At 42.4% G+C, this 72,089-nt stretch overlaps 1 protein-coding gene and 1 pseudogene across 1 annotated transcript; both read right to left on the bottom strand.

Moving 5' to 3' along the window:
* Window positions 1–31,608: 31,608 nt before the first annotated feature.
* On the bottom strand, window positions 31,609–55,285 carry LOC110521785 (G-protein-signaling modulator 2). The gene is made up of 14 exons (XM_021599647.2): window positions 54,694–55,285; window positions 41,335–41,556; window positions 40,703–40,838; window positions 37,705–37,844; window positions 37,381–37,504; window positions 37,050–37,165; window positions 36,648–36,803; window positions 36,325–36,433; window positions 35,842–36,013; window positions 35,120–35,196; window positions 33,944–34,141; window positions 33,521–33,683; window positions 32,987–33,225; window positions 31,609–32,757 (listed from the first exon to the last, which is right to left on the bottom strand). Exons 1-14 carry the CDS (start codon window positions 54,720–54,722, stop codon window positions 32,569–32,571), a joined length of 2,070 nt encoding a protein of 689 aa, XP_021455322.2. The 5' UTR covers window positions 54,723–55,285; the 3' UTR covers window positions 31,609–32,568.
* Window positions 55,286–56,232: 947 nt separating this feature from the next.
* On the bottom strand, window positions 56,233–62,602 carry LOC110520996 (annotated as a pseudogene).
* Window positions 62,603–72,089: the final 9,487 nt, after the last annotated feature.

The raw sequence follows: 72,089 nt of genomic DNA, 5'->3' as shown, positions 1-72,089 counted from the left end.
GTCTGACACCTGATAAGACACCCTGTGACCAGCATGGTTGGGGTCAACTCCATTTCAGTTCATTTAATTGGAATTTCAGCTTACTTGCTGAATTGAAATGGAATTGACCCCAACTCTGGTGTCCAGTGTTCAGTCTGATGTCTGATGCTTTCTGAGACCAGTGGCCCACCGCCCACACAACTCACAATATTCGATTGGAAATGTCATTTGTTACACTCTATATTCTCTATGTACACTACTGAAATCTGGATTTGTTTTCATTAAATTGTTCAGAAAACCGTGTGAATCTTTGTTTTGCTAGTAGGTACATGCAGTGAAGGGAGAGCTTCCTCATAAATAATGAGTGAGCTTTTCACACATACACACATGCACGTGCACACACATGTCTGCATAGCCACGGGAATTAGGGGTGCTGAGGGTGCTGCAGAATAAATCAACTTTTTTAGATTTTTTTTAAATCACAAAATTAGTGATTAGTGCACTGGGCCTTTACTAGTCCTGTATTAGTGGACCGATATAGACGTCTGTAGCATGGGACAAAAAATAAAAAGCATTGCCTGAACTTTTTATGAGTTTACCCTATGCAGGGGCTGGGTTTGAGATGGACAGTGATGCCTTTGGGAATGAATGGGGTGAGTTTGGTCTGGTTTGTTATGGGGCCACTCTTCCCTGGGGGGGGTGAAATAGGGAAACTGAAAAGAGAGGGACAGGGTTACATTTGAGGTCGAGAGTGGGTAAACAGCTCCACAGTCACCAGTGACAGGCGGTGGTTACCATGAAAGAGACTGGAGGTGCCGAGGGAGGGAGGGAGGGAGAGCAATGGATGGATTAGGGGAGGGAGGGAGAGCAATGGATGGATTAGGGGAGGGAGGGGATACTGCAAAATGCGGAGGCAGCTAGCCTTTGCCAGGTTGTCACGCCATGGGTCCGATACCATCTCTGAGCGAGCAATAATGAGGTAGAGGGAGAGAACGCAAGATAAATACACAGAGTATAAGAGAAAGCATGGAGAACACCAAGGGAAAGAATGTCGGACAGATGAAACGCCACACAGGTGACTTCACTCTCCATGACTTACTCACACGGACCTGTCAGAGAGAGGAGGTGGAAGGGGTGAGAGGGAGGAGGTGGGGTGAGAGGGAGGTGGGGTGAAAAGACCCCTCATATTCCCAACACTCTGTCCCCAACTCTCCCTGGGACCTAATCTGACTGCTGCACTCCCAGGCTGGCTATTGAATGTGCTCCAACATACATATATCTGTGGTTATAATCCGTTTTAATGCAGTTATGACACTGTTTTCATTAGTTATAGTTGAGAAGCTCATGAAGGGATACTTGACTAAGCATGCCATACAAGCATACATGGGTTGGCTTGTAGTTTTAGAAAGTATGCATTGTCAAACTACATTGTTCAACCTAGTCAGTCAAACACAGAAAGTCTGCTGTAGCTGCTACCAAGATGGTCACATGGTAGCCCTCACAGAACAGTAAACAACAACTCTCATAAACCTTTTGAACTCACCATAACCCCCCCCCCCCCCCCCCCCCCCCCCCCTTCAGAGAAGGAGAGTATTCATGTTGTCAGATTTTCCTCAGTTGATTTCTTAATCTAAGCATCTAAGCCACAGAGATTTCCCAAACATAAAAATAAGAGATCTGTAACTGCGAGACATCTGAATAAACTACGGGGGGATGCTTTCCTTGCCTGGCCTGGGCTACATTCCTATTTTATCACAGCTAGCTGCCTCGTGAGCTTTCTCCTCCAAATCCTGGGAAATAACGCAAACAGGTGCTGGGCAGGAGGCCTGTAAATCTGATCTGTCAAATGAAGCCATCGGCTGGGGCATTGTGCTGGGCTGGCCATCGCTGCTAGCTGCTCTTAGTGGGGGTGTGGGGGTCCAGGGAAGGGGTAGGGAGGGGGGGGTAGAGGGTTGGGGACTGCACGGGGAGGTCTAAATCTCTCTGTGAAGTCTAAATCTCTCTGCAAACTCCACACATTTCACACACGCTCATCTCAGCTCTTAGGCCCAGCTGCAGAGGCTAAAGAATGTTTTCTAGAGCCCACACACGTAACGCAAACACGTGCACGTCCAGACACACAAACACACGTTTATTTTTTACACATGCACGCACACACACCCCTTCTTGGAGTGGATGTGAACACTAAAGCGGCAGCGTGAAACCTCACATGACAGGAAGGAGTCCGATGGAGGCCGCTATGCTGTGCTGGTAGGAGGACAGCAGGAGGTCACATAATGTCACAGTGTTGCCATGGACATACTGTCATCAAGAGACTGTTCTTTCTCACACCGCAACAGTGCTATGGTTGAATTTCAAGAGGCCTATTCTTGGCCCAAAAACCATAGCTTCATGTCCCACATCCCGGGTTCAACCCTAACCTTAACTCTAGTTTCATATCCACAACCCAGTCCACATACTCATTAGCAGCAGGCCAGGACTAGCAAGTACAAATTCAGCGTGTGGTGTGAGTGAGAAAGTGAGAGAGTTATTTCAATAAAGAGCATTTTGAATTTCAATCTTATCAGGGACAGACGAAAGAAAATCAAAACACGTTTCTGAAAACAGTAATTACTGTGTTTGTTTTTACATTTTCGAGGTTGGCGTATTTGTAGCCTAGTCGTAAAAGTATTTGGTCTAGTCGGAATTTAATTTGTGTGTTTGTGTCTCCAACTGAGCGCAAAAACAATGGGTGGACGAGAGAGATTTGTTTGAATTGAAAATAAATATATTCTCTAGCCCTAAGCTAGTCTTCGATCATCTTGTCATTCATTTATGCCATAACAGTCATTTTGTTCTGTCTATTTGAGAGGAAAGAGAATAAATGAACATAATCTCTGAGCCAAATACGGTATAATTTCTGAATAAAAAGGCTAAACGCAGGTTTTGATCATAATCACTGTCATCTTCCCTTAGTGCTCTACAATGGCATATGGTTAAGATTAGTAGGCATTCCATTTTGGGGTGGCAAAGATACATTAAGGTACAATTTGGGGATGATTTCAATTGTGTTCCTTCCTATGAGTGTAGGTTCTATCTCTAGGCCATCAGACTGTTAAACTCATCAAGATTTCACAGTCTCATATCAGAATTAGACGTTCATCCATGTTCCTCAAAAAAAATTGAATTTCAAAGTTGTTCCAAGCGTCAAATTTCAAAGTGTTTATGGTTTGTTTTGGTATTAACTACAAGTTTTTAAGGTTAGGGTAAAGTTTAGACATTAACTCTGAATTCTTAAGGTTAGGCATTAACTTTGAATGGCTAAAGTTAGGGTTAAGGTTTGGGACAGGCCTAAAACAAAATCTTGAACAAAATCTTACAACAATCCACAACACCCAAGCAAAACCGAAACCTACTTGAAGGTAACAGCAATCACGGTCGCCCCCTAGTGGCCGGTTTCCACGTCATCTCCCGATGTCATCAGACATGGAGGGACGCCGATTACTGACTTGTACCACGGCACCTGCCTGGTTAAACAGCCATCACTAGCTGGCCTTGAACCTTAGAAACTGTCACTAGCCGGCTATCACCCAGTACTCTACCCTGCGCCTTAGAGACTGACTGTTGCCATAGGTACACAGAGTCATTTAACACTGGTCACGTTAATAATGTTTACATAATGGTTATTGTTCTGACATAGTTTCTGTAGTTAGATACAGATAAGATGAGCATACCTGCAACATTATTCTGTTGAAATTGTATTTTATTTCTGAGAAACTATGCTTATTGACTACTCACTTTATATGTACATACTGTATTCTCAAAATAGCTCATTCTATATAACTACAACTGTACATACCTTTTTCCTACTTATACAGTTCACTCCCCTTGACTTTTTCCACATTTTGTTATGTTACAGCCTTATTCTAAAATGGAGGATTAAATTGTTTTTCCCCCTCATCAATCTACACACAATACACCATAATGACAAAGCAAAAACAGTAATTCAGAAATGTTTGCAAATGTATAAAAAAATTTAAACTGAAAAATCTAATTTACATAAGCATTCAGATCCTTTACTCAGTACTTTGTTGAAGCACCTTTGGCAGTAATTACAGCATCGAGTTTTCTTGGGTATGACGCTACAAGCTTGGCACACCTGTATTTGGTGTGTTTCTCCCATTCTTCTCTACAGATCCTCTCAAACTCTGCCAGGTTCGATGGGGAGCGTTGCTGCACGGCTATTTTCAGGTCTCTCCAGAGATGTTAGATCAGGTTCAAGTCTGTGCTCTGGCTGGGCCACTCAAGGATATTCTGAGATTTGTCCCGAAGCCACTCCTGTGTTGTGTTGGCTGTGTGCTTAGGGTCGTTGTTGTCCTGTTGGAAGGTGAACCTTCGCCCCAGTCTGAGGTCCTGAGTGCTCTGGAGCAGGTTTTCATCAAGGATCTCTCTGTACTTTGCTCCTTTCATCTTTCTGTTGACCCTGACTAGTCTCCCAGTCCCTGCCGCTGATAAACATCCCAACAGCATGATGCTGCCACCACCATCCGTCACTGTAGGGGTGGTGCCATGTTTCCTCCAGATGTGATGCTTGGCATTCAGGCCAAAGAGTTCAATCTTGGTTACATCCGAGCAGAGAATCTTGTTTCTCATGGTCTGAGAGTCTTTAGTGCCTTCTGGCAAAGTCTAAGCAAGCTGTCATGTGACTTTTACTGACGAGTGGCTTCCATCTCTCCAATCTACCATAAAGGCCTGATTGTGTTGTAGAGATGGTTGTCCTTCTGGAAGGTTCTCCCATCTCCACAGAGAACCTCTGGAGCTCTGTCAGTGTGAGCATCGGGTTCTTGGTTACCTCTCTGACCAAGGCCATTCTCCCCCAATTGCTCAGTTTGGAGGCCAGCTCTAGGAAGAGTCTTGGTGGTTCCAAACTTCTTCCATTTAATAATGATAGAGGCCAATGTGTTCTTGGGGACCTCCAATGCTGCAGAATTTTTGTGGTACCCTTCCCCAGATCTGTGCCTCGACACAGTCCTGTCTTGGAGCTCTATGGAAAATTGCTTTGACCTCATGTCTTGGTTTTTGCTCTGACATGCACTGTCAACTGTGGAACCTTATATAGACAGGTATGTACCTTTCTAAATAATGTCCAATCAATTGAATTTACCACAGGTGGACTCCAATCAATTTGTAGAAACATCTCAAGGATGATCAGAGGAAACAGGATGCACCTGAGCTCAATTTCAAGTCTCATAGCAAACGGCAAGAATACTTACGCGCATCTGCGATCATTGGACTCACCTGGACTCCTTCACATTTTGGTTGCCTTCCCTATGTCTGTCTGTTTCTTCTGTTTCATCTCCGTGTCAGCATTATTGTTGTTTTATTTTCCCTTGTCCAGACACTGACCGTGTTCTGTTTCATGTCTGTTAATTCATTAAATGTTCGCTCCATGTACTTACTTCTCGTCTCCAAGCGTCTGTCCTTACAGTAATGTAACAAAATGTGTAAAAAGTCAATGCACTCTATAATGTCTATTCTGTCTATACACACCACGCATTTCTATTTTGGATTCTGACATTGCTCGTTCTGGTATTTCTACATTTCTTGATTCTTCTTCTTTTTTTCTTACTAATTTAAATGCTTGTGTTTCTAGCTCCAGCAGTGCAGTGAATGTCTAACAGTACAAAAGTAATACAGAAAAGAAGAAGAAGAAGAAGAAACAAGAAATGTAGACATTTGCTGCACTGCTGTTTAGTGAGTCTGCCAGATAAGAGGCAGTAGGGATGGCCAGGGATGTTCTTTTGATGTGTGTGAATTGGAACATTTTCTTGCCCTCCTAAGCTTTCAAAATGTAGTAGTACTTTTGGGTGTCAGGGAAAATGTATGGAGTAAAAAGTACATTATTTTCTTTAGGAATGTAGTGGAGTAAAAGTTGTCAAAAATATAAATAGTAAAGACTCCGTATTCTTATCGGCAGACTCAATAGCCTTGGTTTTTCTAATGACTGCCTCGCCTGGTTCACCAACTACTTTTCAGACAGAGTTCAGTGTGTCAAATTAGAGGGCATGTTGTCCGGACCTCTGGCGGTCTCTATGGGGGTGCCACAGGGTTCAATTCTCGGGCCAACTCTTTTCTCTGTATATATCAATGATGTCGCTCTTGCTGCAGGCGATTCCCTGATCCACCTCTACGCAGACGACACCATTCTGTACACTTCTGGCCCTTCCTTGGACACTGTGCTAACTAACCTCCAAACGAGCTTCAATGCCATACAACACTCCTTCCGTAGCCTCCAGCTGTTCTTAAACACTAGTAAAACCAAATGCATGCTTTTCAACCGTTCGCTGCCCGCACCCGCCCGCCCGCCCGACTAACATCACCACCCTGGACGGTTCCTACCTAGAATATGTGGACAACTATAAATACCTAGGTGTCTGGCTAGACTGTAAACTCTCCTTCCAGACTCATATTAAACATCTCCAATCAAAAATCAAATCTAGAATCAGCTTTCTATTTTGCAACAAAGCCTCAATCACTCACGCCGCCAAACTTACCCTAGTAAAACTGACTATCCTACCGATCCTCGACTTCGGCGATGTCATCTACAAAATAGCTTCCAGCACTCTACTCAGCAAACTGGATGCAGTCAATCACAGTGCCAATCCGTTTTGTTACCAAATCACCTTATACCACCCACCACTGTGACCTGTATGCTCTAGTCGGCTGGCCCTCGATACATAGTAGTCGCCAGACCCACTGGCTCCAGGTCATCTATAAGTCTATGCTAGGTAAAGCTCCGCCTTATCTCAGTTCACTGGTCACGATAACAACACCCACCCGTAGCACACGTTCCAGCAGGTATATCTCACTGATCATCCCCAAAGCCAACACCTCATTTGGCCGCCTTTCCTTCCAGTTCTCTGCTGCCAGTGACTGGAACGAATTGCAAAAATCGCTGAAGTTGGAGACTTTTATTTCCCTCACCAACTTTAAACATCAACTATCTGAGCAGCTAACTGAGTGCTGCAGCTGTGCATAGTCCATCTGTAAATAGCCCACCCAATCTATCTACCTCAATCCCATACTGTTTTTATTTGATTAACTTTTCTGCTCTTTTGCACACCAGTATCTCTACTTGCACATCATCATCTGCTCATTTATCACTCCAGTGTTAATCTGCTAAATTGTAACTATTCGCTCCTATGGCCTATTTATTGCCTACCTCCTCATGCCTTTTGCACACACTGTATACTGTATAGACTTTCTTTTTTCTACTGTGTCATTGACTTGTTTATCGTGTTATTGGCTTGTTTATTGTTTACTCCATGTGTAACTCTGTGTTGTTGTCTGTGTCACACTGCTTTGCTTTATCTTGGCCAGGTCGCAGTTGCAAATGAGAACTTGTTCTCAACTAGCCTACCTGGTTAAATATAGGTGAAATAAAATAAATAAAAAATAAAGGTAGAGATGTTATTTATGTTAGAGCAGGGTGAGCTTCACACAGTGTACTTCCTGCTAGGGCACACCACCTCAGTGCTAACAGTATAACTCTGGTTCATAGGCATATGATTACGGCATACAATAGCTGTAGGATCAGCAGAGGCCTTCAGGGCAGTAAGAGGGACATAAATTAGGTTACTTACATTGTGTCTTCCAGCGCCCCTGGGATAATGTACATTTGCTGAAGCGTTATGACAACTCAGCGACACAACGGTAGTGATTAAATGAGCTGGGCTTGGATCATTGATAAGTCATTGTCTCAACGCAGCCTCATAATGCTGTGAAAGGATCCCATGCTTCCTTATAATACAAGATTTGTTTCCAGAAGGTATCAACATTGTCAATAAATGTTACACTCACAGATCTGCAACAGTCTCGTAGCCAGTTATGGAAGGCTAAAAGTCTGCGGAACTGTTCAATGCCATGATTTAGGGAGGTTTCATCTCTATGTGTCACATTTATTTCACATACATTTTTCATGAGATCATGTTTTCACATGTGTAGTTTCATGTTATGACATGTTGCTTCTCATATTAACCAAATAAGATCGCATGTGAAACACGTGGAATTCATGAGGTTTTTCCGTAAGGGTAAGGACCATGTTTTCTATATAGTTGTCTAGGGATTTACTTTGAAATCCAAAGTGTAGGAATACAGGTGAAATCAGTTATTGACACAGACATGGCGGCGTGGCAGGAAAATCAGAATGCAGTGAACCCAGTTGAAATCCCAGGTGACACGTTGAATAATAAAAACAGACAACGTGTCAAATATGAAAGGTCAAAACACTATGATAAAAGCACTGTGTGTGTATCATAACTAATAACTGTTCTTTTCATGTGAAATCATGTGATTTTCCATATGTGAACACATGTGTTTTTTCCATAAGAGAGGTTACATTCATCATACTTAAGGAATTCTTGATGAAAGCATTTTTTTGCAACTCAATTTGCAACTCATTTCTTCCCATTACTCAAAGCTCTAGAGGTTTAGGAGATTGTTGTTAGCTGTTCAAAGTGAGTTAGACAGTGTTAGAAAAAGTACTCAATTGTCCTACTTGAGTAAAAGTAAAGATATCTTAACAGAAAATGACTCAAGTAGGGTATCCTGAGTGGCGCAGCGGTCTAAGAGTTCGATCCCAGGGTGTGTCGTGACCGGTAGTCCCATAAGGCGGTGCACAATTGGCCCAGCGCTGTCTGGGTTAGGGGAGGGTTTGGCCAGAGGGGGATTTACTTGGCTCATTGCGCTCTAGCGACTCCTTGTGGCAGCCCGGGGGCCTGCATGCTGACTTCGGTAATCAGTTGAACGTTGTTTCTTCCTACACATTGGTGCAGCTGGCATCCAGGTTAAGCGGGCGGGTGTTAAGAAGCGCTGTTTGGTGGGTCATGTTTCAGAGGATGCATGACTCGACTTTCGCCTTTCCCGAGCCCGTTTGAGAGTTGCAGCTATGAGACAAGATCAAAATTGGGGAGAAAAGGGTAAAATACACAAAAAATAAAGAACATTTCTCAAGTAAAGTAATCCAGTAAAATACTACTTGAGTAAAAATATTTTGTTTTAAGTAGCAAAAGTAAAAGTGTAAATCATTTAAAATTCCTTATATTAAGAAAACCAAATAGCACCATTCTCTTGTTTTTTTTTTTATTTACAGATAGCCAGGAACATACTCCAAAACTCAGACATAATTTACAAACAAAGCCTGTGTGCTATGAGTCTGCCAGATCAAAGGCAATAGGGATGACCAGGGATGTTCTCTTGATAATTAGTGAATTGGACAATTTTTTTGCTAAGGATTCAAAATGTAACAAATACTTTTGGGTATCAGGGAAAATGTATGGAGTAAACTATTTTCTTTAGGAATGTAGTGAAGTAAAAGTCATCAAAAATATAAATAGTAAAGTACAGATACTTAAGTAGTACTTTAAAGTATTTTTACTTAAGTACTTTACACCACTCAAGTTAGAGTATATTATATTAGGTCAAGTCTAATCTACGGTGACCTTACTGAACAGTCTTCCAGAGTCATTGCCCTTCTCCAACTTCCAGTCTGTGTACACAATCTCCCTGTCCTGGGGGCAAAACATGATAGAAAGAGCAACAGAGCTTTTACCTTACTGTGACTAAGCCCCAGGTTGGAGAGTGTATAGTTGGCATATGACAAGATATGTGACTTGAATTGATTACTTTATGATAGATGCGGGAGAGTATTAACTCCATAACTTCATGAAACTCATTCTTCCTCTAGTAATATGTACTTTTGAGTTTCTTGATATTAGTTTCTCCTTTGAAACCTCCATCCATCCATGTATACAGGAGATATGGGCAAGAGAACCTACAGTACTGTACCTCGGTTCCTGCATAGAACTTGGTGCTGATGTCCTCCAGTGGCTTGAGTTGTTTGGCTGAAGGCACTCTGAGTAGGGCGTACTTTGGAACAACCTCTGATCTCTCTGCATTCAGGTGGGCTCTGTCTGTGAGGTCCAACAGAGGTTATCAGAAGGAGCAGAGAGTGAGCAAGGTTGTGAAGTAGTTAAACATCATGGTTAGGGCATTTTTTCCCCAGTAGCTTAATTGTTGAAGCTTTTCCCCCACTACTCCTGTTCTCTTTATCCTGATGACTGTGAGTGGAGCAGGGCAGTTGACCACAGTACAGACAGGGTCCTCCTGCAGCTATGTGATGATAGCTGCCATCTCTGTCATCTGTCCATCAGCAGGAGAGAGGAAGAAGGGAGATGGAGAATATGAGGGTCGGTCCCACCACAACGCCAGCACGATGTGGAGTGCTAACCCCTTTTAAAATGGTGTGTTTGAGCTACAGACGTCTGCAGCACAAACACACAGGCTGAGCTAGAGCGGTGTTTGTGAGGCGCATCTGTAGAGTAAGAATGATTGGAGCTACAAACTATTAAAAGCTACCTTTGAAATGTTTTGCTCTATGACGCTCACGAGCTACTGAAGAGTCATTAGAAGGTAAGGGGTTCCTCTACATAGAAAATCATATGAAATACAAGAACATAGTGTCTATAGTACTGTAATAAGCTCACATAGTTGATGTTACAAACTCCAAATTCCAGACAGTTGTCACTGACTGGTTGGATACTCATTTCCCGCTGAGCAAACCATTTCTGAATGTACAGTATTCATATGCGTTCATTTTAATCAGTTTTTTTGTTGTTGACATTTGTCAATAAAACTCATGAAGGCAACTGTTTATGTCAAATTGTTTGTGTTCTACTTGTAGCCCTGGATGTCCTGAAAACAAAATGGTAAAGCACTGTGTTGTGAGGCTAAATATAAGGGCTGGACAGATCAAGGAAAGTCATGTAAATGAATAACACAAGGTAAACTGACCTTGGGCTCAGGAACTTAAAGTGTATTAATTCCATAACCTTCATCAAAGCTGGATTTCTTGTTGATGTATCACCCAGGACAAAGGGACATATTTTGGCCCCAGGGGCTTGGCAGCATATTGCAAACAGCTGACAGTCAGTAAAGCTATTGCCCCTTCACTATGAGAGCCTTGTTTGGGTCTGTGACGGATCGTTAAAAACAGTGTGAAACCAGATGCGAGAGATCCGAGACGGTATGGGCGGCCATGCCCCACTGATCATGGTGCTCACTGATCCAAAGTAGAAACTGAGACCGTGCACACTCACACACATCATACACAAGCAGGTCGTACGCAATGTACAGACACACACTCCCACACACTGGCAAACACAATCCAAAAATAGTGTGTGCCCTGCGGGTCCATGACACAGAGTAACCAGTCTCGTATCTGTTATATCTGTTATATCTTTCTCCTAAGATTCCTGATTTAAAGACAGATTGTTTTGGGGGGGCTTCCTGCCTTCACAGTTCAGTGTTCTGCTCACCTATGTTGCTTCAAGGTGATAGAAAAAAGCGTGGACACGAGAAGAGGAAAAGAAGACTAACAGCAAGAGAAATGAACAGAGGGAAGAGAGATGCTCACCTGCATTTCTACCTGTATGGTTGTCACAGGTGTTGTCTCGCAGGCTGAATTTCAAAGGGCTATACTCTGTGTCGGTATTGATCTTAGGCAGGGAAACCTGGCAGCGAGAGATTAGCTTTGACATATATCTAATACCTTTAGAGAACTGTCAAACACAGACTGCATTACTAAATCAGGCATTTTTTCATATATATTTTTAAAAAAAAGAGTGAAACACCACTATCTTTCACTATGTTCTACTGTATTTGTAACTCAGATTAGACGTGGAGGGGAAGGTAGATGTGAAGGTGAGAAGGGTTACCATGGGGATTGAACCCTGGTCTCTGGGTTCACATTATATGTGCCAGGAGTGTTACCACTAAACAACAGGGTTTGTTATAAACCAGTAATGCTACAGTATGTTATGCCGTACCCTGAATAGTGGTTTCCAGGTTGAGGTGTTTGAAGGTGTTGGGAACTCTGTGAGGATTCTCCAGGGGTTTCTCCTCTGCCTTCCTCTGGTCGGCCATGGTCTGGGAGCACAGATGTCCCAAAACATCACACTGCGGTGTCAGAGAGAGACAGAGAGACAGACCGAGAGACACAGACACAGACAGAGACAGACAGAGGGTAATTCAGTATTTCTTTGAAATAGGATGATTGTATTTAGTCAGATATTTTATGTTTATGTCACTTTGAGCCTATACTGTACCAGTCAGTATCATGACACAAGGCGAGACCCAGATGCAGATGGTTGGAGTCTTACAATATTTATTAATCCAATAGGGTAAGGCAAACCAGACAGCGCAATTGTCTTTATTTTTTTATTGACGGATAGCACACTCCAACACTCAGACATAATTTACATTTATGTTTAGTGGGTCTGCCAGATCAGAGGCAGTAGGGATGACCAGGGATGTTCTAGTAGAAAATCCTTGCTTAATGAACTAATGTTCACTCCATGCAAGCATAGAGCATGAAGAATGGGTTGCCTTGTAAGTCTCCATTGCTATTATTACTGCACATACAGTACATTGTGTTTCAAAATCTTGCCTAACACCTCTTCTCTTCCTTGGTAAATGAAGCTGTGGGAAAGGCATGTAGCTAGGGATATCATTAGACAACAGCACTATAAAGGCATCATGACAAGTTACTTGAAGATGTGTCACCTGTTATTATATGCTCTGACCTGTTGGGGAGGCTTGTGTTGACAGGACCCCTGACTGTAGATGGACCACAGTAATATGTCTAAAAGCCAATTGTAACATTCACCCTTGACCTCTCCTATAAACCTCTTACTATAGCCCTTCTCTGCTGTAGCTGCTTTCAGTGATCCACCATCTCAGATCCTGCTAAAAATGAATTGCATAACGGTCAAAGTGCTTTTAAGGGTTTATACAGGGTCATCATTCCAAAATTAGACTCTGAAATCATTAGATCGATAAGAGGGCCTAGTTGACCCTTTTCACGTTAAGTGTTTGAATGTCAGTGTGTAAATTAGGCGTGGAACGCTTTAAAGCGTCGGCTTTGTGTCGAGTTGAGTAGTTCTCCCATTCTCTGGTACTTTGGGCACTTTGTCAGTGTTTACTTTAGATCTGATAAGGTGGGAGCCGAGTGAGTTGGAAATCAGGAAAACTTTCAAGAATTTAGAATTTAGAAGTAGAAAAAAACACATCTAACTCAAATAGCCAAGCACAAAAGACATTAGTATTTTTCCCATGGTAAGAACCAACAAAAATGATAAATGTTTTTACATGATCTAATAGAAGATTTGTATTCTACAGTGGAAGCAGCATCCTTTCAAACTGTAAATCACAATGGCTGTCATTACTCAATACTTTTGAGGAAACCTGTTGTACTTAATATATCTGAGTACATTTACTTAAAGTGATAGTGTAGTCTTTACTCAAACCAATAGAGTCACCGTGACCCTGTACGGTGTCCAAATTTGAGTTGTATCAACACAAATGTAACGCTCCCACTAAGCCACAGCTCCAATATAATTTCCCAGTGTGCCTTTTCAAGTGAATTGTAGAGTTACTAACCATGACTGTATTTGTTAGTGACAGAGACATGGTTCTGTGGCCTTCATCCAAGGTGAACATTATCGTTAAACTCTTTATGACAATACATAACGCGTAAGGCCTTGTTGAGGCCTAGCTTTACTCTAGTACAGTGCCATAACATTCCTGGTTTATAGGCCACATTAGGCATTCAAGTAGGGTTGCAGAATTCCAGTAACTTTAACCAAAATTCCCAGATTTTAATCTTCCAACAGACGTTTCTGGAAAACCTGGGAAATTCACCAGAATTCCACAATCGTACCTGCAAGTCATATTATGCGGACTTGCCATGGGACATGTAATTCCAATTGAAATCCAGCCAGAGTTAGGATATCCAATAGTTGGAATTTTTATTGACCTGCATTTTTATCTTCATAATGACTGCTAGAGATAGGGACAGTGTGAGGAGACTAGCTAAGCCATTAAAACTGGAACAACCATTTCAGTAACGCGTGCAAAAAAATCCAACAGTGGCTCTGTTTAGAAAAATGTATGTTATTTATCTTTGTGTAGCATAGGATTATTCAATCAATCACTCAATGTACATGCAAAAACGCAGATATTATAAACAATTCATGAAAAAATGTACCTACAGTAGAGCATGCTGGATAAAAAGTAATTTTGTTATCATAACCTAAAAATAGGTACTTGATGTGACTCCTCATTTAGTTTTGAGTCAGTACCATATAAACATTTTAAGTAATGATTACTGTTCATTGACTTTGAGTTCAACTTACTGTAAGTGTTTGAGTTAAAAATGCCTTGGGGTTTATAGTGTGGTAGTCATACAAAACAGCAGAGAACAAACAGCAAACTGCAGGATGTCATACACACTGAAAAAGTCAATCAATAGTCTCCACAACATAATAGTACTATGGAAGATACAGAGTTACAACTATAATATAAACCACATTCTGGTTTGAATTTCCACTCCTAACAAAACAACTAAATGTACAGTATTTGAACTCTCTCTTTGGCATATATAATTCTACATACTTCATTGTAACAGAATTATCATTTATATTCTATTATATTCCACCAAAGACCGAAATTAAACACTGTAGTTAGTTGCTTTGTTAACAGTCTAAATTAAACCAGACTGTGGTTTATATTACTGTACATACTGCCTAAAGCAGAGCATGCGATTGAACTTTTTACTTTGGCAACCACAGTTGGCTCTGTTTCTCATGAGGGCTGAGATCACTGGATTATTGGAAAGAGATCTAGACTAAACAGTGTAGCTGCATGCTTGGGGATGCTCTATATGTTACTGCATGTCTACTGGATGGGCCTTGATGTATGTCACTGTATTCATCCCAAATGGCACCCTATTCCCTATACTGTGCACTACGCTTGATAAGTTAGTAGCAGGTGCTAGTAAGAGCATGCCTTTCAAAGCACTCGTCGTTAATTGGCCTTTAGCTGATAGAACTGACCATGTTCGTTCTGCCAAAATGTAATCAGATGTGTGTTTTATGTCAGCCGTGTGTTTGTGTACGTGTGTGTGGTATCGGCTGTAACCGACCTATCAGGGGCCTACATACAGCGCTTAGTTAAGAGCTGGAGTGTGGTGTGTGTGAGTGTTGTTGACTCTGGATACTGGATGTTGACTGGAGTAAACAGAGACACAGTTAATGAAGGGAGAGAAGATGCAGCCTTATGGCTGTTACATGCATTCATTTTCAGTCCTGTGGCCTTCACCAAGAGATATCCAAGGTGAATATATGTAGTTCAGCTAGTAATTTAAATACATTTAAATTCAAAATCTTGGTAGTGTTTTCAGTAGTTAACTACTTTTTTTGCCATGTAGCGGAGTAGCTAAATACTGGAAGTACGTACTGTAGCTCTTTTTTGCTCAAATAAATGTGGACCAGGTGTTCCTCTAGGATTTTGCCTGTGATTAGCTCCATTCTGTTTCTTTTTTATCCTGAAAAACCATAACAAGATGCAGCCACCACTATGCTTGAAAATATGTAGAGTGGTACTCGGTAATGTGTTGTATTGGATTTGCCCCAAACATAATACTTTGTATTCAGGACAAAAAGTTTATTGCTTTGCCATTTTTTTTGCACTATTACTGTAGTGCCTTCCAGCAAACAGGATGCATGTTTTGGAATGTTTTTTATTCTGTACAGACTTCTTTCTTTTCACTCTGTCAATTAGGATGGTATTGTGGAATTTTACATTTTAGTCATTTAGCAGACTCATATCCAGAGTGACTTGTAGTAAGTACGTACATTTTCATTCGTACTGGTCCCCGGGGGACATCAAACCCTGGCGTTGCAAGTGCCATGCTCTCCCATCTGAGCTGCACGGGACCACAACATTGTTGATCCATCCGTATCAACATTGTTGATCCATCCTTATCTCTGTACTCCACACATACGTGTGGAATACAGAGATACGTTAGTCATTCAAAAATCATGTGAAACACTTATTACGTGACTTGTTAAGCAAATGTTTACTCCTGAATACTTATTGACTTAAGACATTTCAGCTTTTTTCATTTTTTATTAATTTGTAAAAAAATTCAAAAAACATAATTATACTATGACATCATGGGGTGTTGTGTGTTACCCTAATACAGTGCCCTGAAGCTCATAGTTTACCAAACACATCAGGCCTGAAAGTCACATTATGTTGTCTGCTGTTATGTTTGATTCCTGAGCTCCGAGGCATGCGTCAAAATCGCTGAGCAGTGTACTCCAAAGCACTTGGTGTTTCAGTGGCGTTTCATTTTTTATTGTGAAACAAACAAGAAATAAGACAAAAAAAACGGAAAACTTGAGTGTGCATAACTATTCAACCCCCCCAAAGTCAATACTTTGTAGAGCCACCTTTGCAGCAATTACAGCTGCAAGTCTCTTGGTATGTCTCTATAAGCATGGCACATCTAGCTACTGGGATTTTAGCCCATTCTACAAGGCAAAACTGCTCCAGCTCCTTCAAGTTGGATGGGTTCCGTGGGGAACAGCAATCTTTAAGTCATACCACATATTCTCAATTGGATTGAGGTCTGGGTCTAGGACATTTCAAGACAGTCTCAAATTTCTGGGAGACTGAAACAGGTTTCCCTCATCCATCATTCCTTCAATTCTGACCAGTTTCCCAGTCCCTGCCGATGAAAAACATCCCCACAGCATGATGGTGTTCTCGTGGTGATGAGAGGTGTTGGGCTTGTGCCAGACATACCGTTTTCCTTGATGGCCAAATAGCTCAATCTTAGTCTCATCTGACCAGAGAACCTTATTCCACATGTTTGGGGGGTCTCCCACATGGCGAATACCAAACATGTTTGCTTATTTTTTTCTGGCCACTCTTCCATAAAACCCAGCTCTGTGGAGTGTACGGCTTAAAGTGGTCCCATGGACAGATACTCCAATCTTTGTTGCCTTTCTGATTAATGCCCTCCTTGCCTGGTTCGTGAGTTTTTGTGGGCGGCCCTCAATTGGCAGGTTTGTTGTGGTGCCATATTCTTTCCATTATTTAATAATGGATTTAATGGTGCTCTGTGGGATGTTCAAAGTTTCTGATAGTTTTTATAACTCAACCCTGATCTGTACTTCTCCACAACTTTGTCCCTGACGTGTTTGGAGAGCTCCTTGGTCTTCATAGTGCCGCTTGCTTGGTGGTGCCCCTTGCATAGTGGTGTTGCAGACTCTGGGGCCTTTCAGAACAGGTGTATGTATACTGAGATCATGTGACAGATCATGTAACACTTAAATGAAGTCCACCTGTGTGCAATCTAACTAATTATGTGTCTTCTGAAGGTAATTGGTTGCACCAGATCTTATTTAGGGGCTTCATAGCAAAGGGGGTGAATACATATGCACGCACCACTTTTCCATTTATTTTGAAAAATACTTTTTTGAAGCAAGTAATTTTTTTCATTTCACTTCACCAAATTGGACTATTTTGTGTATGTCCATTACATGAAATCCAAGTAAATCCTTATAATTTACAAGTTGTAATGCAACAAAATAGAGAGGTGGGGGTGAATAGTTTTGCAAGGCACTGTAGATCATTTTGGGCTACCCAGTAGAGTAAATGTAATTCATGTTCATCGGTTTTGTTGTACTGTCAAGTACATGCTAAGGCTGGATGCAAAGATTTGTAGTTCCACTGAGGTTGACAGAGGTGCCTGTGTTCCTCAAAAGCCTATGCAAATTCCAATGTTGGAGTAGCTACCACTTTATTGCTATACGTAAACAGCAATGTTAATATCATTTATATTATATTCTATATTAAGTCAAAACATGTACACATTTCAGTCAAGTCAAAAGATAATCAATAATTCAGTAAATAAACAGTTTAATAAATAATAAGGAATTACATCAATAAGTCATCAAAAGGCATGCTCATCAAAAGGCATGCTGAAAAAAATGTATGAACACCACAGAAAAACGTATATTCGATGGCTGGGTGGAGGTGGCGGTTGTGGTGACCAATGCTGTGTACAGGGTTGACGAAGGGGCTGGTAACCATGGCTGGGTACCGGATCTATATAGGGGAGGAAGGACAATCTGAGGCGCAAACAGACACACAAGGAAGATCTGGAAGTCAACGGTGGCACTCCCTTGTGGCCTGCTCGCTCTGAGTGAAGGTCTGTGTCTCGTTTCGTGGTCTGGTACTGGAAACCGGGAACTGAGTTGATGCTGGGACTGGTGCTGGAGAAAGTGCAATGCAGCGGCAAGGCTGGACGCTGGAGGACAGAGGGAATAAACAGGGCCTAGACCCACATGGCCACCGAGCACTCACAAACAGGTGGGACGTGTGTTCAGTGTGAGTGCATCCGTGGGGGCAGTTCTCTCTACGTACCTTGTGGTGTCTATGGATGGATTCCCTAGTGGGGATGCAACTATGAACAGCCAACTGGAGTATGTCTTTCTGTTCTGATGGTATTGTCAGGGTCATGGTAATGGGTAACTGGGGTTGAGAGGGCTTCTGGCGGGTAGTTTTTGTTGTTCGGTGGTTCTTGGCTGTTCACAGGTCTGACTGACTGGTGGCCCCCTGAACTGTCTTGGTGGAGGGATCGAGGGTGATATGACTGGTGAAGGCAGCTCAGGGTCCGGGGGGGACTAGACTGTTACCTTTCCTTTGTCCCCAGTCATTCAGGTGTCGGAGTGGTCCGTGGACTAGGGGAACAGCACCAGCCGCAGTCAAGCCACTGTCACTAGCACTGTCCCCTAGTCGGTTGAAAGAAAATTAAATTGAAGAGAGAGAAAAGAGTGTAGAGAGGAACACAAAAATGTTGAGTTTAGAAACTTAAACAGTCATTCTGATTCACATGCAAAATGTCAAAACATATGAGAACATTTCATTTTTCTCTCGTGGCTAACTACCAGGAAGTTTGAAAAGACAGGCTGAGTGGGCGGGGAACTTATATTCATCAGATCACCTTGACTGACAGCTCTTTGAAATGCCTATGACAAGAATAATGGATGTGGTGAGCATAGTTGCAGTAAAATCACCTCAAGCAACATTGCATCAATGATGTCAATTATTTTTTTATACATTTCCTGTTTGGCATGTCTCTTGTTCAGCGGTTCACAGATGCAATGATGGATGTGTTGACATGACAACTGCGTCAGAGTTTTAAACGACCCATGCCCCCCTTTTGTTCTATGCTGGCTGAAGACCTAGCTAGTCAGTAACTAGCTAACACCAGACACAGATGAAAGGGGAGACGTATACGTATCTTTGCCTTGGATAAATAGTGTAGCAAATGGCTTGGAGATAATAAGCTATCTCTGCACTTAGGGAAAACTAAAGCAATTATTTTTGGATCCAGACCTAAATTGTGTAGGTCGTCTGAAATCAGAGTGGAGTTAAGGGGTGAGGTGCTGACTACTAAAACCTCTGTTAGCTACTTGGGATGTATCCTTGATGGAAGCTTGGGAGGTGTGAGCATGGCCAATAAGGTGCTAGGGAAGGTTAATGCCAGGACTAAGTTTTTGGCTAGAAAGTCCAAGCTGCTTGATAAGGACTCCATGAAAGTGCTAGCTACTGCCCACATTCAATGACATTTTGACTATGCTAGTACTTACTGGTTTGGTGGCTTATCTAAACTTATGAAGGGGAAGCTCCAGATAGCCCAGAATAAGCTGATCAGGGTAGTATTGAAGGTGAGTCCACTTACTCACATAGGCAGGAGCTGCTTCCAGGAACTAAACTGGCTGCATGTTGAGGCTAGGGTGTCCCAGATTAGACTAGGTTAGGTTTACAGGAGAATTTATGGTCCTGCGCCCAGATATCTAAGTGATTACTTTCCTAGTGTTAGGGAAGCACACAATCACAGCACCAGATCAGGTGTTGCTGATGTGTGCTTAAACAGGTTCAGGAGTAATGCTGGGAAAGGTCGTTTCTTGAATACTGGAGCCTCAGAATGGAATGATTTCCCCCTGCCCATAAAAACAACATCCTCTCTGGGCAGCTTTAAAAAATAAAGTAAAAATATGTTTGATGTCTTCTGTGCCCATATGAATAACCCCTATGATGTAACTGGAATGATGAGATAGATGTTCTTCTCTGTTTTTGTTTAATTATTTCACTTCCATACTGTGTTCCATCTGGTCTAGCCATCTCGTCTCAAGAGGACCACAATGGAAATAAGTCCCAGACTTTGTTTGTTATCCTCGATCATTTTATTCATGTGCATGTATGGCTTTTTCAAGTTTTATGTGTGCTTGTTTTTTTTAAATGGTCGCATTAATAAACTAAACTAAAACTTTTAATACCTTGAGTAATTAATCTATTTCCGATACAATTGGCTGGAAACCATCAATGCTTGAGGAAGGTTAATTTCCCTTTCAGTACTTCTCAGATGTTGGCAGTACTTATTTAAATTAGGTAAGAAATTATCATGTTACCATTGGTGTATTAAAATGAGAGTTAGGGTGATGTCACCATATCCCCTCAATAATCCCCCCTCCTGAATCCAAGTGTTTGACATGGGAGAGGGGCACAGTAACTTTATGATCAAACTTGATCAACATACTGTAGAAGCAACAGTCATTTTTCCTACTTTGATTTGGTTCATACAAATATCATCCAATTTACTGAAAAACATGATTTTGACTGTTTGTGTCCTTTAACATTATGAACAGGAATGACATTTACTCTCACGGTGGCCAAAAGTAACTATCTGAAAGCCAGGTGTCCAATAATCCACGCTTCCAATCTTATGATAGGCTGTCACCACTACAATATATTTAAAAAAAAAGGTAAAACAAGGGGCCTCCCGGGTGGCGCAGTGCCATCAGAGTCCCTGGGTTCGCACCCAGGCTCTGTCGTAACCGGCCGCGACCGGGAGGTCCGTGGGGCGACACACAATTGGCCTAGCGTCGTCTGGGTTAGGGATGGATTGGTCGGTAGCGATGTCCTTGTCTCATCGTGCACCAGCGACTCCTGTGGCGGGCCGGGCGCAGTGCGCGCTAACCAAGGTTGCCAGGTGCACGGTGTTTCCTCTGACACATTGGTGCGGCTGGCTTCCGGGTAGGATTCTAGTTCCTCAAATGGCGACAGGTAGCCTAGTGGTTAGGGACAGTAGGTCACACTGGTTTGAATACCTGAGCCGACAAGGTGACAAATCTGTTGATGTGCCTTGAGCAAGGCACTGAACCCTAATTTGCTCCAGTAGTGTTGTACTACTACTATGGCTGACCCTGCAAAACAGCACATTTCACTGCACCTATCTGGTGTATGTGACAATAAAAAACAACTGTGTGGCACTCTTTTGAATCCCAAAATGTTCTTTGAGACTCTTTTACTTCTAAGAATGTAATAGACAGAGATAGAGATAGATGGATAATTATTTAATTAAGCAAGTCAGTTAAGAACAAATTCTTATTTACAGTGACGGCCTACTCCACTGGCCAAACCCTCAAGACACTGGGCCAATTGTGCGCCGCCTTGGAAGATTATTGAAGATTTACGATAAAAACATCCTAAAGATTGATTCCATATATCGCGAGACTGAGCTCATGGCACTCTGCCAGACACCTGGTTGAAACAGCTCTCATTCTCTCCCCCTTCACAGTAGAAGCCTCAAACAAGGTTCTAAAGACTGTTGACATCTAGTGGAAGCCTTAGGAAGTGCAATATGACCCCATAGACACTGTATATACGATAGGCAATGACTTGGAAAACTACAAACCTCAGATTTCCCACTTCCTGGCTGGATTTCTGTGAAGAGAGTAGTTTACAGTTTACTCTCATTCAAACAGTTTTGGAAACTTCAGAGTGTTTACTATCCAAATCTACTAATTGTATGCATATTCTAGCTTTTGGGCCTGAGTAGCAGGCAGTTTACTCTGGGCACTTTTTATCCAAGCTACTAAATACTGCCCCCTGGTCCCAAAGATGTTTTAACAATGACTCACAGACATCATTCAAACAGTTTTGGAAACTTCAGAGTGTTTACTATCCAAATCTACTAATTGTATGCATATTCTAGCTTTTGGGCCTGAGTAGCAGGCAGTTTACTCTGGGCACTTTTTATCCAAGCTACTAAATACTGCCCCCTGGTCCCAAAGATGTTTTAACAATGACTTCACATGAGGTATACCACTGGGATCAAATCAGTGTTTTTAGGACATTCTGGTTGTATGTTAGTGTTCATTGCGATGTTATTTCCACTGCTGGTGCGTGTACTCTGTTATTGTTCTACGTGGGTGGATATATCCCATAACACAACCTGAGATGACAACAGCACAAAGAAGTTTATTAGTCAGAGTGTGTATCTCAACACCTACAAAATGCTGGTGTTCTTTGGTAACCCAGTGCTGGGAAAATATTGGACAGAGAAAAAAGAAATGTCTGCAACTCTGCTATGCTCCGATGGTGATTTAATCATACACACAAAAAAAAAAATGTTGATCCGTGTTAGATCTTCGTCATGACACGTTCTTCTGTCCTGCACCTGATAAGTTGGATGTGCATATTTGTATATTTTTTCATAAATATTGGACAGAACACACGCTGGGTTATTTTTGACCCAGACACTTGGGTTTCGTGAATAACCCAACATGTTGGCTTGTTGCGATTATAGCAAACGTGGGTTAATTTAACCATCAGTTGGGTATTTTTTACTTTCATGCTGGGTTGACCGAGCAGCTGGGTCGTTTTTAATGTAATCCTTACACTGTTAGCCACTTTTGTAATTTGATCGGTCATTTACTGTAATAATCAACATTATGATACCGTATAAACTGAACACAGCAGATTACCGTATAATGCACCGTAAAACACTATACATTCATTTTACAGCACACTGTCAGACCTTTCTGTAATTTCAAAAGTAAAACAATGTAGAATGAAAATGTTGTAGGCGGTGGAAAGAGTCTCTGGCTCATTAACATATTTTAAGGCGTGCCTTGTAAGTGGCTATACTTGTTGAACCCATGATTAAGAATTCTGTACCACCACACAAAATGGTAACATACTGTATTTTAGGAGTTTTACTAAACCTAGTCCTGAAACTCTGCAGTAACTTACTGGCCAATAGCTACAAGTCATTTAATTCAGAATGCAGTATTCAGTTGTGATTTTAGCATGTAAATCTTGGTGGGGCAAAAACAAATGAAAGTGGGATGTATGCCAGCAAAGCCACTACACAACACTAAACTATACATTGATTGCACTATAATGGTGACAAACAGTGCCCACAAACTTTTAGGGCGTACATAAAGCTGTCCCAACAGCATTCCCAACATCTTACCACTGCTACACCTGACTATCAGCGGAGCATTGTCTGGCAGCAAAACAATTCATTCAGCCTCGTTTACTGCCTTTTAAAAAAACATAGCTGATATGACTGACCATATCTCTCTGCCGTTATTACATAATTTATGCAGCAACATATAAGACATTTTTGGACTGACCTTGTTGTGAGCGGTGGTCCTTCGATGGCAAATTTTGTCATCAAAGAAAAAGTTTTACAATTCCGAATTGGATGCCCGTTCAAAACGTATTTTCCCAGTCTGAATGACCAGTTGCAAGGCTTGCGGTTAGCCACTGTCACCGATTCCTTCCAAACAACTCATTGTTGAATTTGTGCTGCAAACACTTCAGATGACTCTCGCTCCAAAGCCTCCTCATCCCACACGGCCACTATGGGCTGCATGAGTCAGGCACACATTATAAATGATGAGAATAGGAATGATGACATTCTTCATGAGCTGTTTTGAGTTTAATCGCTTAGTTTCATTTCATTATTCTTTCTAATTCTGCTCAAAAAAATCAAGGGAACACTAAAATAACACATCCTAGATCTGAATTAATGAAATATTCTTATTAAATACTTTTTTCTTTACATAGTTGAATGTGCTGACAACAAAATCACACAAACATTATCAATGGAAATCAAATTTATCAACCCATGGAGGTCTGTTTCTGACCGTTTGAGCAGACACATGCACATTTGTGGCCTGCTGGAGGTCATTTTGCAGGGCTCTGGCAGTGCTCCTCCTGCTCCTCCTTGCACAAAGGCGGAGGTAGCGGTCCTGCTGCTGGGTTGTTGCCCTCCTACGGCCTCCTCCACGTCACCTGATGTACTGGCCTGTCTCCTGGTAGCGCCTCCATGCTCTGGACACTACGCTGACAGACACAGCAAACCTTCTTGCCACAGCTCGCATTGATGTGCCATCCTGGATGAGCTGCACTACCTGAGCCACTTGTGTGGGTTGTAGACTCTGTCTCATGCTACCACTAGAGTGAAAGCACCGGCAGCATTCAATTGTGACCAAAACATCAGCCAGGAAGCATAGGAACTGAGAAGTGGTCTGTGGTTATCACCTGCAGAACCACTCCTTTATTGGGGGTGTCTTGCTAATTGCCTATAATTTTCACCTGTTGTCTATTCCATTTGCACAATAGCATGTGAAATTTATTGTCAATCAGTGTTGCTTCCTAAGTGGACAGTTTGATTTCACAGAAGTGTGATTGACTTGGAGTTACATTGTGTTGTTTAAGTGTTCCCTTTATTTTTTTGAGCAGTGTATTATACCAGTAGTCGTGTGCATGTCCACAGGGTCTGCAACAGTACACCCTTGCTCACATCAAAAGCATGCAGAGGGTATACAGGTTTTTTCCCCCACAAAGAGTCAGCACTGTTGAGTATATCGTACACATTACATCACTGTTTAAGAGTAAAATAGTCTCCTCTGGAACCCTTAGTATCTGTCTGAGTGAACGACATGTATCGTAGGAGCCAGGCCTTCTCAGCCAAGCATTCATATACAGGCTTGCCATTCAATCAGGAAGGTAATTTGCAAAGAGCTGTTCTCTGTCCTGTTTGTTTTGGAACAGAAGCACGTGAGAGTACTGTGTTTATTTCTGCTGCGAAAGTAATGTGAATTGATGAGAAACCAGATGTAGATCATGCTGGTGTTTATCAGACAGACTTGATAGTTTCAGAGGGAAATTATGTCCTTATTACCAAATTGTAAATCAGTCAGGCTATAGTGAGATTATACTATAGCGAAGGCTGCAGTAATTTAGGCAAAGCATTTTCACACAACCCTTTGTGTTAGAGACCCATCGCTGGCCTATTCAGAAAGCAGAATTCAGGTTGCTAATGATTTATTGAATTTCAATAGAAACATCCAAGAAATTGTGTCAGTGGTCTACATTTCTGGAGCAGTAGAAGGGAGTCCAGTGAATTTCAGTGAACTCATGCCCGGGCTGTCCCCGCTTATTGTTCTATATTTAAGTGTTAGCCATTGCAGTATCATGAGTTTGATCTACAGGAAATGAGCCAGGAACATTCAGGAAAATGTCCATTAGCCTGTATAATGCATCAAATAAATCTTACCAGACCCTGCAACACTTCCTACAGGAGACTCATCAGCCTCGTTTGTCTACATGGATTCAAAACAGAAGAAATGTTGAATTGTCATACTTTATTTACTTTACTTTTCATTTAAATTACATTAGCGTTATATAAAAAGGTGAATACATATGGTGATCCAAAGTTAGATATACTCAAGAGGTTATACCATATACTTATTATATATGGGGGTCATACACACCTTTGGCTTTCACCTTACTGCCCACACTGGCTGTGCTCATGGGTCTCTTTGTGGTTGGTCATGCCTGCATTTAGGCCTACTCACAGAGATATTTGAAGTGGAGTATAAGGTATTGAGAGTTAATAATATGCTGTATCAAACACCCTACGACACCTACTTTATTTAGTCTGTTTTGTCTACTTTCTGTCTGGTGTGTGAAAAAATCCATGGAAATCGATTGAGGCTTGTTCACAAGTACTCAGTGTAATTTTCAGCCCAGTTTACAGAGCCAGCTAGTCAGAACAAAACATGTGCTGTGGCGACATCTGATGGCAAATACTTGCTACTGTCTTAACTGTTAAAACTAGTTGTAGAGACATTGGGTGGCACATGGTGAAACTAAACAGGGTAGAGAAAAACACTTTGATGGATAGGATAGAAATGACAAAGTTTGTAAACGAACTAGCTAACGGCGGTGGGGAATAAGGGTGGCGTGGTTGTTCTTCTTTGGCTAGCTAAGGTTAACTCCTACTAGTATTAAACGTTTGAGTAACAGTAGCAGAATAAACTCCACTCCGGTGAAGGATGTTTCTGATGAACCTCACCAAGCATGGAGTAGAGATCAGGCGTTGTGGAATCTAGCTCCAACTACATCGATTTGCCGAAGGTCAGTGCTTCAAAGTTGTTTTATTAAGAAATGCCCACCTTGTACATACAGTTGAAGCCAGAAGTTTACATAACTAGTTTTAATGACTCCAACAGAAGTTTTTCAACCACTCCACACATTTCTTGTTAACAAACTATAGTTTTGGCAAGCCGATTAGGACATCTACTTTGTGCATGACAAGTCATTTTTCCAAAAATTGTTTACAGATTATTTCACTTATAATTCACTGTATGTATCACAATTCCAGTGAGTCAGAAGTTTACATACACTAAGTTTAAACACCTTGGAAAATTCCAGAAAATCATGGCATGCTTTAGAAGCTTCTAGTAGGCTAATTGACATAATTTGAGTCAATTGGTGGTGTACCTGTTGTTGTATTTCAAGGCCTACCTTCAAACTCAGTACCTCTTTGCTTGACATCATGGGAAAATCAAAAGAAATCAGGCAAGACCTCAGAAAAAAATTGTAGACCTCCACAAGTCTGGTTCATCCTTGGGAGCAATTTCCAAACGACTGAAGGTACCACGTTCATCTGTACAAACAATAGTACGCGAGTATAAACACCATGGGACCACGCAGTCGTCATACCGCTCAGGAAGGAGACGCATTCTGTCTCCTAGAGATGAACGTACTTTGGTGCGAAAAGTGCAAATCAATCCCAGAACGACAGCAAAGGACCGTGTGAAGATGCTGGAGGAAACAGGTACAAAAATATCTATATCCACAGTAAAACAAGTCCTATATCGACATAACCTGAAAGGCCGCTCAGCGAGGAAGAAGCCCCCGCTCCAAAACCGCCATAAAAAAGCCAGACTACGGTTTGCAACTGCACATGGGGACAAAGATCGTACTTTTTGGAGAAATGGCCTCTGGTCTGATGGAACAAAAATAGAACTGTTTGGCCAAAATGACCATCATTATGTTTGGAGGAAAAAGGTCCAGGCTTGCAAGCTGAAGAACACCATCCCAACCGTGAAGCACAGGGGGTGGCATCATCATGTTGTGGGGGTGCTTTGCTGCAGGAGGGACTGGTGCACTTCACAGAATAGATGGCAACATGAAGAGGGAAAATTATGTGGATATATTGAAGCAATATCTCAAGACATCTGTCAGGAAGTTAAAGCTTGGTCGCAAATGGGTCTTCTAAATGGACAATGACCCCAAGCATACTATCAACGTTGTGGCAAAATGGCTTAAGGACAACAAAGTCAAGGTATTGGAGTGGCCATCACAAAGCCCTGACCTCGATCCTATAGAACATTTGTGGGCAAAACTGAAAAAGCATGTGCCAGCAAGGATGCCTACAAACCTGACTCATTGGTTGAGACGCGTTCTAAGCGAAAAACCTGTTTAGCACAGGTTAGCCTACGATGCAAAAATGTACATCTTGTTTTCTGTTCCATCTGAGAAATTCCTGCACATCCAATGTCCTACCAGCCAATTAATTAACTTGATCTCCACTGTAAAAAGCATCTAGATATTATTTCCCCTTGCTTCTAGCCTAACATTTGGTTTGCAACAACAGGCGGTTGGTTGTACAATCATTGCTGTCTGTCCATCGACATTTACAACATTGTTTCAATATTGAAATTCGATCTCCAATTGAGAATTAACATCAGGACAAGGAATGTCTTTTCCCCACCAGTCAGTCATGAATCCACATATTTTTTATTGATATATAAACTCAGCAAAAAAAGACGTCCCTTTTTCAGGACCCTATCTTTTCAAAGATAATTCGTAAAAATCCAAATAACTTCAAAAGATCTGTTTCCCATGCTTGTTCAGTGAACCATAGACAATTACTCAGCCTCCAGTATTTATGCTGCAGTAGTTTATGTGTCGGGGGGCTAGGGTCAGTTTGTTATATCTGGAGTACTTCTCCTGTCCTATTCGGTGTCCTGTGTGAATCTAAGTGTGCGTTCTCTAATTCTCTCCTTCTCTCTTTCTCTCTCTCGGAGGACCTGAGCCCTAGGACCATGCCCCAGGACTACCTGACATGATGACTCCTTGCTGTCCCCAGTCCACCTGGCTGTGCTGCTGCTCCAGTTTCAACTGTTCTGCCTTATTATTATTCGACCATGCTGGTCATTTATGAACATTTGAACATCTTGGCCATGTTCTGTTATAATCTCCACCCGGCACAGCCAGAAGAGGACTGGCCATCCCACATATGCTCTCTCTAATTCTCTCTTTCTTTCTCTCTCTCGGAGGACCTGAGCCCTAGGACCATGCCCCAGGAATACCTGACATGATGACTCCTTGCTGTCCCCAGTCCACCTGGCTGTGCTGCTGCTCCAGTTTCAACTGTTCTGCCTTATTATTATTCGACCATGCTGGTCATTTATGAACATTTGAACATCTTGGCCATGTTCTGTTATAATCTCCACCCGGCACAGCCAGAAGAGGACTGGCCACCCCACATAGCCTGGTTCCTCTCTAGGTTTCTTCCTAGGTTTTGGCCTTTCTAGGGAGTTTTCTAGCCACCGTGCTTCTACACCTGCATTGCTTGCTGTTTGGGGTTTTAGGCTGGGTTTCTGTACAGCACTTTGAGATATCAGCTGATGTACGAAGGGCTATATAAATAAATTTGATTTGAATTAATGAACATGCACCTGTGGAACGGTCGTTAAGAAACAAACAGCTTACAGACGGTAGGCAATTAAGGTCAGCTATGAAAACTTAGGACACTAAAGAGGCCTTTCTACTGACTCTGAAAAAGACCAAAAGAAAGATGCCCAGGGTCCCTACTCATCTGCGTGAACGTGTCTTTGGCATGCCGCAAGGAGGCATGAGGACTGCAGATGTGGCCAGGGCAATAAATTGCAATGTCCGTACTGTGAGAAGCCTAAGACAGCGCTACAAGGAGACAGGACGGACAGCTGATCGTCCTCGCAATGGCAGGCCACGTGTAACAACACCTGCACAGGATCGGTACATCCGAACATCACACCTGCGGGACAGGTGGGGGATGGCAACAACAACTGCCTGAGTTACACCAGGAACGCACAATCCCTCCCATCAGTGCTCAGACTGTCCACAATAGGCTGAGAGAGGCTGGACTGAGGGCTTGTAGGCCTGTTGTAAGGCAGACATCACCGACAACAACATTGCCTATGGGCACAAACCCACCGTCGCTGGACCAGACAGGACAGGCAAAAAGTGCTCTTCACTGACGAGTAGCGGTTTTGTCTCACCAGGGGTGATGGTCGGATTTGCGTTTATCGTCAAAGGAATGACAATGCCACCAGCCATACTGCTCGTTCTGTGTGTGATTTCCTGCAAGACAGGAATGTCAGTGTTCTGCCATGGCCAGCGAGGAGCACATCTGGAACCTGTTGGATCGGAGGGTGAGGGCTAGGGCCATTCCCGCCAGAAATGTCCAGGAACTTGCAAAACCTTGGTGGACAAGTGGGGTACCATCTCACAGCAAGAACTGGCAAAGCTGGTGCAGTCCATGAGGAGGAGATGCACTGCAGTACTTAATGCAGTATCTGGCCACACCAGATACTGACTGTTCATTTTGATTTTGACCCCCTCCCCCTTTGTTCAGGGACACGTTCCATTTCTGTTAGTCACGTCTGTGGAACTTGTTCAGTTTGTCTCAGTTGTTGAATCTTATGTTCATACAAATATTTACATTGTTTGCGGAAAATGAACACAGTTGACAGTGAGGACGTTTCTCCCGAAATGTCTGTCTGTGTAAACCTTTGTGTAAACCTGTCTGTGTGATTTGACAGGAGTACATAGACTTCTGTATAGTCTGCCAGTGTTGAGGTTCCATGGTCAGATAGACTGGAGTTTCTGAAAGGCTGGTATATCCTCATCGGCTCCATTCTCAAAATCCAGACAAAGGTAAAGTTTTGTACTGTGTGTCTGTGTCTTCACATACATGTTTAATTTGTGGTGACAGCGTTTGTTCTTTCCCCCATTCGATTCTGACCCATTACAATGTCTGCAGCATCTTTCTCATTTTGATGGGAGTCATACACTACATGGGCTACTTCAAGAGGTACAATGTAAGACACTCATGTTGAATTCAACACTTGATGCTTCGCACAAGCCCTATTATTTAGTTAAGTGGAATATTTGATCAATTCCACCAGAATTCCATTGATGTGTGTATTGTGCTGGGGTATTCCTAGATTCCCACTCTGACCCCTAAGAGCAGCGTTTCAGTACCAGAATCTTCTACCTGGGGTACCGTTTCTGTGGCTGGATCGTGCTCAGGCCCTGCCACAAGATCAAACTGGAATTGATCTTTGTGTTTAGAGTGTTAACACCTGCACCTGTGTGGTTGAGTGATAACAGAAAAAGGAGACCTAACTGGGAAAACTTATTTTATTACATTAAACATACATTAACATCTTCTTAATCACCGATACCTACGACACCAGCAAGGTTAGGAAACATTACAGGCAGTGTATACAGCCAGCAGACATGAACCCTTTCCCTAACGTCAAGTGATTTCTAAGCCTAATATTTTGATCTGCTGTTCGAATATGCACTTCTGTTATTACATTTCACCTGATTTTTTTTCTTCCTTTTTACAATTCTTTCTATTCAAAATATTAAATCAGAACAATCCTCCTGTTGTCTTGCAACAACAGGAGTGGATCCCAGGGGAGTCGAGCTCCAGTACCTGCTCCTCAATAACCAGCTGCTTTGCCAAGTGAGATCAACCTGAGTGACATCACAGGGGTTTGATGTTTATTCAAAATCAACCAATGCAACGTAACTAACCTCTGAAAAGTTGTTCCCCCCGACTCACGAGAAAAACAGATCTGAATCAATAGACTGAGCCATAGTGGACCTTTGTCTCCTGAAGTTAGAGATTATTAAGAAACCTTACCGTGTACATAACCATGACCAGCACATTACTATATGGTTTAGTCCTGCAAAACTATGTTATTGTCCTGGACTTCTAGACCCATTTTAAATCACATCTACCAGCCAACTCTAAGCAGTAGCATCGAGCCTGGGGATGAGGTAGGACCTGTTATGAATAGTCACGGTGTAAAATGCCTGATCAACTTCTTTACATTTTATGACCACATGAAGAAGAACACTGATATGCACCAGCTTTATATGTGAGATGATTATTTGAAATGTACTGTAAACATTAAATAGTGAATTGTTCAAAGACTTTCCACCATTCATTTGATTAATGGTTGCCATAAGTTGCCTTTCCCTAAACATATTTTTCCTTAGCTGGAGTTCCAAAGGACATTTTGCTTCTAGTTATGAGCGAGCATTGAATCAGAGTGGATTAGGATACTGGAAACAGCTTGATGCATCACTACAGACCCGGGTTCGATCCCAGGCTCTGTCACAGCCGAACACGACCGGGAGATCCATGAGGCGGCACACAATTGGCCTAGCGTCGTCCAGGATTTCCTTGTCCCATCACACTCTAGTGACTCCTTGTAGCGGGCGCCTGCAAGCTAACGTCGGTCGCCAGCTGGACGGTGTTTCCTCCGACACATTGGTGCAGCTGGCTTCCGGGTTAAGCGAGCAGTGTGTCAAGAAGCAGTAAGGCTTGGCGGGGTCGTGTTTCGGAGGGCGCATGGCTCTCCACATCCACCTCTGCCGAGTCCGTAGAGGAGTTGCAGAGATGGGACAAGACTAACTACCAATTGGATATCACAAAATTTGGGAGAAAATGTGGTAAAAGCACAAAGTGTGTTAAAATGATTTATTTCCCCTTGGTCAGCATAAACTGAAAGTAAAAAAAAAACTGCTGGCCTGTACAATAATTTTTTTTGCGCATCATATTTTTTTTACTCTATCAACATGAGCTTGTGTCTCTACATCTCATTAAAAGGTGTTTATGACATGTCTGGTAAATTGGTGTCAAAGTTCATTGCAATGTCTGGTTCTTCACATACTGAGAACAGCTGAAAGGATCCGTCACCATATAAAAAATAAAAAAAAAATGAAAATCTCTGCCAGAATAACATTTCTGTACAATAATAGAAAGTGTCAACTCAAACACGGTATAGAAATAAAAACAAAATTCAAACATTTCAGCAGGAGTCAAGTTCATGTCACTTCTTCCAACTCAAACCTGGTGATTCTACAGTAGTGTGGGGGCTCAGATCATGTTTCCCTGCAGAGAAGACGGTCCACTAATCCATTGAAAGTTGTGTGGAGTTGGAGACCCATGTAATTGACTGTCTGAGCCCGGCTGTGTGAATCCAGAGTGTAAAGGGGAATACTGTCGTGAATGTCTGGCAGAGGTTATTTGGGTTCACAGGGTAGATACATTTTTCAGCTGTGGTAGAGGAAACCCTGTGATCATTGCATCAATCTTGAGGAGCTCGTGCCTGGGCAGGTAAAAGTGGGATAGTCAGTCTGGAACAGGCTGTGAGGAGTTCAGGAATGAGCTCAAGTTAGAGGATAGGTAGGCAGACATATAAGGCATCAGTCTGGGCAATCTTGGCAGGGCTGGCTAGGGACAGCGTCAGAGCTGGGAGGTAGTGGTAGTGGGACCCGCTGCTCGTCCATCCTGTTGGCCTGGGATCGCAGGATGAGGCTTAAGAAGTCCTCGTCTGGGACAGTAGAAGTGGGGAGAGGGGGCACTGTAGACCGCTGGTCATTCAGTCTAGAACCCTACACAGGCACATTGGAACAGACCAGATTTTGATCTCAAATCAACAGTGTCAGTCAAAATTTCTGAAATATAGTATTTTTCAATAAATTTGGTCCATGAGTTACAATTCATCATCTTTACAATCAGTATTAAGGTGTAAGCAAATGAGGCTTTTACTAACTTCTGAATAGTAAAGTCATTTTCAGTGAACCACCTAAAATTGCCTACTGTAGGCTAGGTCTTGATTACCTGGCACTTGACTAGCATGTCGAAGAAAACGTCATCAGCCTGAGGCTGGTCAGTACTGGTCATCAAGGGACTGCGCGTGGTGGGGGGGCTGAGGGAATGATTGGAGCTGCAGAGACGTAGACCGGGGAAGCTGCTGCCCACGCTGGCTCTCTGCTCGTCCAGCCGACGGCCCTGGGAGGTGGCCAGCAGGTCCAGGAAATGCCCAGGCTCCAGGTTGGCCTCGCACACGGAAGTAGTTACTTGAGGTAGCAGAGGACAGAGAGGTGAGGAAGGGGTGATGATAGAAAGAGGGAAAGGAAGGAGTAGTTTCAGTTTAGCCTGAAAGCTACATCTCCTTTGCCAAAGCAATATTATTTTTATTATGAACACAAAATTCAAGGAGGAAAAATCACAAGTAGATGAGCTCCTACCACCAGTGAATAGGATAAGGAAGGCACGTACAGGAAAGGCATTGGACGATGCGTAGGTCACAAAGTGCCAACCAGGCACATTGGTAGACACATGGCATGCAGAGGGTGGGCGAGACTAACTTACATTTTCTCATGGCTACGGGTGGGGTGGTACAGAGAGAGAGTGGGTCGATGAGACTGCTCTGGTCATCCAATAAGGAGCATCTTTGGTCTTCCATTCTGCTGCCCTGGAAACGACTTAGGAGGTCGAAGAAGCCTTCATCACCCAGAGTGTCAGAACCTCCAATCTACAGGAGAAAAGAGGCACAAAACACCCACTAAAACAACCAGAAAAAAAGTCTCAGATAGTAATGATATCCTTTTTATGTTTGTCATTATAAGACAAGAATGCTACAATAGACTACACAACATGCCCAGCCTCCATGTCATCTACTGTAGCTAAACCAAAGTAGGCTGTTGAACCCGTAGGAATGCATTTAAAATAATAGCAATAGACCAATTATATGATTACGCTACTATGTAGGCCTATCTCTACGGTTGAAGCTACCGTGGCTTCTGACTTCTGTGTTTCCATCTCTGGGGCTGTGGGTTTGTTCCTGGTGTCCTGGAGAACTCTGTCTCTGGTAGGAGAGCTGTGCTTCTTGTGTTTCTTTCCTCTGAGCCGGTTGATAAAGAACAGCTTGGAGGCGGCCTTGGCCATGCTGGATTTAGGATTAGGAGGCCTGAACACGCCTTCGTCCCAGTTCTGTTGTAAGGGCAGTACATGAAGACAAGTGTACCGGTACATGAAAAGAAACATGGAGGATGGGGGCGTGATAGGTGGTGTGTGTAGGCAGTTTAGTCGAGACGTCACCATCGCTATATAACCAATCAATAAAAACAAAATTTACATACACTACCGTTCAAAGTTTGAGGTCACTTGGACGTTTCCTTGTTTTTGAAAGAAAAGCAATTTTTTTATCCATTAAAATGACATCACATTGATCATAAATACAGTGTAGACATTGTTAACGTTGTAAATTACTATTGTAGCTGGAAACCGCTGAATTTTTATGGAATATCTACATAGGCGTACGGCGGCCCATTATCAGCAATCATCACTCCTGTGTTCTCATGTCACGTTGTGTTAGCTAATCCAAGTTGATCATTTAAAAGGCTAATTGATCATTATAAAATCAATGCAATTGATGCAATTGTGCAATTGTGAAAATGCAATTGTGTTAGCACAGCTGAAAACTGTTGTGCTCATTAAAGAAGAAATAAAACTGGCCTTCTTTAGACTAATTAAGTATCTGGGGCACCAGCATTTGTGGGTTCAATTACAGGCTCATAACAGCCAGAAACATAGACCTGTCTTCTGAAACTCATCAGTCTATTCTTGTTCGGAAAAATGAAGGCTACTCTATGAAAGAAATTGCCATGAAAATGAAGATCTGGTAAAACGCTGTGTAATACTCCCTTCACAGAACAGAGCAAACTGGCTCCAACCAGAATAGAAAGTGGAGTGGGAGGCCCCGGTGCACATCTTAAGCTTTTCTTTTTTATTGGCCGGTCTGAGATATGGCTTTTTCTTTGCAAAAAGGACATTTCCAAGTGACCCCAAACTTCTAAACGGTAGTGTAAATCAATACAATAGTAACATGACGGAGAGGGGGTATTCCTGCTCATAAGAATATGTACATGTCTTAATATGCATGTGTACTGTACATATTTTTGTACCCACCTCCACAGTTTTTTCAGGACTCAGTCCTACCACCTCCAAGTTCTCCATACTGTTCCTCCTTCCTTCTGACTTAACGCCTGAAACGAACAAAATCAGAAGTCGGTGTGTGCGCCATATGTATCCATTTGCATGTGTCACTTTGCCAGGCTTGCACCTGGACTGACTTTGAACTACAGATTTGTGGCGGCAGGGTAGCCTAGTGGTTAGAGCGTTGGACTAGTAACCGGAAGGTTGCAAATTCAAACCGAGCTGACAAGGTACAAATCTGTCGTTCTGCCCCTGAACAGGCAGTTAACCCACTGTTCCTAGGCCGTCATTGAAAATAAGAATTTGTTCTTAACTGACTTGCCTAGTTAAATAAAGGTAAAAAAATAAGGTTCAGCATAATGAGTTCAAATGGAATAATGGTTATTTATAATATTATATGCCATTTAGCAGATGCTTTTATTCAAAGCGACTTACAGTGACCCGTGTGCGTACATTTTCGCATGGGTGACCCCAGTGGGAATCAAACCCACGATCAATGTTGCAAGCGCCATGCTCTACCAACTGAGCCACACAGGACCATATTGATTTACACTAATATATATATATATATATATATATATATATATATATATATATATATATATATATATATATATATATATATATATATATATATATATATCATCATAATAATACTGTAGCATTGTTACTGGTAGGACGGTAAGGACTTGTACCTGGTAAGGTATTCTGCTTCCTGAGGTTCTCAGTCCGAACAGAGCTGTTGCTGTTAAAGTTGGAGCTGCTGTTGGTGTTGAGGCTTGAGCTTGGGTTCTGACCCAGAACCAGCAATAACTTCAGGTCTGACAAGTTCATCCTGGCTGTTGCCTCGCTATTTTTGTCTCCAGTCTGGACCAAATACAGGATGAGAAGTGTATTAGAGAAAAAAAACATAACTGCATTAAGAAGAACACAACTTGAACACAGCTGGGGAATAATCTGGCCATATAGAGAGTCGAGGTGTTGTTGTCCTCACCCCTCCCCTCGGTACTGGAAGAGATTGCCTCGTTCATTTTATTCATACGGAATTCCTAGAGTTGTGACTTATCGGACAATAACGAGCAGGTTCATTCCATGTAGAAAAATCTGTGACTAGATGACATGTACTGATAACGTGCATTAAATAGGGAGGTGGAGTAAACATTGACCAGGCAGTACACCTCTTTGGATATCTCCAGATGTTTCTCAGCAAAGTGAACGGCATCCTGATGATTCCCCAGGGCCGTGTGGGCATTTCCTAAACTCCAGCACGCTCTTCCCTCCCCGACTCTGAACAAACACAGAAGGACAGACAGAAGGGAGATTGAATAATTGCCAACTCAGAAAGTACACTTCCCTACTGTGAACACTTTGCATAAGCCTTTTGAACAATGCATGTCTTAGGCAAAGAAGATGGTCATGATCAGAGGACTCATAATTAAAGATGGTCATGGTCATACACGATCAACAACCATAAGCAACCAAGTATTGTAAGTGTGTGTACCTGTCCTTGAGCTCCCGTGCGATGATGAGGTGTTTGAGGTGGTAGTCGATGGCTCTCTCGTAGTCACGCAGCAGTGTGTAGGTGTTCCCCAGGCTGTAACAGGCCTGAGCCTCCACAGCCTTGTCCTTCAGCAGCCTGGCCAGCTGCAGCGTCCTCCTGGGGGGGCAGAGGTCAAGAGATAAGGAAGAGGTCACCAGAAACTAATATTGCTTGCCCCTAACTGTGGGGCTTTGTTAAGAGATTTCCAGAAACATATTCACTTATAATTCCCCCTCACTTTTCCTTCTTTTTTGGTTTTTATTCTTTCCCACGTCCAAACGTACATGTACTAACTTGGCAGTAGTGTCTGAGAAATCCCTGGGCCTTGATGGTCAATTGGTCTAAGGAAGTAAGTCCACTCACTTGTAATGTTCAGCTGCCACTCCAAACTGGCCCAGGAAGATGTAGGCGTTCCCTAGGTTACAGTAGGCCCTCCTCTCAGCCGCCCTGTCGCCAAACTCCTTAGCGATGAGGAGACGCTTCAAAACAAATAATGGAAGAATTTGAGTGGTCCGAGTGATATGTTCTCTTTTCTACTAAATAAAGTAACGAGAACATATAATATCATACAACAATATTCACACATGCATCATATTCATATATATATATATGAATATATATATTCATATATATATATAATAACCCTGGTAGTCATGTACTAAGACTTGTGATGCCACTAATTTAGGGTATGTACCTGTTCATGGGCCCCCACAGTTTTCTGGAAGTTTCCGAGCAGATAGTATGCGTTACCTAGGTTACCATAGGTTCGTCCCTGTGCTGCCCGATCCTCCAAGTCCTTCACAATGGACAGGTTTAATCTATACAATAAACAGACAAAAGTATTAAGGGTAACATTCACCAAAAGTAATTTATTCGTACACTGTCATTTATCAGCCGACGCCATCATATAAAGTATTAAAAAGGTCACAGACATTCGAAAAAGTCATACTTATTCACCATTACACTCTTCTTTACATCATAGGCAGACTCCATTATAGAAACCCACTGATTAACTCACTCGTAATACTCTGTGGCTTTGACTAGCGCAAACTTGGCCTCCTCTGGGATTTCTCCTGGCTCTGCTCCAGTCCAGCAGATACTCTTCCCCTTGGAGTAGTAAACGTTGCCAAAATTATACAGCGCTCGGGCCTGCCCAACCTACACACACACACACACACACACACACACACACAGAGAGGAACAGGCCAACACAACCAACATTGTAAATACTTGCCCAGCACACAAAGAGGGTTGGGCGTCAAACTAGTCTAGACATCAACACATACAGTTGAAGTCAGAAGTTTACATACATAAGGTCGGAGTCATTAAAAACGTTTTTTTCAACCACTCCACAAATTTCTTGTTAACTATAGTTTTGGCAAGTCGGTTAGGACATCTACTTTGTGCATGACACAAGTAATTTTTCCAACAATTGTTTACATTTCACTGTATCACAATTCCGGTGGGTCAGAAGTTTACATACACTAAGTTAACTTGGAAAATTCCAGAAAATGATGTCATGGCTTTAGAAGCTTCTGATAGGCTAATTGAGATAATTTGAGTCAATTGGAGGTGTGCCTGTTGTATTTCAAGGCCTGCCTTCAAACTCTGTGCCTCTTTGCTTGACATCATAGGAAAATAAAAGATATCAGCCAAGACCTCAGAAAAAAAATGGTACACCTCCACAAGTCTGATTCATCCTTGGGAGCAATTTCCAAACGCCTGAAGGTACCACGTTCATCTGTACAAACAATAGTATGCAAGTATAAACACCATGGGACCACCTAGACGTCATACCGCACAGGAAGGAGAAGCGCTCTGTCTCCTAGAGATGAAAAGTGCAAATCAATCCCAGAACAGCAGCAAAGGACCTTGTGAAGATGCTGGAGGAAACAGGTACAAAAGTATCTATATCCACAGTAAAAACAAGTCCGATAGACATAACCTGAAAGGCCGCTCAGCATGGAAGAAGCCACTGCTCCAAAACCGCCATAAAATAGCCAGACTACAGTTTGCAACTCCATATGGGGACAAAGATCGTACTTTTTGGAGAAATGTCCTCTGGTCTGATGAAACAAAAATATAACTGTTTGGCCATAATGACCATCGTTATGTTTGGTGGAAAACGGGGGAGTCTTGCAAGATTATGTGGATATATTGAAGCAATACCTCAAGACATCAGTCAGGAAGTTAAAGCTTGGCCGCAAATGGGTCTTCCAAATGGACAATGACCCCAAGCATACTTCCAAAGTTGTGGCACAATGGCTTAATAACAACAAAGTCAAAGTATTGGAGTGGCCATCATAAAGCCCTGACCTCAATCCTATAAAAATATTGTGAGCAGAACTGAAAAAGCGTGTGTAAGCAAGGAGGCCTACAAACCTGACTCAGTTACACCAGCTCTGTCAGGAGGAATGGGCCAAAATTCACCCAACTTATTGTGGGAAGCTTGTGAAAGGCTACCCAAAATGTTTGACCCAAGTTAAACAATTTAAAGACAATGCTAACAAATACTAATTGAGTGTATGTAAACATCTGACCCACTGGGAATGTGATGAAGCTGAAGTGAATCATTCTCTCTACTATTATTCTGACATTTCACATCCTTAAAATAACGTGGTGATCCTAACTGACTTAAGACAGGGAATTTTTACTATGATTAAATGTCAGGAATTGTGAAAATCTGAGTTTAAATGTATTTGGCTAAATACATAAATGGCCACAATCAGTGGTCTTTCGTTCCAGTCTAGCACTAAATCTTCATTAAACAAGGTCTTGATGTTATGATTGAACGTTTGAATAAGATATGTGTTGGGCTGGAACCAAGATTAGAACAGCATGTTTCTCTCCAGGACCAGGGTTTCTGAGTACTACTAATTACAATACAAAAATATTATTTACTTGTGTTGGATTCTAGCTTGAAATATACTTATTCATGTTACCATACTATAACTTATTGATTACGTTACATGTAAGGATGGTTAATGTTGAGGTCAATGGAGGGTGGATGAGAACTAGGTGTATGGAAAGTTACTGAGTGAGGAAGGGGGAGTGAATAAAGTTGACATTCTGTCAAAACATGGTGTTGTTGGGCCTCCCGAGTGGTGCAGCGGTCTAAGACAGGGAATTTTTACTGCGATTAAATGTCAGGAATTGTGATAAACTGAGTTTAAATGTATTTGGCTAAGGTGTATGTAAACTTCGACTTCAATTGTAATTATTAATCACTTATTCTAGCCGTCACCACAGACCCGGGAGCAGTCACCACAGACCCGGGTTCGATCCCAGGCTGTACCACAACCGGCCGTAATCACGAGTCCCATAGGGCGGCACACAATTGGCCCAGCGTCATCTGGGTTACGGGAGGGTTTGGCTGGGGAAGCTTTACTTGGCTTATCACGTTCTAGCGACTCCTTGTGGCAGGCCGGCCACCTGCAGGCTGACCGTTCAGTTGAACGGTGTTTTCTCTGACACATTGGTGCAGCTGGCGGTTGTTAAATAGAGCGGTTTGGCGGTGGGGAGTTGCAGCGATGAGATCAAAATTGGAGAGATAAAGGGGGTAAGAGACATCTCATGGCTCCTAAGGAGGGAGGCAAAGGGCAACAGTTTGGTTTCAGTAACTGATAAGGTAGGACAGCCGTGGATTAGAGAGGAGTGAGGATTTTGGCGTCAGGTCAGGTGAAGTGACAAGGAACAGTCCTGTTACACACACACATACTTACATGCACACGAAGGGTCTAGCAGGAGGAGGGGCCATGACTACACCAACGAGAGGAACCAATTAAGTTCCTGACTAGCAACAGATGTATTGGCTGTCTAGATGGAAGGAGTTGACACCCCACCTAGTAAGAGTGTATAAATACTGTATATGTGCTTGTGTAAACAGGTATTTGTCTTAGCAGCTGTTTGACCTAGTGGGTGAATAAACGTTGAGCTTTTCCTAGTATTCCATTTGAGTTTTTACTCTGTTTAGAACCTAACACTTGTGACTTAATTATTACGTTTGAATGTCTCACCTTATCGTACATCCCTCTGGTAATGTCATAGTGTCTTTGGCAACAGACCACTGCTTCATCAAACCGTCCCAGAACCTTCAGGGTGTTTCCAAGGTTGCCACTGGCTTTTGCTTCTCCAAGTTCATCCCCAATGGTTCTGGAGAGAAATCACACCCAAACACAGAATGAGAAACGTCAATGGTATACTGTACCATGAGACATTCTTGACAGAGAAAAGAGAAATTAGAATTTGCTTCACAAATCAGCATTTGTCTCCCTACTCGAGTAAAGCTCCCATTTGAGGTGATAAATGTTTCATCCCCATGGGATAATGTGACCTGGGTGCTTTGCTTACTTTCTGCCCAAACCAACAAACTGATCACTTCGCCAGTCCCCCAGTAGCCTCTGTAGAGTCCAACAACTCCATCTTAACTCCTCCTCCACATTTACTGGATTGGTTGAGCAGTGTAGAAGAGAACCTCCCAAAAGTGTTCCCCCCTTCTCGTCAAGACCAGAATGTATGGCATTTCGTTTCACGTGTTTATTTTACACCTGCTACATTAGGTTAGGTCAGAGTGAGATTGTAGCGGTGTTCTGATGTCATGGCGGTGCTGTGTACCTGATCAGTGAGAGGTTGTGCTAAGTGTGTGTACCTGGTGAGGGTGAGGTCATGGCAGTGGTATTCCAGAGCCTTGCTGTACTCCTGCAGGTGAAAGTAGGCATTGCCCAGCTGGCTGTAGATTGCGCTGAGGATCTGGAGGTCCTCTGTGCCCACCTGGATGGCCGACTCAAAGAAGGAGACCCCAGCATGGTAATCCCCCACCTTACACTGCCTCTCTCCCTTCAGGGCCAGCTCCAGACAGGACATCTCCATCCTAGAAGGAGAAAAACACTTTATAGCCCAATTTCTGTGTGTGTGTGTGTGTGTGTGTGCGCGCGTGTGTTTGTGTGATCAGACAGTCTAGGAACAGAAACTCATTTAGGAGGAAAGTTGAGGTATACTTCCATCAGTTCTGAATTTTAGATGGTTCAGGTGTGTAAATTATATATTCAGAAGGATAAGGCAAAACACTTCTGGATTTTAAAAAGGTTGATTAAAAACAGGGTGCAGAACAAAGGGGGAAAACAAAAAATTTATGCAACAGAGTCAGTCACGTTCTCCCCGAAAAACTCACTGTATGAACATCCTTATCCGTTCATTCTCCCAGTGCCAGGCCCAGAACATAACATAAATCTAGCCTATAATCCATCTGGTTCAAAGTAGACCATATATTACACATAATAGATCATTCTAAGACTACTATAGCGGATTTGACAGCTAGAAACTCAACCTCAGAAGACGCCAAGTTCTGCCTAAGGGCACGTGAAATTTAACCGTACCCAACATCTTTATGAAAGGAATTTTTATTGCACCTGGACATTTTGTGTGGTAGCCAGGGTAAAACAATATTAACACCAGAACCGCATGCCCTTTCAGCATATAAGTACCCGCTAGAAAACATTGCCTGGGCGTCCCCTTTAGCATACAATGCAGTCGGAAAGTATTCCCACCACTTGACTTTCTCCACAGCCTTATTCTAAAATAGACCCCCCCTCAATCTACACAAAATTCCCCATAATGACAAAGCAAAAAACACTACATTTACATAAGTATTCAGACCCTTTAATCTATACTTGGCAGAAGCGCCTTTGGCAGCGATTACAGCCTCGAGTCTGATGCTACAAGCTTGGCACAACTGTATTTGGGGAGTTTCTCCCATTCTTCTATGCAGATCCTCTGAAGCTCTGTCAGGTTGGATGGGGAGCGTTGCTACACAGCTATTTTCAGGTCTTTCCAGAGAAGTTTGATCGGGTTCAAGTCCGGGCTGTGGCTGGGCCACTCAAGGACATTCAGAGACTTGTCCCAAAGTCACTCCTGCGTTGTCTTGTCTGTGTCCTTAGGGTGGTTGTCCTGTGGGAAGGTGAACATTCACCCCAGTCTGAGGACCTGAGCACTCTGGAGCAGATTTTCATCTAGGATCTCTGTACTTTGCTCCATTCATCTTTGCCTTGAGCCTGACTAGTCTCCCAGTCCCTGCCGCTGAAAAACATCCCCACAGCATGATGTCGCCACAATTCACCGCCGGGATTGTGCCAGGATTCCTCCAGAAGTTACACTTGGCATTTAGGCCAAAGAGTTCAATCTTGGTATCATCAGACCATGGTCAGAGTCTAAGTGCATTTTGGCAAACTCCAAGAGGGCTGTCGTGCCTTTTACTGAGGAGTGGATTCCGTCTGGCCACTCAACCATAAAGGGCCTGATTGGTGGAGTTCTGCAGAGATGGTTGTCCTTCTGGAAAGTTATCCCCATCTTCACAGAGGAACTCTATCAGAGTGATCATCAGGTTCTTGGCCAAGGCCCTTCACACCCGATTTCTCAGTTTGGCCAGCTCTAGGAAGAGTCTTGGTGGTTCAAAACTTCTTCCATTTAAGAATGATTGCAGTGTTCTTGGGGACCTTCAATGCTGCAGAAATTGTTAAGTACCCTTCCCCAGATCTGTGGCTCAACACATTCCTGTCTCGGAGCTCTACAGACAATTCCTTCAACCTCATGGCTTGGTTTTTGCTCTGACACTGTGGGAGCTTATTTTTTGTACCTCTCCAAATCATATCCAATCAATTGAATTTACCACAGGTGGACTCCAATCAATCTGTAGAAACATGAAGGATGATCAATGGAAACTGGATGCACCTGAGCTCAATCTCGAGTCTCACAGCAAAGGGTCTGAACACTTATTTACATAAGGTACCATTATTTAATTTTTATAAATTAGCACAAAAAAAAAAAAAAAAAACATTTTTGCTTTGTCATTATGGGGTATTGTGTGTAGATTGATGAGGGGGGAAAAAAACTATTGAATACATTTTAGAATAAGGCTGTAAAATGTGGAAAAAGTCAAGGGGTTTGAATACTTCCTAATCAAACTTAATTTGTCACATGCGCCGAATACAACAAGTGTAGACCTTAATGTGAAATGCTTACTTTTACAAGCCCTTTACCAACAGTGCAGTTGAAGAGTTAAGAAAATATTTACCAAATAAACTAAAGTAAAAAATAATTTAAAAAAGTAACAAAATAACAAATGCACTATTTGACGAAACTGCAGAATATGCTCATCAGATTGTCAATTGAATCTAGTCTACAGGCTAACTCATCATGTACAAAATGAGTTGCAGGCCGATGGCATCGTTTGTTTTCCGCTCATCAAGTTGGATAGAGTCAAGGATATGGTTTGCGTCATTCTGAAGGCCTAAAGCAACACATAGCCTGTTCCTGTTTCCCTTGCAATAAATTAGATTAGTAACAGAGTTAAAGTAAACATAGTCCTGTAACAGCTAAAACATAAGAGAAATGGTATCAACCCTCAAGGCGTGCTGTCAAATTAACATGAGCGCCAAAGCTGATAAAGAGGCATACACTCCTCATTACACCATTGTTGTTCTAAATTAAAATCAACATATTCAACCTCCTCATTCAGCCTACTTTAAAAATGTGATGTTTAGCAACCTGCACAATTATAACCTATCCCATGCATTTGTCATTCATTCAGTGGGCTGGCATCAATTGTTTCACTGGATAGAGTCAAGGATATGTTTTTCATTATTCTAATGGCCTACTCCAACATGTAGCATGTTATCATTTCCCCTACAATACAGTCGCTCAGTAATAGATTTATAGTAAATAAAAGTCAAATAACAGCTTATTTTTACAAAGTAAAATGTAAAAGAGAATGTTATCAACCCCAAAAGGCATGGTCAAATTATTTGGTGCTGATAAAGGCATAACAAACTCAACATTATACTATTGTTGTTCTAAAAAAAAATATTTAAAAAATCAACCTCATTCAGTTAGGCCTAACTTAAATTCAACTGTCAAGTAAGGTGCACAATTACCACCCCTTCATCCATTTGTGATTCATTCAGTGAGGAGAGAGAGACTCATTAGAGCGTGGCTGGGTAACAACGTCCCACAGCACATCGTCTTGGCGGATTATGTTAGGAATAAGTGTGGGGAAAAAGACCCTAAATACTTCTCTGTTGATGATTTAAAAATTCAGACAAATGAGTAGTGTAAAATACAAACATTTAGGAAAAGTCATGGAAGGAGCAGGTCATAGCTACAAAAGCAAACATCAGTGGCTGTTGGCCTATGGCGGTTCTCGTGTTAAAGGCCGACCACGACCACCATCACCAGAACAAACACACATAAGATCGTAAATCGCAAACATAACAGTTATGGTCAAAGTGCTGTCCCAATCAGAGAATACCAGACCTAGCCTGGTCCCAGATCTGTTTGTGCTCATGGTAATTGCTGTCATTTTCAAGCCAAACATGGCATGACAATTGTTTGCATGATAGCACAGACGGGCACTCCGGGTACACCAGACCAATGACATGGACTGCTGAAATACATTTGTCATGTTGGTATACCGAACCAAAGATCATTCCACGAAGACAGTTCGGCTCCACAGCACACCCATCCGTGCATGTGGTTAGGATCTGCATCTATACTGTAGAAGTACACAGTCCACACCCTGCCACCACCAGCTTAAAAACAGCTGTGGTTGGTTACTCCTCAGGGAAGTTCTGTTGCTTTCTTTAAAAAGTACAGCTTCAGGCTTCCTCTGATGCCACCATAGAGGCAGCAAAACAACAACAGGCATTTCTAAAAAAAATAGTCTCACCAGAAGAGTAGTGCCTTTCAGACTCTTCCTGGGTTAGCCTGAGGACGAGGTTACAGTACCTACCCGGAGAGTATACTGCTGAAGGAAGAGTAAACTATAGGATTATTATGTCACATCATAGTTACCCATAATTAGCATGGCTTTGTCCAAGCATGACTCCCCACCTCCATACAGCACAGCATATAACATGCTGTAGGCACACTGCCTGAAGTGGCAAAAACATGGTCAACTCAATCCAACACATACAATACAGTAAACCCCTGCTCTCCTCACTACCAACCAAGCATTTTCCAGCATCCGATTCAAACATCAATGAACATTAGCTGATAGGAAAATAGTACATTAATGAACAACCACAACCAATGTCCAAGACAAATCATTACTGTGATTAGAGTTCGATTAGAATATAATGCCCGACACACCCATGCAAAGCTAATCGGACATATGGGCCAGTCATCCAGAGACTTCAGTGCTGCACCTATAGCTAACATACAGTACCTGCTGCCTCTCTTCATCCTAACCCACTCCCGGACCCTTGATAGGACAGACATCGCAAGCTTCTTGATCACTCGGTCACTGGCTTTGATCGAGACCGGCTCCTTCAGGGAGAGACAACTCAGTTGCTGTCCTTTGGCGTGCATACACATACCAACGGCGGTGAACCGTTAGCTAGCCCAGATACAGCAACAACAAAAACTAAAAATAAATATATATATCCCCAGGAAGACTCTCCAATGTCGACACAGTCTCTTAAAACCGTCTCTCTGACCTGCAGTAACAGCACAACTTCAGACTATAACTGCCTTCTGTCCTGGACTCCTAACCCCTCCCAGTTAGACGTCCAAAGCATCAAATCTTCTGTTGACAGTCTAGTCAGGGCTGCAGTCGAGGTAAAAGTAGGTTTCACATACAGGAATGGGATCAGGGGTTGTGGTAGTGACTACGGTAAGCAGGGCTTAGCCGACGGCAGCATATCTTCTCCTCCCTCCTCTTGGCCACCTGCTGGTGCGTGTCACATCTCATTAGCCAGCATGTTCAGAGGTAATTACAGGGGATAGCTAAGTGGCTCCGGGATTGACTAATGCTTTTTGTTACAAAATACCTGTGAATTCTGACTGAGGCTGGGCATACCCACTCCTTATGACACCTCAACGAATGTGGATCGAGTGTTCGTCTGCTGATCGTTCAGCGCACTGTTTTAGGGACCAAACGCTGTGGTCCCTAAAACAGAAGATTAGCATTCCTGCAAATTTATTTTGATCTTTGAGAAATTAATCTAATTGATTGCACCCAAATTGACCATGGTGCTGGGTTCTGTTCAAGTGCATCTGCCCACCTGGCAGTTTCTTCACATGGAATCTTTGCTGCTGCTTTGGCCCTCGTGCCGTAGCCCTGTGTGTCAGACTCGTGCCGTAGCCCTGTGTGTCAGACTCGTGCCGTAGCCCTGTGTGTCAGACTCATGAACAACACCTGTGCGTTGATAGCAGCCAAGTCAAGCATGTTGTAGAACACAGCAACAGGTCAGCAGCAAGTTCCTCCTTTCACCAAGTACAGCCATGCCATCTGATCCGAAACATTATCCAACACTCACTCACCTGCTGCCTGATATTGATCCTTTCCCAGATATGGAAAGCCGTTCAGCATGAATCAGAAATGTCTGGATCATCTGAGACGTTTTCATTTAGATCTTGTAGCAAAGCTAACGCAGCATGTGCATCCATTCGTCTTGGTCTTGCCATAGTAAAATACACATGCTCTCACTGTGTAGCATACTCCATTACGGTCTAGAGGAAAATTCCACCCCAAAACTCTTTTGGTATTTGTTTCATTACTCCATTGCTGAGATAATTCCCAAATGTTTTGCTTGTCAGCAATCAAGTTAAGATATTTTAGTTTCAAAATAAGGAAATAATCCCTGTATGATGCATTTTGTATCATATAATGCAAAACAGTATCAGACGCTAAATATTTTTCAATGAGAAACACTGCACCAAACATCTTGGATGTAAAATTCCACGACTAGAATCTCCTCGGTAAAAAACGTCAAAATGAATGATAGATTTCAGAAATCCTACTATTTTGAGGGAGTGTATACTGGTTACGCCATCTCAAAATTGACAAAACGGTACTACATTGTTCAAGCAAAGGTCTTTAAAAAATGAATTTATTTATTTACATCCCCCTATTTTCTCCCCATTACATGATATCCAAGTGGCAGTTAGTCTTGTTCCATCGCTGCAACTCCCGTACGGACAATCCTGCCAAGCTGCACTGCTTCTTGACAAACTGCTCGCTTAACTCGGAAGCCAGCCGCACCAATGTGTCGGAGGAAACACCGTCCAGCTGTCGACTGCGTCCGCATGCATGCACCCGGACCGCCACAGAGTCGCTAGAGCTCGATGGAACAAGGACATCACGGCCAGCCAAACCCTCCCCTAACCTGGAGGATGCTGGGACAACGATGCACCGTCCCATCGGTCTCCCGGTTTTGGCCGGCTGCAACACAGCCCGGGATCAAACCTGGGTCTGTAGAGATGCCTTAGACTGCTGCGCCACTCGGTAGGCCCTCAAAGGTATTTTAAGGGAGTACGCAAGCACAATCATTCAGGTCACCTACTAGGCGAACTGAAGCATGCTGACAACTTAAAAAACTGCTGGTGTTTGGTGGAGTGATAGTGGGTACACCATTTTGAGATTATAATTAGAAAAGATGAATGCAATACAATGACCCGCCCTGTTCTTCATTCACAATTGGTGATTACATAATTATGCATCGTTCGCTTCCCCTCGCTCATCAACACCCATTCTCCCCCATGCTACTGTACTTTATTTAATCTATTGTTATATCTGTGAAATTAGTTTTGATTCAGTTTTGAAGCAATTATGGGGGTGATTATCAACTGGGCACAGCACCTTCAACTAGGAAAAAGGAGTGGAGCAGGCCCTAATGTCAGGAGGGGCAATGGGAAAAACCATTTAAAAAAAAATTATATGTCCAAACTGGTTATAACCATTACATTTTTGTCATATTAAGATTCTAACAATGACAATGTGTTATAGGGATGCACGATATATTGGAATCAGATGATATTAGCTAAAAATGCTACCGTCGACCCGATGTCTAGTTTAACGCCAATGTGCAAAGCTGATGTCAAAGCTGACATGCATACCTCTATAACGTAGGTACATGACGCCACGTAAAATGTAGCGCTACACAGCATTCCTAACCTAGCCCACAATGTCTGCTGTGTGGATCGAGCAGTCAACAAGTCGAGCAGTCATTTGAAAGAGTAAAACAATTTCAGCGAGACAAATCAAAAGGCGAAATCCATTAACACCAAGATAATGGAAATCATTGCCCTTGACAATCAACTGTTCTCTGTCGTGGGTGATGTTGGCTCTTCGCCTACTGGTCGATCACCGGTTCACACGCTATTTTTCCAAATGTTGCCCTACCGGAGTTACACAGTAATAGCGTTACTGCCATTAGCTTCACGACTGACATTTGGACCAGCGATATCAGCCCCATGAGCATTGCTGAGTCTGACAGCGCAGTGGGTCGTCGAGGATTTTGTACTGAAGTCATATGTCGGGCTCATGAATATGCTAGCCGTCATACCGCTGCTGCCATTTCAATGGCATTTGAGAACATGTTTGAAACATGAACACACTAGCTAGCTCCAGTCGAACAACTGACTTCATCAACTGCACCTGCAGCAGACGTGACACCCTGCCAAAAATCCCAGTGAAGTGAAGGAGGGATGGGCCTTCCCAGAAGAGAGTCTGATGAAAGTTATGACTCAAGCAAACAAATGTTAGCTGCATTTTCTTTGTACATACGGAAACGGTCCCTGAAATTGATTTCATCAAAATCATTCAGTGGGTTGCTCATGTCTATAACCACCCTTCTGTCTGGCATTTGTGGTGCTATTTGATCATCATCGAAAAACAGTCCAGGTGCCATTGGAGAGTTCCTCAATGTGCTTGACACCTTGATAAGCTCATTTCCTGACAATGGCTCACCGCTCTTCATACTGGGCGACTTCCAACTTCCAGACGTCTGCCTTCAATTCATTTCTTTCCATCTCCCCCTTCTTGCCTCGTTTGACCTCACCCTTCCCCAAATCCCCTCCAACTCACAAGACAATGCGCTTGACCTCATCTTTACTAGAGGCTGCTCGGTACTAATCTCACTGTTAATATACACAATCACAAAGAAATCAATCAATATTTAGTTGAGGAAGGTCATGAAAATCATGATACAAAAGAACAGAATAGCATGTTGAGTTTTATTTATCTGTGCTTAGTAGCCAAGGCTATGGCTGTGCCATGCTCTTCTATGGCTGTGCCATGCTCTATGGCATGCCAATGAAATCAACTTGTCAATACACATTTAACAGTAAGAATATAACAGAAGAAAATCTGATATTTTTCTGAAATGTCTATAGCTGATTGTCACCAGTAGCCTTTGAGCAACACGCACAGATCCATGGATATTCTAGGAAAAAGTTATATTTTGAAACAGAGACCATCTGCACAATTTGTAGTAGTGAGTAGTGACCGACTGCCTCGATCTTATGTAGTAAAATTTGAAAGTGTTTTTTCGTGTTTTTACTCAGAGCTACAAAATGGTATATATACAAAATGGTATATAGCTCAGAGCTATAGAAAATGGTATATCCTACACTGCAGTTGGGGAACAATGGGAAAGTAATTCTGCTTTGAAAGTTGATCAACTTGTAACCCCACTTTGGAAGAAATGGCTCTTGGATGTTTTGGTACACCTACTGGAGAGCTCCTCTGTCTAAACCTATTCAGCATCGGTCACACCCTCTTCAGCCTAAACCCCACCCATCTTTTTCCTCTTTCTTGTGCTTTTTGAGGTGGCAAGAATGGTGTCACAATAAAGGAGTTAGTCATAGGCCTAATACTGGACACTTATTGACAGATGCACTACATGGCCAAATTAGTGGCTTTGGTTATTTCAGCCACACCTGTCACTGAAAGGTGTATAAAAATGGAGCATTCTCCATAGACAAACATTGGCCTCACTGAAGATCTCAGTGACTTTCAACGTGGCACCGCCATAAGGATGCCATCTTTCCAACAAGTCAGTTTCTCAAATTTCTGCCTTGCTGGAGCTGCCCAGGTCAACTGCAAGTTGTTATTGTGAAGTGGAAACATCGAGGTGCAACACTGGCTCAGCGGTAGGTGTTAGAAATGGTGTTTGCGAGACCGGTGTGGAAGAACTTGACGGCCTGCACAGAGCCCTGACCTCAACCCTATCGAACACCTTTGGGGTGAATTGGAATGCAGACTGCCAGCCAGGCCAAATCGCCCAACATCAGCCCTTGTGGCTGAATGGAAGCAAGTCCCCGAAGCAATGTTTCAACATCTAGTGAAAAAGCCTTCCCAGATAAGTGGAGGCTGTTATAGCAGCAAAGGGGGACCAATTCCATATTAATGCCCATGCTTTTGGAATGATTCAGGGAACCCCTACACGAGTTTCAGTCACCCCTGATATGAACTTTGGAGAAAGGTTCAACTGACGGATATAACGAAGTCAAATGTCCATGATGGAGATAGTATCTGCTGCACAACTACAGCAGCACAACAGGAACAGGGTAAGAACTCAATTTCCCACAAGGCACTGTGGTGGCCCACTACTTATCCTCCAGTTGGGTAAATAAGGCCAATCTGAAGAAATCCACTTGTCTGTATTTAGTGCATTAACTCATTAAAAATGGGTTGTTCCACTTCAAAAAGCACAAAAATAAATACAATTGGATTGACACCCACCGTCGCTGATTGTTCTGAAATTGTTTCTGTTAGAAACAGATAAGATTATAATTCCTGCAACATTGTTACAATATATATAAATAAAAAAATAAAAAAATAAAAATAAAAAAAAATCGGATTAATATAATATTCAATAAATATAGTCCCTAACATCTGATTTGTACCAAACATGTTTCTAACCAAGTTAGACATGAGGAATCCAATGAAATGGTTAAAAGCCACCCAGGGACCCTCCATTCCCAACGCCAATCCCACCTCAACAACAAGTATATAGTATCAGCTATGTCTGAAAGGAATATGTCTAACTCACTGTCTAAAAACAAATGTTGGTCCAAAACAGATTTTGGTACTGTATTTATTTAAAAAATTATATGAATCGTATAAATTAAAATGGCCAATTTGGGTGCAATCAATTAGCTGAATTTTTAAAATATATTATATTGACAAAATAATGTTACAGGAATGTGAATCTTATCTGTTTCTAAATACAGAAATAATTTCAGAACAATCCGAGGTTGGTGGCTGTCATGGCTTGGTGAAATGACATGGAACGACCGTAATGACTGTCCTGGCCCAAGGTGCCCTCGGCTTGGGTGTATGCTACGGTGAACCACTATGTTTACCGATTAGCTTTCACAAGGACAGGTGGCATCAAAGCACTGGTTAGGTCACACCTCCGGTCTAAATTGTATTGAATTAAGGTTTCAGTCATGCACATGGCAATGACAGATTATTTGTCTATTGACCAGGATCTTTACTCCCAGTAAAATGGGGCGGGTTATTTTTTTTACAAGGAAGAGAGACGTTGCTATGTAATCTACACTATACCGGTTTGCTCCATTTCCAGGCAAACCGGTCTGCGGAATGACAGTTGGACACGTTTTGAAATGTGCTTCAGTTCAGAGACAAGCTCCAAAATGGAGAGCAGAACATTCACAGTCTGCACTGTGGAGGACCAAGGCCAAACTATAAAGACAATATAAAAACTATTTTTTTTAAAAATTCAAAACACTGCTTACAACCTCAGGCCTGTTAAGGCTACTTCAACTCCATATCACTGGCCTACCACTGGGATGTCGGTGTACTGAGACTGAAGGAGAGAATCGCCTACCTCCGGTCACTCACCACAGGGAACACAGATTGAACTAACCAATACATCAAATGATATTCCTAAAGGGTGGCATAGTTACATGCCCCAAAATAAGAGAGAACACACATACTTTATATAGATAGGTGGCGGGAATGAAGCGCTTGCTCCTCGTCCTGCGCGCTAAGCAGAGAAACACTGCTGTCCATTATGGGTGCATAACAAGTACAGAAGTCATTATGATCCAAATTAAAAACCAGGCGGAGAAAAAGAGAGCTGGAGAGCATGGTGGAGGAATCACGGCCAACCATACACTTTGGAAGAAATAAAATGTAGTAGCTCAAATAAAAACTAAACCAGATGCAAACCATTTCAAAAGGAAGTCAGGCAGACACTGCTGTGCGAGTGCCAAAGGGTAAGCGAGACAGTGGAAAAATACACCACACAAACGTTGCACAAGGGGAAAAACAACAGCAAAGACCTCACAAGTAACCCCCCCCCCCCCCCCCCCCCCCCATATCTCTCGATTACCCCCTCTCCCCCACTCTGTTTCATTATAGAGAAACTGGAGATTCTGGGTGAGAAAAAAGGCCTTATTCTCCATGTGCAGCACAATAGCAACACAGACTCAGTGACACAGGTACAGTAGCAGCAACCAGAAGCAGAATCAGCTGGACAAAGCGGAATCAGCTGAGCAGTCTGTCAGTTAAACTCCACAACACCTGGAGTTTTTTTGGACCAGACTATAGAGTGGTCGGGCAAGACATTCAACGAAGGAATACACACATTCAGCGTGTAAAGGGTTGGGGGCTTGAACAGAACTGTGTATGCCAAAAGTCAAGGTCAGAGAGTTTCAAATATCAAGCCAGCTTCACCTATAGGCAAAACGGCTCATTTGTAAAGCACACTAACTCCAATGTTATGGTGGCTTAACAGAGAAAAGCATTGAAGGTTCAATGTGCTCTCTCAGTAACATACAGTAAGATCAGGCCTCGTACTGGAAGGATTAGGGACAGAATCCTGTAGAGCAGGATGGGCAACCACCCCCCTTTTGTATGCCCTAATAAAAGTCAGGGTGTCAATTTACTGTGTTAGAGTAGTATAATACACAAATTTGGTTGTGCATCAGAAGTTCCTCTCTTGTTATGTCAGCCACTCAATTAGCCCATGTCAGCTAAAACATGTTCTATTGGCCGAGCCAGCTATCTGAATTTGTAATAATCAAGTTTGAATTATGGACAGGGAGGCCCACATTGATTTGTCAGTCACTCTGAATGAGAGGATGCAGACCGGAGAGTCACTACGGCCCCTCATGAGGAGTTCAGATTTGTTGTGGCATCCAGCCCCATCAAAATTGCCAATCCCTGCTGTAGAGGGTTCAACGTAATCACAACAAGGGGACAAGGGAGTGAGACTGCAGGCCCAGTAGTGTGTAAAAGGCAACCATTCATAGAAGACTTTGTATTAGGGTTGCCTGCATTTCAGCTTGGATGTTTGGTTGGCTTCTCATTCTCAACCCTGGTTTTAGCTTCTTTTACCTACTTTCAAGACTGATGAAAGACAAGCTGGTGGGCCAGGGCAAGTTATTTGGTTTTCTAGATGGATGGAAAGAAGCGCAAAACACCGCAGATAAGCAAACAAGTCATCAGGACCTGATGGGAAATTTGCTGTATTGTGGATTTGGGTTGCACTGTGTGGCTATGAATGGGCTCCCGAGCAGTGCAGCGGTCTAAGGGACTGCATCTCAGTGCTAGAAGCATCACTACAGACAACCTGGTTCGAATCCAGGCTGTATCACAACCGGCCATGATTGGGAGTCCAATAGGGCGGCACACAATTTGCCCGGGTTTGGTTGGTGTAGGCCATCATTGTAAATAAGAATTTGTTCTTAACTGACTTGCCTAGTTAAATAAAGGTAAAAAAATAAATAACATGAAAACATCATGAACATGCCCACCATGCTGGAGTCAGGAACTGGTACAAAGTCAGATCTGACACACCACCCATTGCCCAATATCGTGTCCTATTCAGACAGTAATTAAACCTAATGAAATATACCAGTTGATTTCGAAATATATGACCTACCTTATGGATTAAAACTGTTTTACCATTATCATAATCTTAGGACCAATCAAGCATTTTACTCCCTTGTTTACATTTTGTTGGTTGGTCCACTTGGTAGTATGCCATTTTTCGCTGTTAGTGTATACCAGATCAGTACAAAGTACGCAAGAGGCTTCTCAAGCACAGAACAATAAAACATAGTTAGTGTAGCGTACATATTCATGCATTTAGACTTCAATTCCATGCACATTTCCATATGAGCCCCAAAGTTAATAAGAAACTGTTTTCATGCGTGGAGTCGTCTGGCACGTTCGCATTAGTATCCTGAACAAACTTACCTTATAATTGTGTATTCGGATTCGCCCATTATTCAATGTGGCTTAGACTTCAGAAACCTAACAGCATATCCTATACATATTTTCAATTTCGCGGTAATGTCGATTTTTAGCAAATAGACCGTTTCATTGAAGTGAAAAATGTTTGCCTCACTACTTTCGCCAGTGCGCACCCCCCACAAAATACCAAATTGGCCAATGGCGTTAAACACAACTTGAAGCAAACCACGCCTTATAGTAACACTGGTATCCTTGACCAATTACATTTCGACATACCTATAGTCGAGATAAATTGTAATTTTTACTTTTCTGTTACTGTTTTCAAGGTCAATTTGGAAACAAAGGCAGCATTAGACTACTACTGTCAATGGACTTGGTCTATTAACTGATCTAATATTTGAATAAGAAATGCAATCTGATTCACAAGACTGTTATGAGGCAAATGGAAGACATTACATGCATGTCCACCTAATTATCACTAATAATGCTTTATTGCTCAATGAATTTAGCAACAACAATTTGTGAGCCTAATCTGCTCTGTCTCTCAGACTAGGGATGGATCAGTCTCAATACTCTACAGCAGCTTCCTCTTACACACTGATCTGAAAACCAAAGACGTGGAGATATTTTGTTCATATAGTTAATGTTATAAATGTTCTATGGTGCACTTATCCCCAAAAATGTGTCTGAAAAATTCAGTCAATTCAATTCAGGTTGCTAATACGGGGTCAATATGGGGCACTAGTAATATATGTAGCCTACACACTCCAATGCGATGATTCACCACCAACAATCAATTGACACAATGTAAAACATGGCTGTGATCCTGTATTCTTCAGGGAGCCTGGCAAAACATGTGGCAGATTCAATATATTACATTACAGAAGCCTCATATTCTCAGAGAGGGGGAGACCCATTGTCTCCCTCAGTTATGAGGACACTTCGTCCACCCGATACCCAAGTCCCAGCTCTGCCGGATACCAGTCAAAAACCCTGCTGCTCTTATTGTCTTCTCCATTGAAATCTTTGCCTCTGCTTCCTGTCTGTAGTTGCCCACTGGAGAGGACTGGCTTTTGGTACAAGTGTTGCAAAGATCACATTACTGTTGTTCTGATGAGGCTTTCTGATAAGTTTATTTTCTTCATTTTTCAGATAAGAGATGTTTGACCCCCCCCCCCCCCCCCACACTAAAGTATAGTTGTTTTTCATAGCAGAACTTTTTACCAAAGTGAGCAATCACTCCAAAGAATAAGGCAACATTGAACCACATCCATTTGTTTATCAGTTGTTCAACACAGCAAGATAAAACACTGTTGATAATCATAATACAGGTGAGAAAATATAAACAGTAAGAGCAGGGTGAGAGTTTAGCAAGCAGCAGACATGGCTTACATCATATGTACAACATTAGCTCAGCTCTTCAACGTCTTATTTCATCCAAATTACATCTCTAAGCATTTCTCACAGGTTTTCCAACGTGGGGGGGGGGGGCGGTGTTACATTTGAGGAAGGGGTACAGGGAAAAGGGGAGTGTGGTTGGTGTTACATAGGGGGAAGGGTTACAGGGTGGGTCACTCCTTCACTATTGTAAAGGACTCCTTGGTGGAGGTTGGTTGGGGTCACAATGTGGGATGATCCTGGAGATGTAATGAAAATTACATGTTTGTTTACTAACAAAATAATGTCATAAAAATCACAGATGAAGAACATTCTGTAGTGTTGCTTTTCCTGACATTCAAGACCATGACAGAACCATACTGTCGTACTGTGAATCTTCATTTTTCATTCATTACCTGTTGTTTTTTGTACTACCGTGTATTTACAACAGGGGGTGTCAAGCACTAGAACAGGTACTGACTGGGCTGTAGTTTGGGACAATAGCAATGGTTGGGTGAATCTCAAAAGTCTCAATTCACCTTGGAAGCGACGAGAGAGGACGCAACTAACCGTGAATACTTTTGAGATTCACCCACTGCTGTTGGTACCCACCTATGAGGACCTCACAGGACTTGATGGACAGTGTGACCTGGTAGGCACAGCGAATCTCTGAGTAGCGGATCCCTCCGATGACGAATATGATGAGCCTGGAGCCACTCCTCCGCTCATCCTGAGAACTGGCCTTGTGTTTCTGACGGGCACTAGGAGAGGAGAGAGGGATTAAGATATGGAGAGGGTGTGTGTGAGATTGGAACTTATTATTAAGTCACATTATCATATATGATTTTATTAATTAAAAAATAATCATCTGCATCTCTTCCATATCCGAGACCTAGACTATAAAGCAGGGTTCCCGACCTGTCGGCCCGCAGACCCGAATTTGGCACGTGGGTTTTTTTATTTGCCTGCCTCCCCCCCACCCCACAAAAGTCTTCTGAGCCCTAAACAAATCCACAAAATAATTAATATTTGGGGGGATTTTCATTCTTGGACATAAGACTAACAATACCAGAAATTGTCTCCAAGGGATTTTAATTTTGGAAGTCTGGTCCCAAGTATTCCCAAGCATTATAGAGAGATCATTTACAAATGTGAGCAAGATTTGAAATGGTGTTTTAGTTAAATACTATATCTGGGATTATTGTGGTCAATTTGCAGTCTACAAAGGTCACTAAAATAATGTAAAAAAGCTTGTTCACACGTTTTTAAAGTTCCTCTTAGTGATGACACGAGGCTTAGATTGATGCATTCTCACATCTCTGACATAGACAACGGTCACTCAAATCCACTGGGAAAACCCCACCAGCAACATATTTATCTGGAGTATGCGTCAAAATAATATCAATCAGGGTAGATTGATGGATCTTTAGGATGTGGCCATGTAGGTTCAGTTATAGGCTGAGACAGGTGTAGCTCATAGCAAATATCTTTCAATGTATCTGACACTGGCGTCCCACAATCAATATTGAAATCGCCTAAAATGAATGGTTCAGATTTACCATACTTAGATAACATTAATGTATCTGAATTGCTAAGAGAACATGAGGGAGCCGAGAGAGGGCGATACACTCCTACTAGTGTCAGCTGGTTATTATGACCAAGGCCCACATTAAGAACGAGACAATCAAACTGCTTAGGGAGAGAGGCAGCAAGAGAAACTGTAACATTTAAATTGTCCTTTATAAATATGTCTACACCACCACCTCTGCAAATTGTCCAATCTGTAAATATTATAAGCAGACAGAGATTCATCAGAGTCCAGCACAGAATTATTCAACCAAGTTTCCGAAATTACCAGAATGTTCACGTTGGATTGAGAAGCTAGAATTTAAAATCAAATCCATCTTTGAAATCAAACTTCTGGCATTTATATGAACAAATTCCAAGACCGCAGCTGCGGGATTTCAGGTCAGATGGAGTTATGGAGTCCCATTATTTGAAAATGCCATGGGATTGGTTTCAATTGGAATAGGTACAGGATTGTATACAACTGAACCATTGGGCTTATGCCTCGAGCGAGGACGTGGGTTAAAACAAGAGTCAATGAAGGTTACCTGGTGCAGGCCGGCAGTATAAAGACAATGCTGACAATTTACAGTTGGGATTACCTGAGGGGGACTTGGAGTGTTAATAAGTAAATGTCTCAGCACAGCCTTGAAATGTGAGGATAGGGTCCAGGCACCAATATGATTTGGATGGACCCCTTCCTCTCTGTAGGCCTATTTTAACAATGAAGAGGCTTTGTCTAAAATTAAACTAAATTATGAATGTGACCTTGCTTCATAAGGGGGCCGAGTGGAGCAGCGGTCTAAGGCACTGCATCACATTGTCATTGTAAACATTGTCATTGTAAACAAGAATGTGTTCTTAACTGACCTGCCTAGATAAATTAAATAAACATAGCCTACAAGGAAAGGCCACTACATTCAAAATGTTAATAAAATTGTTCTATGACATTGTTAACGTAATTTCACTTTTTCCAATATGTTTTCATTAATTGAATTCACTTAATCTATTTTATGAGAATTTGTAAGATTCTTGTTTGCATAAAATAGACGGAGACCAGTCTTATCAATACTAGATAATAGCATTTATTCTCAGAGCGCGCTACCATGTGTCACGTTCTGACCATAGTTCTTTTGTGTTTTCTTTGTTTTAGTGTTGGTCAGGACGTGAGCTGAGTGGGCATTCTATGTTGTGTGTCTAGTTTTCCCATTTCTATGTTTGGCCTGATATGGTTCTCAATCAGAGGCAGGTGTTAGTCATTGTCTCTGATTGGGAACCATATTTAGGTAGCCTGTTTTGTGTTGGGTTTTGTGGGTGGTTGTCTTCTGTCTTTGCACCAGATAGGACTGTTTTGATATTTTGTAGCGTTTATGGTCTTTATTAAACATGTTGAACTCTAACCACGCTGTGCTTTGGTCCGATCCTTCATCCACAGATGAAAACCATTACAACATGTTACCACGAACAACAGTTTATATACAAAACATGACGTCATTGGTGAATGAATCTCCTCCTCTCGACCGAGACAAAGCAAGTTTAAAGGTTCATTCCGACTCACTAACGCGGACACACAACACAACTGAATTAACTCTTGACCCCTCACCATTATCGATCACCACTTAGCTGACAGTTCTAGTTAACATAAAACCTAGGAATGCACTCACTGCCTTATCTAAAACACCCCAGAGCTAAGTTTTGTCGGTTCAACCATAGGGTCATTAACCTATCTGCTTACTTAACCCACAACCCATTCCTACCCAGACTAGTTGGAATGGTGTTCATTATGTTTAATTACTCCTTGTTCATGCCACATAATCCCTTTATGAACTAACATTATTAATCAGATGTAAAACAGGGTATAGTTTACTTAGTTACAGTTCTATTTAAAATGGGGATATTGTTTACGCATTTATTCATACAATTCCTAACAGACAGTTTTTATGAGTACGCACTGGTAGCCTACACACATGTAGCTTATTGTCGGTCAATCAGAGGCGCTACAGAGGCTCCATGGGTAATTTAAAAAATGACAGAATGAAGTTGGCTAATTGAGGAGGAGGCTACAATGATCAAAAGGTAGCGTGCTGTTTAATATGAAAGGAGTTGTTGTAGACCAGTACGGGGAGCGTAGCAAAATAGCCTAAATTACACTTGCTACTTGAGCTAGCTGGCTAACTTAGCGGACTACTGTAGCTAGCTAGCTTCTTTACAATGATTTGATGCAGTCAAGACAGGCACTACCTCCAGATGGTATGATAGATAACCTATGGCAGCAACAAGTTCGTAGCGTGAGCAGGTCTCCATTGAAATTTTAACATGTATTTGGACTATCTGAACATTTGAATAGTGCAATCACTTCAAATGCCCATCCCTAGCAGAGTAACCAGAGCCTTTGTTCAATTTAGGGATGGGCATTTGAAATGATTTTACTACTTGAATAATAATATCATGATGTGTTTTCGGATATCGAAATACATGCGTTTTAAAGAGAAACTTTTTGGGGGTGGGAAACTTCAATGGAGACTCAGGGGCAGGTGTGTGTGGCAAGGAGGGAGAGAAATAGAGAAAACAAAGTGGCCAAACTGACTGGCATTAGTTTGACAAAGTTGTTGCTGCCATCTATCATACCATCTGGTAGTGCCGGTCTTGACTGCATCAACACTCTATTCATAGTATACCTTAGCCTACCTGTTGGTTGATCATTGTAGCCTACTCCTTCCAGTCGGCATTGATTATTCATCTCCCACTTCAGTTGCTACACATGGAGCCTCTGATTGTAGTGCCGCTTTGACAGATAACAACAAACAACGTGTGAAACGGGTGTGTAGGCTACCGGTGTGTCTTTTATGGGGTGCACTTATGAAAACTGTAATAAAACTTCACATTCAGAGCTTTTTTGACACCTCGAACTCTACAAAGTGTCTCAGAGAAGAAGTGCTGATCTACGATCAGGTCCAAACTGTCCATGGAACCTAGATCTGAAAAGGGTAAACTGATCCTAGAATAGCACTCCTACTTTGTGAATACAGGTTCTGTTTGAGCCCATCACTTCCTGCTCCACCCTGCCCTTGTAACTCCCTCCCTCCCTGTGCCTGAAAAAAGCTAAGTGACACAGTTCTGTTCTGTGAGACAAAGAAACGGTTTATCAACGTTATCATCATCTGCATTACGCTGACCTCCATCGGGTCTTTGATGACAGGTGTCCATCTGGACAGGTTGTATGTCTCTTCCTGAAATCGCTCCCTTCGAGACGACCTAAGCAGTGGGAACAAGCTTGGAGGGAGAGAGTGAAAGAGAGACATAGAAACGAAACCATAAATAAAAGTAAAGTTTAAGGTAAGAAGATACAAAATAAGGATAGCAAGAAAAAACATAAAACTAGTTAAGTTCCACTCTATAATACAATACACTGATGGTACTGTATAATCCACCTGGGCTATGACCATGCTAAGATCTAGCAAACTACATACAGCTATGCCCTATAAAATCCCACTAACCGAAGATGTGATGGGGACTCCCAGTTCTCTACAGTTGAGAATAAACTCTGTCCTCCTCGATCTTAACGTGTTGGATGAGTTTGTTCAGGTTCTCCTCTGTTGTTCCTGTTCAGAACCAGAAAGAAAAAGGTTTTAAAAATAGTAATTGACTAAAGTTACCTCAGGCCAAACGAAAATAGATTCTATTGAAGGAATATTCCTATAGCTGAAGCTCCAATGGTACTTTTGTCAAGGGGCACATAAGGAATTCACGATCTTCCATTTTAAAACTGTAAACTTTTTTGAATTTTCAATTGAATAGATGCCATATAAACGCGTCTAAATGTTTACATGTACATTTAAAGATCCTCTTTCAAACTGTGAGGGCACAGGGTGAGTCAAAGCAGCAGACTTGCCGTTGAGGCTGAAGATGTAGAGGAGAAAAGCTCTGATCTTGCCGTAGATGTCGTGGGGGTGCAACAGCACAGGAAGCAGTGTCCTCATCGGGTCCTTCACCTTCTGACCCTCCACATCAGACCCTACTGCCAGGTCCTACACAACAGTGAACACACAGCATCAGTCAGAAACCACAAGGTCATACATAAGGGACATGTACATTACAACAGTCACATGTTGTCCAAAAATAGGAGACGCTGTAAAGCATACCTGCTCAGCTTTGCAGAGTTTCTGCACATTCCTCTGGAAGTGGTTCATACAGTCTTCAGTCAAATTCAGATGGACATTGTTCTGTGGTTGACATAGAAACATGGCTGAGGAAAACCAGTCTAATATTTTATTCTAATATCAATACATTTTCCCACATGGCAGTATAAGTGAACAGCTTTAATTTCCATACAAACCCAGTCACATAATAGAGGACTGACCTGTTTTTCCACAGTATCATTATCATAGAGAGCAGGTGGAAAAAGAAACACCACAATATACTGGGCCTCAGAGGCATCACACCCAAACAGAGCAGACCAACTCAGGATGACAACCAAAACGGACCAGGTTACATGGTGCTACATACCTGAGCCACCTGCTTGCGGGAGTGGGGCATCTTTTTCATAAGCTGCGATAAGCCACTTATTGTGATCTAGAAAACAGAAAATAATGATAAAAACAATGATTTTACTTCATTTTATTTAACCAGGCAAGTCAATTAAGAACAAATTCTTATTTACAATGAAGGCCTGGTAAGAGGCAAAAGGCCTCCTGTGGTGACGGGGGCTGGGATAAAAACGAACAAAAAAATCAATTTAAGACAAAACAGACAAAGACTGAAGACACTGCCAACAGCACAAACACAACAGCAAACAAACAGTGAGTGGATGTGTGTGTAGGCATATGTGTGGTGTGTGTAAAGTAAAACATGCTTCCTTACAAAAGGCCACATAAACTAGGGACATCAGGTGACAACTAGATGTACCAACAACCTGTTCATCCATTTGTCCTTTTAACACCTCCAGGGACACCAGGTCCTGGGGCCTCATTTATAAACTGTGCGTACGTAAAAAAACATACCCCAAAACGTACAGTACAGGTCAAAAGTTTGGACACATACTCATTCAAGGGTTTGTCTTTATTGTAGAATAATAGTGAAGACAACAAAACATCAAAACTATGAAATAATACATGTAGTAACCAAAAGAAATGAACTCAAAAAAGAAACGTCCTCCCACTGTCAACAGCGTTTATTTTCAGCAAACTTAACATGTGTAAATATTTGTATGAACATAACAATATTCAACAACTGAGACATAAACTGAACAAGTTCCACAGACGTGTGACTATGTGACTAACAGAAATGGAATAATCTGTCCCTGAACAAAGGGGGGTCAAAATCAAAAGTAACAGTCAATGCAGCTGGTGGCCACACCAGATACTAAGTACTGCAGTGCATCTCCTCCTCATGGACTGCACCAGATTTGCCCGTTCTTGCTGTTAGACGTTACCCCACTCTTCCACCAAGGCACCTGCAAGTTACCGGACATTTCTGGGGGGGAATGGCCCTAGCCCTCACCCTCCGATCCAACAGGTCCCAGATGTGCTCAATGGGATTGAGATCCGGCTCTTCGCTGGCCATGGCAGAACACTGACATTCCTGTGTTGTAGAAAATCACGCACAGGACGAGCAGTATGGCTGGTGGCATTGTCATGCCAGGATGAGCCTACAGGAAGGGTACCACATGAGGGAGGAGGATGTCTTCCCTGTAACGCACAGCGTTGAGATTGCCTGCAATGACAACAAGCTCAGTCCGACGATGCTGTGACACACCGCCCCAGACCATGACGGACACTCCACCTCCAAATCGATCCCGCTCCAGAGTACAGGCATCGGTGTAACTCTCATTCCTTCGACGATAAACGTGAATCTGACCATCACCCCTGGTGAGACAAAATGTTGTTGCCAGTGATGTCTGGTGAGGACCTGCCTTTACAACAGGCCTACAAGCCCTCAGTCCAGCCTCTCTCCGCCTATTGCGGACAGTCTGAGCACTGATGGAGGGATTGTGCGTTCCTGGTGTAACTCGGGCAGTTGTTGCCATCCTCTACCTGTCCCACAGATGTGATGTTCTGATGTACCGATCCTGTGCAGGTGTTGTTACACATGGTCTGCCACTGTGAGGACAATCAGCTGTCCGTCCTGTCTCCCTGTAGCGCTGTCTTAGACATCTCACAGTACGGACATTGCAATTTATTGCCCTAGCCACATCTGCAGTCCTCATGCCTCATTACAGCATGCCTAAGGCACGTTCACGCAGATGAGCAGGGACCCTGGGCATCTTTCTTTTGGTGTTCTTCAGAGTCAGTAGAATGGCCTCTTTAGTGTCCTAAGTTTTCATAACTGACCTTAATTGCCTACCGTCTGTAAGCTGTTAGTCTTAATGACAATTCCACAGGTGCATGTTCATTAATTGTTTGTAGATCATTGAACAAGCATGGGAAACAGTGTTTAAACCCTATCCTTGAAGTTATTTGGATTTTTACGAATTATCTTTGAAAGACAGGGTTCTGAAAAATGGTTGTTTCTTTTTTTGCCAAGTTCACATTTTACAATTGAGATTTTTCAAAGTTGCTACCCTTTGTCTTGATTACAGCTTTGCATACTCTTGGCATTCTCTCAACCAGCTTCATGAGGAAGTCACCTGGAATGCATTTCAATTAACAGGTGTACCTTGTTAAAAGTTCATTTGTGGAATTTCTTTCCTGTTTAATGTGTTTGAGCCAATCAGTTGTGTTGTGATAAGGTAGGTAGAAGTCCTTATAATAAGGTATTATACAGAAGATAGCCCTATTTGGTAAAAGACCAAGTCCATATTATGTCAAGAGCAGCTCAAAAAAGCAAAGAGAAACGACAGTTTCTTTAAGACATGAAGGTCAGTCAATGCGGAAAACTTCAATAACTTTGAACGTTTCTTCAAGTGCAGTCGCAAAAACCATCAAGAATTATGATGAAACTGGCTCTCATGAGAACTGCCACAGGAAAGGACGACCCAGAGTTACCTCTGCTGCAGAGGATGTTCATTAGAGTGCACCTCAAATTGGAGCCTTCAGAGTTCAAGTATCTGCCACATCTCAACATCAACTATTCAGAGGAGACTGCGTGAACCAGGCCTTCATGGTCGAATTGCTGCAAAGAAACCACTATTAAAAGGACCATTAAGAAGAGGAGACTTGCTTGGGCCAAGAAACAAGCAATGGACATTAGAGACTGGTTGAAATCTGTCCTTTGGTCTGATGAGTCAAATTTGAGATGTTTGGTTCTGCCGTGTCTTTGTGAATCGCAGAGTAGGTGAAAGGATGATCTCCGCATGTGTGGTTCCCACCGTAAAGCATGGAGGAGGTGGTGTGATGGTGTGGGGGTGCTTTGCTGGTGACATTGTCAGTGATATATTGTCAGACACAGGAGGAAACATTTCTCCCTAACAAAAAACATACCTTCCCAGTGGGTCAGAAGTTTACATACACTCAATTAGTATTTTGTAGCAATGCTTTTAAATTGTTTAACTTGGGTCAAACACGTTGGGTAGCCTTCCACAAGCTTCACACAATAAGTTGGGTGAATTTTGCCCCATTCCTCCTGACAAGGCTGGTGTAACTGAGTCAGTTTTTGTAGGTCTCCTTACTCGCACACACTTTTTCAGTTCTGCCCACAAATGTTCTATAGGATTGAGGTCAGGGCTTTGTGATGGCCACTCCAATACCTTGACTTTGTTGTCCTTAAGACATTGTGCCACAATTTTGGAAGTATGCTTGGGGTCATTGTCCATTTGGAAGACCCATTTGCGACCAAGCTTTAACTTCCTGCCTGATGTCTTGAGATATTGCTTCAATATATCCACATAATTTCCCTCCTCATGATGCCATCCATTTTGTGAAGTGCACCAGTCCCCACTGCAGCAAAGCACCCCCACAACATGATGCTGCCACCCCCATGCTTCATGGTGGGGATGGTGTTCTTCGGCTTGCAAGACTCCCCCTTTTTACCCCAAACATAACGATGGTCATTTTGGCCAAACAGTTCTGTTTTTGTTTCATCCGACCAGAGGACATTTCTCCAAAAAGTACGATCTTTGTCCCCATGTGCAGTTGCAAACCGTAATCTGTCTTTTTTTATGGTGGTTTTGGAGTGGCCTTTCAGGTTATATCGATATAGGACTCGTTTACTGTGGATGTACAGTGCCTTGCGAAAGTATTCGGCCCCCTTGAACTTTGCGACCTTTTGCCACATTTCAGGCTTCAAACATAAAGATATAAAACTGAAGAATCAACAACAAGTGGGACACAATCATGAAGTGGAACGACATTTATTGGATATTTCAAACTTTTTTAACAAATCAAAAACTGAAAAATTGGGTGTGCAAAATTATTCAGCCCCCTTAAGTTAATACTTTGTAGCGCCACCTTTTGCTGCGATTACAGCTGTAAGTCGCTTGGGGTATGTCTCTATCTGTTTTGCACATCGAGAGACTGACATTTTTTCCCATTCCTCCTTGCAAAACAGCTCCAGCTCAGTGAGGTTGGATTGAGAGCATTTGTGAACAGCAGTTTTCAGTTCTTTCCACAAATTCTCGATTGGATTCAGGTCTGGACTTTGACTTGGCCATTCTAACACCTGGATATGTTTATTTTTGAACCATTCCATTGTAGATTTTGCTTTATGTTTTGGATCATTGTCTTGTTGGAAGACAAATCTCCGTCCCAGTCTCAGGTCTTTTGCAGACTCCATCAGGTTTTCTTCCAGAATGGTCCTGTATTTGGCTCCATCAATCTTCCCATGAATTTTAACCATGTTCCCTGTCCCTGCTGAAGAAAAGCAGACCCAAACCATGATGCTGCCACCACCATGTTTGACAGTGGGGATGGTGTGTTCAGCTGTGTTGCTTTTACGCCAAACATAACGTTTTGCATTGTTGCCAAAAAGTTCAATTTTGGTTTCATCTGACCAGAGCACCTTCTTCCACATGTTTGGTGTGTCTCCCAGGTGGCTTGTGGCAAACTTTAAACGACACTTTTTATGGATATCTTTAAGAAATGGATTTATACGGAGACTTGATTACACACAGGTGGATTGTATTTATCATCATTAGTCATTTAGGTCAACATTGGATCATTCAGAGATCCTCACTGAACTTCTGGAGAGAGTTTGCTGCACTGAAAGTAAAGGGGCTGAATAATTTTGCACACCCAATTTTTCAGATTTTGATTTGTTAAAAAAGTTTGAAATATCCAATAAATGTCGTTCCACTTCATGATTGTGTACCACTTGTTGTTGATTCTTCACAAAAAAATAGAGTTTTATATCTTTATGTTTGAAGCCTGAAATGTGGCAAAAGGTCGCAAAGTTCAAGGGGGCCGAATACTTTCGCAAGGCACTGTATATACTTTTGTACCTGTTTCCTTCAGCATCTTCACAGGGTCCTTTGCTGTTGTTCTCTAGGAGACAGAGCGTGTCTCCTTCCTGAGCGGTATGACGGCTGCGTGGTCCCATGGTGTTTACACATGCATACTATTGTTTGTACAGATGAACGTGGTACCTACAGGCATTTGGAAATTGCTCTGATTGCTTTGATTTTCCCATGATGTCAAGCAAAGAGGCACTGAGTTTGAAGGTAGGCCTTGAAATACATCCACAGGTACACCTCCAATTGACTCAAATTAAGTCAATTAGAAGAAGCTTCTAAAGCCATGACATAATTTTCTGGAATTTTCCAAGCTGTTTAAAGGCACAGTCAACTTGGTGTATGTAAACTTCTGACCCACTGGAATTGTGAAACAGTGAATTATAAGTGAAATAAGCCTTTCATATTTTATGAATTTGTAAAAATGTCTAAAAACATAATTACACTTTGACATTACGGGGTATTGCGTGTAGCCCAGTGACACAAAGGATGAATATTTTCTGAAGGCACTATATTTCTGTTCAAGAACATGTTTAAGGTACATGCCAAGCTAAAAGGATGGGGGTCACAGGGTCAAAGCCCCTCAGAAAAGCAGAACCTAATATTTGGTACAGAAACCTTTGTTTGCAATTACAGAGATCATATGTTTCCTGTAGTTCTTGACCAGGTTTGCACACACTGCAGCAGGGACTTTGGCCCACTCATCCATACAGACCTTCTCCAGATCCTTCAGGTTTCGGGGCTGTCGCTGGGCAATACGGACTTTCAGCTCCCTCCAAAAATGTTCTATTGGGTTCAGGTCTGGAGACTGGCTAGGCTACTCCAGGACCTTGAGATGCTTCTTACGGAGCCACTCCTTAGTAGCCCTGGCTGTGTGTCCTGTCCCCTTTGCAGAAAAGCAGCCCCAAAGAATGATGTTTCCACCTCCATGCTTCACGGTTGGGATAGTGTTCTTGGGGTTGTACTCATCCTTCTTCTTCCTCCAAACAAGGCGAGTGGACTTTAGACCAAAAAGTACTATTTTTTTCTCATCAGACCACATGACCTTCTCCCATTCCTCATCTAGATCATCCAGATGGTCATTGGCAAACTTCAGACGGGCCTGGACATGCGCTGGCTTGAGCAGGGGGACCTTGCGTGCGCTGCAGGATTTTAATCCATGACGGCGAAGTGTGTTACTAATGGTTTTCTTTGAGACTCTGGTCCCAGCTCTCTTCAGGTCATTGACCAGGTCCTGCCGTGTAGTTCTGAGCTGATCCCTCACCTTCCTCATGATCATTGATGTCCCACGAGGTGAGATCTTGCATGGAGCCCCAGAACGAGGGTGATTGACCATCATCTTGAACTTCTTCCATTTTCTAATAATTGCGCCAACAGTTGTTGCTTTCTCACCAAGCTGTTTGCCTATTGTCCTGTAGCCCATCCCAGCCTTGTGCAAGTCTACAATTTTATCCCTGATGTCCTTACACAGCTCTCTGGTCTTGGCCATTGTGGAGAGGTTGGAGTCTGTTTGGTTGAGTGTGTGGACAGGTGTCTTTTATACCGGTAACGAGTTCAAACAGGTGCAGTTAATACATGTAATGAGTGGAGAACAGGATCGATTCTTGAAGAAAAACTAACAGGTCTGTGAGAGCCAAAATTCTTACTGGTTGGTAGGTGATCAAATACTTATGTCATGCAATAAAATGCAAATTAAATACTTAAAAATCATACAGTGTGCCTCCCGGGTGGCGCAGTGGTTAAGGGCGCTGTACTGCAGCGCCAGCTGTGCCACCAGAGACTCTGGGTTTGCGCACAGGCTCTGTCGTAACCGGCCGCGACCGGGAGGTCCGTGGGACGACGCACAATTGGCCTAGCATCGTCCGGGTTAGGGAGGGTTTGGCCGGTAGGGATATACTTGTCTCATCGCGCACCAGCGACTCCTGTGGCGGGCCGGGCGCAGTGCGCGCTAACCAAGGTTGCCAGGGGCACGGTGTTTCCTCCGACACATTGGTGCGGCTGGCTTCCGGGTTGGATGCGTGCTGTGTTAAGAAGCAGGGTGGCTTGGTTGTGTATCGGAGGACGCATGACTTTTAACCTTCGTCTCTTCCGAGCCCGTACCGGAGTTGTAGCGATGAGACAAGATAGTAGCTACTAAACAATTGGATACCACAAAATTGGGGAGAAAATGGGGTAAAATAAAAAAAATACAATGTGATTTTCTGGATTTTTGTTTTAGATTCCATCTCTCACAGTTGAAGTGTACCTATGATTAAAAATACAGACCTCTACATGCCTTGTAAGTAGGAAAACCTGCAAAATCGGCAGTGTATCAAATACTTGTTCTCCCCACTGTACATGGATGAGAGGAACATCCAGAAAAGTGTTTATGCCATTTACAAAAGCCAATAATTTTGACTGAATTCATCGTGTTCAGCTTCACTCTCAAATACTAGGTGCCATCAACACACGTTAACTGATAATCTTCCCATGCTTCTGCATTCTTAAAAGCTGTTTTTTTTAGAGGGATAAAACACAGATCATATAATCCAAGTCACCCCCCTCGAGCATTTTCTCCTGACAACAGAACAGGTCTTTTGAATAAATCTGCAAGTGTTACTGTATCCAGATATTCTGTTACAGAATCCTAGCGTTGACAGATTGCCACATAATATAACATCATATTAAGATTTTAGAGCAACGCCCTTCCAGGATTTTGTGTACCTTTTTGCCCTACGGATATCCAGCACCAACAGACACTCACAGACCAACACAAATGAATAACCTACTGTAACTGACATGGTGCAAGTTATTTTGTAAGGGAGAGTAACAGTTTCTTATGTGAATGGAAAATGAAAAAAAACTTACTTGGGACTCCTGGGGCAAGAAGGAAATGTTTATTTCCCTGTAGACACGTATGTATTTTGCACAGTACTGTTTCATCTTGCTGAACAACTCATCAGAACAATCTGATGTGGGGAGAGTTCCAGAATTGACCATCAATAAAGGGGTTTATAATAAAAAAGACTGAATATTTCTTCCCTCAGTACATACTTACAGTCAGTGAAATAAACATAGGCTGCTTTGTACTTAGGTTTCAGCTTGAAGTCACCAATGAAGGCATCCACACACTGTCAACACTGAATGGAAATATTTCACTACAAATACACATTCACAGCCCTGTCAAACCTAGAACTGTTTTAAACATATTCTAAGTAGCCGTTGGTTATTTGTACTAATTGAGTACATAAGAAGTTCTATGCTAATGATATGTCAGTCTTGCTTATGCTGTTGTGGGGACACATTCTTATATCCATCTTGCATGTAACAAAACAGACAGCCTTACAGGGATCTAATATTTTCACATCCCTTCTACATGAAACAGAAGCGTCACTTTGAGGTGCGTCCACTTGCAATGTAATTCTCCAATTACAAGCGAAGTCAACCACAGATTGTGCACCACCACAATTGCTGTCATATTGTTGTCCTGAAATCATAGTTACAATCCGCAACGGTCGCAAGTAAGGCCAGGTCTATGACATCTATTTGGGGCGGCAGGGTAGCCTAGTGGTTAGAGCGGTGGACTAGTAACCGGAAGGTTGCAAGTTCAAACCACCGAGCTGACAAGGTACAGGCAGTTAACCCTAGGCCGTCATTGAAAATAAGAATTTGTTCTTAACTGACTTGCCTAGTAAAATAAAAAACAATTAAAAAATGAAAAGTATAATTCCCATTAGTGTGACATACTGGTGATTCCCACCTTTTGATTAAGACACTGTGTTGAATGTTTCACATTAGACAAGAGAGATGTCCATCATAAACAGAGCATACAATGCATTCCCACGCAGCAGTGTGCAGTCGGGAATACTGCACGTAACCCAATTAACATGGTCTAAGTGATGGAACGGTGAAGGAATGCATTCAAGAATGCAATAGTGAGTGTTGTGTCAAAATAAACAGGTCCAGTCCCATTACCTTCCATATTTCTGACTTCTTGCAATCCTCAATGATCGTTTCCTTTATTCCTAGTTGAAAGATGAATGGCAGATAGCCCAGAATCCCTAGGATACATTATTGACTGTCAGAGCTGCCCACTCCCACAAACGATCCAACTGGCAAAACAATCAATGAAAGATACTATTTCTCAGGCCATAAAAAATATATATATATATTGGAAAAGGTACCCTACACTCAAGTGCATTATATTTGTATATTTCTTGACAGTGCACTGACCAATGCTGACCAAGGCTATACACTGACCTAGCTGTCTGTCAAGGGGTGCAATCATTAGTCCAAACAGTTGCATAAGAGATCTTAACTTTTGTCCACACATTTCCGCAATCCTTTCTACGAGACTTTCTACTTCAGTGAGTCGGCGGCGAAGGACATTCTGCTCAGACCAGGCCCAAAACCCTGACACTCAAAAAGGAAGAGGCGGCGTTATAGAGACCGGCGTGCGGGATACCTGACGAGACTACGTCGGCGAGTGAATAAACCGCCTCCACCCTCCATTCTATTGGCGAATGTGCAATCACTGGAGAATAAACTGAACGACCTCCGTTCAAGACTATCCTGTCAACGTGATTTGAAGAACTATAATATCCTATGTTTCTCCGAGACATGGATGAACAAGGACGTGGAAAACATAAACCGAGCTGGTTCTTCTATACAATCGGCAGGACTGAAAGGTAGCGTTGGTTAAACTCGGGAGGGGGGGGGGGTTGTCTCTGTTAACAGCAGCTAGTGCACGATCTCAAATATTATGGTTCTGCTCGCCTGAGTTAGAATACCCTATGATCAGCTGAGAATGAGGGTGTGCTCGGGCCTCCTTTTCCTGTAGACCCTACGAGGTCCGGAGCCTGCTGGTTTTCTGTTCTACCTGATAAATAATTGCACACACCTGGTGTCCCAGGTCTAAATCAGTCCCTGATTATAGGGGAACAATTAAATTCAGCGGAACTGGCTTTGAGGTCTAGAGTTGAGTTTGAGGGCTGTAGACAATACTATTTACCAAGAGAGTTTATCTATATTTTTCGTAGCTTTCCATTTACCAACACAAAATGATGCTGGCACTAAGAACACACTCTGTACTGTA

This window comes from Oncorhynchus mykiss, chromosome 30 (genome assembly GCF_013265735.2).
Source record: "Oncorhynchus mykiss isolate Arlee chromosome 30, USDA_OmykA_1.1, whole genome shotgun sequence".
NCBI classification, from domain to species: domain Eukaryota; kingdom Metazoa; phylum Chordata; class Actinopteri; order Salmoniformes; family Salmonidae; genus Oncorhynchus; species Oncorhynchus mykiss.
Note: the sequence above shows the minus strand (reverse complement) of the source record. Positions and strands in the feature narration are given on the sequence as shown.

Excerpts from the sequence above, each read along its gene's own strand:
- LOC110521785 (XM_021599647.2), bottom strand. The coding sequence starts at position 54,722 with ATGGGCGAATCCGAATACACAATTATAAG. Across the intron at positions 37,845-40,702 it reads CCAGAGGGATGTACGATAAG|GTTGGGCAGGCCCGAGCGCT; the intron begins GTGAGACATTCA and ends GTGTGTGTGTAG. Across the intron at positions 37,505-37,704 it reads AAAGCCACAGAGTATTACGA|ATTAAACCTGTCCATTGTGA; the intron begins GTGAGTTAATCA and ends TTTATTGTATAG.